This window comes from Labrus bergylta, chromosome 8, assembly GCF_963930695.1.
Source record: "Labrus bergylta chromosome 8, fLabBer1.1, whole genome shotgun sequence".
Lineage (NCBI taxonomy): Eukaryota > Metazoa > Chordata > Actinopteri > Labriformes > Labridae > Labrus > Labrus bergylta.
The window spans coordinates 17,314,659-17,386,747 of record NC_089202.1 but is presented as its reverse complement, the minus strand read 5'-3'; the positions used below and the strand labels follow the sequence as shown (position 1 = coordinate 17,386,747).

At 40.8% G+C, this 72,089-nt stretch overlaps 3 protein-coding genes across 5 annotated transcripts in view; 2 read left to right on the top strand and 1 right to left on the bottom strand.

The window, feature by feature from the left end:
* The window catches only part of pou3f1 (POU class 3 homeobox 1), a 3,611-nt gene extending 2,087 nt beyond the window's left edge, over nucleotides 1-1,524 (top strand). The window contains exon 1 of the mRNA XM_020633501.2: nucleotides 1-1,524. This exon is cut by the window's left edge and continues 2,087 nt beyond it. The gene's annotated coding sequence lies outside the window, so the exon portion shown is untranslated.
* Nucleotides 1,525-27,258: 25,734 nt separating this feature from the next.
* utp11 (UTP11 small subunit processome component) lies at nucleotides 27,259-30,378 on the bottom strand. The gene is made up of 8 exons (XM_020633555.3): nucleotides 30,156-30,378; nucleotides 29,719-29,780; nucleotides 29,488-29,590; nucleotides 29,162-29,281; nucleotides 28,190-28,283; nucleotides 27,942-28,072; nucleotides 27,677-27,787; nucleotides 27,259-27,540 (listed from the first exon to the last, which is right to left on the bottom strand). The coding sequence occupies exons 1-8, from the start codon at nucleotides 30,213-30,215 to the stop codon at nucleotides 27,457-27,459; spliced, it is 765 nt and encodes a 254-aa protein (XP_020489211.1). The 5' UTR covers nucleotides 30,216-30,378; the 3' UTR covers nucleotides 27,259-27,456.
* Nucleotides 30,379-39,056: 8,678 nt separating this feature from the next.
* Nucleotides 39,057-68,723, top strand: fhl3a (four and a half LIM domains 3a). Of its 3 annotated transcripts, none has more exons than XM_020633569.3 (6): nucleotides 39,057-39,307; nucleotides 62,402-62,574; nucleotides 63,970-64,144; nucleotides 66,251-66,420; nucleotides 66,542-66,728; nucleotides 67,465-68,723. In XM_020633569.3, the coding sequence occupies exons 2-6, from the start codon at nucleotides 62,419-62,421 to the stop codon at nucleotides 67,614-67,616; spliced, it is 840 nt and encodes a 279-aa protein (XP_020489225.1). In that variant the 5' UTR covers nucleotides 39,057-39,307; nucleotides 62,402-62,418; the 3' UTR covers nucleotides 67,617-68,723. The 3 variants fall into 3 exon arrangements, with proteins under 3 accessions (XP_020489225.1, XP_065814176.1, XP_020489226.1); XM_065958104.1 differs by lacking the exon at nucleotides 39,057-39,307 and adding an exon at nucleotides 57,178-57,307; XM_020633570.3 differs by lacking the exon at nucleotides 39,057-39,307 and adding an exon at nucleotides 62,148-62,295.
* Nucleotides 68,724-72,089: the final 3,366 nt, after the last annotated feature.

Here is a 72,089-nt window from a genome sequence, read left to right as displayed (position 1 = left end):
AATTTAAAGTCAGACATATTGAAGAAAATATCCAATGCAACAGGACGTAGAAGTCCTGCTTGCATGCCTTAAAAGATATTTAAAGCTTTGCAGCTGACCACGTCGAAATTTGCAAAAAGCACCAGACGCTAAAAGGGAAATTCTAAGAAAAAGAAAAACGCATTTTTCTTCTTCTTCTTTTTAGGGGTTAATTGTGTTGACATTTTTATTTTCTTCGCATGGAGCACTTATTTTTTCTTTGATCTTTTTATTGCAATTTAATATTTGTTATAACATGTGTGAGTGGAGCTAATCTCCATGAACTTAAACACAATAAATCCCATGTTTACAGGTTCCTGGTTGTCACCACAGAGCGCTGTCAGCTCACACTGCTTACTGCCTGTAATCCTGTTCAATCCAAACATTTCAAGAGAGATTGGTCAAAACACTGAAAAGTCATAATAACTCAGGTAACTTCAGTGCCCCGTGTCGGAATATCACGCCTGTACATGATTGATTTTTTTTGTTCCTGTGTGTTTCATTTTTGAAATGTTTGAATCTGGTTACAGTCACTCCATGTTCCTTTGTCCCACACATCCATTGTATTATACTTAAAACGCTGGATTCGGAGTAAAGAAAATAATAATTCCGTCAGAGTAAAAAAGCGATGAAGGGACTTAACTTAAGATATATTTATTTTTTTCTGACCTAAAAGGAAATCGAAAAAGAAAAAAAAAAACAACAACAGTCATGCGTTATGTGTCATTCCTCGATGCTGGAGCAGTCCAGAAGCCTACAGCAGTGCTATTCAATACAGATGAGGGAAAACATTTTTTTTTTTCAAGAAAAAATAATAATAATAAAAAAAGATTTTAGAGAAAATGTTGCCAGGATTATTTCCGATATGTAAATATGTCCAATATGTACACTTGTATTTGTTCCGAGATATTGTTTTGTTTTTGTTTCTTTCCGGGCAGTTTTGTACACTTACTAATTCCAAGAAGATATTTTAATATGATTTCATTTATGAATCTGACCATTTATATATATATATTTATTTCTTAAACGTGTTTGGAGCTTTTTGTTCAGCTCTGTTAATGGTTATGTTACAGTGGATTTCAGTCTGTTTCTCTTTTCGTTTACTACATTGGTTGTATGTTGATTGCTAAATGTAGACTGCAAAGTCACATTTATATTTATGTTATAGTAATATTTTATTACTTACATAAAACATATATACAAGAAATGGTCTTTTGTCTTCATTAAGGTCCAAACCACTCGTCTTTTTTTTTTGTTGCTGTCTGTTGTAGCATCAGCAGGCAAACAAGACAAACATGATCATAAAGTTTGATGCTGTTCAGCACACCATGTGTTCAGTTTAATAGCAGTGATTGGTTATGTAACAGCAGTCGCTGCTGTGTACATGTGCTGTTAAAGGGAATAGACAACAGTATTTTACCTCAGGCATTCCCTGCTAAGTTCACAGTCTCTGACGTTGTTCACATCTTTGTGTAAAAATCGCAGTATTAAATTGTGCAATATTAATACGGGACTGCTGTCTTTTTTTTATTGAGTGGTGGTTTTTCAGTTATCATCACAAGTGCATCATTATCAAATCAGTATTATTAGCCTATATGGCGTACTATCCGGCTTATTATTAAGTAAAGGTATCTTAAATGCAGGCCTAAGTTTGAGTCGTTCCCTGCTATAAACCATCCACCATCACTTATCATGTGTGAAGCGTTTAAAGGCGGATTGTGACAAATGTTTGATCTGAGACAGAAGAGCCTGCAGGCAGAAATCAGCCTCTTCCCCAACACTGGAGAGTGAAAAAAACGCACATATAGGGTGAACAAAAACTGCAGGCCCTAATGTCGAATAAGAGGCCTACATTAACAGGAAACAGAATGATGCAATTTAGAACACACACAAAAAATTGAAGTGCTCTATATCATATTTTAGAAGATGTGTTTAAATAAGGCCCCCAGCCTAATCACGGGCCACAGCGTTAAGTGCGCATTGTTTACACAGTTAGGCCTACAATGGAATCACATTTTAGACCGAAATACAGCCAGGTTTCATGGGAAAATGTATTAAAGCCTAAATACATTTATCTGAGTAATCTTTATTTTTTAAATTCCCCATAAAAAGTTAGAAGTTTAAAGATGTTCAGCTGAACTACATTACGACTTTTACAAACGTTACAAATACCAAATTTAGAACTGAAAAAGAGGCTCAAACTTGTCTACATATTGTTCATAATTTTGTTTTTCATGTAGATGTTATTATCAGGTAGTTTAAATTCGCGCCTTTTATATTGTATTAGACCTCTTTCTCAATGAAAGTGTGCCGTAAATCAGACCTGAAGCCGCAACACAAAGTTAGAAGCATCTGCAGTCTCTAAAAAAAAAAAAAACTCAGGCCTGATTTTGGAGACGGACATTTTCACTATACTGTTTTTAGTTTTCGTGACCATTTGTATATCTTTTACGTCAAACATCCTCCAATAAGGTCCATCGTTTGCGTAATTCGATCTTTTTGAAATATTAATTTGCGTGCGTAGTTGTTAAATCCTCATTCGTTTAGAAAGTGAAGGTAACAGGAGACAACACAACAGTCTCATGAACCCGGCTTTTAGAAGCATGAAGTGTAGAAAAAGTGGCTTTGCTGCACCGGCTGAGGCGGTCAAAGTGAAGGAGAAGAGGCCAACATTAAGGAGCAAACTCACTGCCACAGAACAGCGGGACATTGGCGCCCCCCGCTGGCAAAACATGGGTACTGCATCACCAAAGCTCTACCTCAAAGTTTGATTGAACGGATAAACTACAACAAAATAAATAATTCATTGATCAAAATACTGTTAGCTTTGGTTTTAAAGTCATTACACATATTTGTATCAAACACAAAAGGCTGCAGCTCCAACCTGCAGAGCCTTTTCCATTGCTGCCCCGTCCTCTCCCCTAACACGTCTGTAACTGTACCGACCTGCCAAAACTCAAATCCTTGATCAAAACTCACCTTTTCACACTTGCTTTTTTATTGCTAATCTTGTTGGTTGTGACATTGATTTAATGTTTTTGTTTCCTTCGAATTGTTCTGTCTGAATGTAAGTCTGCAAAGAGTCTTTGAGCGTTTTGAAAAGCGTTATATAAATACATTTTATCATAATTAAGTGTCTTCCCTTCCTCAGTTACTGTAGTTCGCTCCTTCTGAAGTCTAAAACAGGTAATTAGTTTTGTTTGATTTCACCACGTATCAAGAAAATGTGTGTGTGTGTGTGTGTGTGTGTGTAGGAGTGGAGAACTCTTGGACGTAAACTTTTGTTTCTTTGAAAGTGTTTGCAGGCACATTGACCTTGCACCTGATCGTCCTCAATCCTGCAGAGAGACATCGGGTTCCATTTTTAAAGTTCAAAATGGAACTCACTCAGAAACCATCAAATCTCCCAGTGTGACGGCATCCACTAGAAAACCAGCGAGGGCTTCTGAGTGACCAGTGGAGAAGGTTTGATATGCAGAGTGAAACACAGAGGCCCACAGAGTGAACATAGATGGAGAAACAGAAGGAGTCCACAGTTCACCAGACAAGAAAAGCTTGTGGTGACTGCTACCAACTGTTAGTTTTTGATGATATGCAATTTCTTATTCTGCGCCTTATGGAGGGACACAACCTCCATTATGCCGTTAAATCAATAATACATGAGCAGAACTCATCACAAAACAGCAAAACCCGACAATTTGACCCACAAATCACCACAGTTCAGCCCTTCCTCCTGTCCTTCTCTCTCTCTCTCTCTCTCTCTCTCTCTCCTGCACTGAGTGGGCCCTCGGCAGCACTCGCAGAGGAGCTCCATCCTCATGAAACACTGATGCCTCCTTCATCAGGGAAGTATCGTCACACAGGAGATGTGGATTAGTGATGATTAGCAGGGATTATGGCTGGTTAATGGTGGGAAAATACATTAGGAACCATCGGCTCTTGGAAGGGGGGATGGGGGGGGGGATTTCACTCACGCTAGCGGATTTGCATTGATCCACAGCAAATGAATGAGGATTAGCAGCATCAAGCTATCTGCCAACAGATAAATAACATTAAGCGTATTATACGCCAACGCCTGTTATTAATGACATTACAAACACCACTACAATGCTGGCAATTATGGAAATAATGGGAGCGACTGAATAATTCACTTGATTCTCATTCCTGGGATTCCAGATCATCTGCATGTACAGACATATGGGTGATGTTGGAGAGCCGATAATAGGTCTTAGCAGGCTCAGTTTTTTACAACAATATGTGCCTCCTTTTCACTTTACGGCTGCTGATGTTAAAGTTATACTGGGTTAATATACAGTTGTGCTTGACACTGTTTTCTAAGTAGAAAGAAATCATTTACGATGTACATCCTTTGTGTCACTTCAAATGATTCTGCAGGTAGTGTGGAGGAGAGAAAAAAAAAGCAAATTCCCCGATGTAACCCACATTTTTAACTCGTCAGGTAAAATAGCCAGTAGCTTTTCTTTCTCTCTATTACCACCTCATCCTCCAGCCATGTTCTCCTCTCCTCTTTTCACCGTTTATGTAATAAATACTCCACTCCCACAGTGAGTGGCAGAGAAAGGGGGGATGGAGACTGGAATAAAAATAAAAAAAAGAGAACAGAATAATGCATTTTTTTCATCAAAAATTCCTTCTCTTCCCCTACCTCAAGGTTTCCTCCTCTGAGCCACTTGAAAGATGGGCAACAATGTGGTCACACAGTGAACACCTAGTTACCATATGAAACACTCCGGCAGTGAACTGGAGGAGACGGAGACGGCAGAGGAGAAGTCTTGTGTTATTTATGATACTGGGCCTTGTAGCTATATGGGTTCTGCCTTCATGTCTCCTCCAAGGTATGGCCCCCATATGTGAAGGGGTTTAAGTGTGGCTTTAGAAACTTACTCTCTCCTCCCCTCTTCATCTCCTTTGCTCCTCACTCTGGGGTTCTGAAGAAGAGAAGTAGCCCGTCTCCCTCTTTCATGGCTTTGAGCGACATTTTATATCGCCTCAGGTGTCTGTCAGTGTGACTAACAGTTCTGAGAGTGGGGAACTAATATCTCAGGAACTCGCCTCCAGGCAGCAGCAGAGATGTTACTGTTGGTGGCATACAATGAGAAGAAAGTCATGCTTTAGAGCAGCAGCAATTACTACTGATTCAGTGAACTTGTTGGTATTAAACAATGGCTGTGACAACCTTAGCAGGTAATAAGAACACAGCAGGGAGAGGCAGGATAAATGCAATCATCTGTGATGCACGAGCTGCCTTCTTTTTGTAGGATGTCTGACAAAAGCTTGCAAATAGCCCAAGGAAACCTATAAAAGATAGTACACTGACCAAACAAAGCAGTTGTGATAATGACATCACTGAAATCACACAGCACAGCTGCTGAGGAGGCCTTTTACACTACAGCCAAGGTTGCAAAGTTAATTGTAGCGCATGGACGTGGCATTCCCATGTTAAAGGTTGTCCCCTCTCTTCACCTTCAAACGTTGCTTTTGTCAGCTGTGATGGCGTCGCAATGCCTTCTGACTTCAATAACAAGGTTCACTGCGGAGAGAGGGAAAGAATAGAAAGAGCCTTGCAGTAGAGACACACACATCGATAAACAATAGGAAGGTCACCTGGAGCATGCAGAGATGTTCAGGGCCTTCCTTCATCGAGGATATTCAAAAATAATACGAACAAAAAACACGGCTATTCAAAGTCCACAAATGTATAGGCACAGAAGATGAAATGTCATGTTTCTGCATAGTCTGAGCAGCTCTATTGTTTCTTTAAGAAGATGTATGGACAACCGAAGAAAGGAAAGCAAAGTATTCTCACACAGAGATCTCATCAGCACAAAAGTAAAAAGTTCTCTGCTCGACATTGTCTGTGTGCCAGCCTTGTAATCCAAACCCCAACAATATTCTTTGCTGTTGTCCTTTACCCATGACTGATCCATCATGTTATGCATGCTGGAATGAATATTATATTGTGAACCCCTGCAAATTGGAGCCGGACAATAAACAGATCATCAAAAGATGATCCTGCTGCCCCCGACAGTCGGCTCTGCCCTGCGACGCTGAGTTCAAAGGACGGAGATCGGTGGGCAAATGAGTGCTGTTGCTTGGCGCACAGTCATCTGAAACAACAACAAAGATAAGGCTGATGGAAATAAATAAATAAGGATGTAGGAGAGAGTAGAGGGAGAGAAAAAATAAGCCAAGCAGGGGGGGTTAGACAGCACAGAGATGAAATGGAGACCTGCCACTGTGCTCAAGGACACCGTGTGCCACTATGTAATTAGAAATGTACACAGATGATTTGGATGCGGCGATATGATTAGGCAAAGCAGTCCCCAGTCTTAGGCCTAATCAACTCACTTCTGAGAGATACTCAAAGACTCCGGGTGTGTGTATGTGTGTCTAGTGGAAGTAGAAGCCGTGTTAGGCACTACTAGGATCAGAGAAAATGGACATAAAGTACATAAAGTTGGATATCCTGAGAATTTGGGACAAAGCTGGGTATGGACTCACATTCAATTCAATCATAGGAAAATAACCACTATCATCACAAAAAGTATGATTAAATGAATAGCCATTTTTCTTTATATGTATTTATTTGGCTACCATTCTTTTTCCATGAATTTATAAGGGCCTCCATTTTCGTGTATTTACAGTCTAGAGTCACAGTTCTTGGGTTATGAATTCATAGGGGCCCCCAATTATTACATTTTGAATGTTAGGGGCCACTGTTCTAGTATCAATAACGTTTAAAGTCAACACATGAATTTAAGATTGACTACCATTTCTGTGTTATGAATATATTAAAGTCAACACTTTGGTGTTCACAATGTTTTAATGGCAGCCATTTTTGCATTTTGAGTGTATGAGGTACCACCAGGTTTTTTTGTTCTAAATGCATTGTGGCAACCATTTTTGTGTAATGAAAGTATTAGGGCGAACAATCTTTTGGTTTTTGACTATTTAGAGGCCACCATTCCTGTGTTATCAATGTTCAATGTCCACAAGTGTGTCTCATGAGTGTATAACAGTTAATGTTTTAAGGCCACCATTTTTGTGTTCAGAATATACTAAGGCATCAACATTTAGCATTTTGGATACATGAGGGTTATCATTCCTGTTATATAAACGTATAAAGGCAACCATTCTCTTGATAGAAATGTGTCTTGACCACTTTTGTTTTGTATCATGAATATATCTTGGCAAACATTATTATGTTATGAAAGTATTACAACCCCGAATTGGGGCTCTAAATGTATTAGGGCCAGCATTTTTGTATTTTGTGTTATGAATAAATGGAGGGACCCACTTTTGTGTTATCAATGTATTAGAGCTTCCTGTGCTATACATTTATTAAGACCACTTTTTTTTTGGTGTTGAGTGTATAAGGGTCACCAATTGTGTGCATTGAATGTATCATATCAACTGTGGTTGTGTTATTATTAGGGCCCCAGTTTTTGTGTTAAAATTGTATTGGGGCCCCACTTTTGTATTATGAATGTACAAGGGCCATTCTTTTGTGCTTTGAAGATTTGGGCCACCATTTTGGATAAATAAGGGGTACCATTTTTGTATTGTACATATGTTTGATTTTTAACTTCTTGTTATTTTTATAATAATAATTATATTCCTGTTTCTTGTTTTCTTGAGCTGTTGTAATGAAAAAATCAATAAAGTTTATCTTTATCTTTATTTTTATCTTTATTATTCATATGTAAGGGCCAGCTTTTTCATGGTTAATATGTATTAGGACCACCTTTTCTGTCTTGGGAATTCATTTTGGACACACTTTTCTGTTACATATAGGGCCTCCACTTTTGTTTTATGAATGTTTGAGAGCTACAATTTCTTTGTTATACATTTATTAGGACCACCATTTTTGGTATAGAGTGTATAAGGGCGATGAGCCATCATGTTATTGTATGACTGTATATGGGCCAGTGATTTTGTTATGAATTTGTACAGTATGGGCTACTATATTTTTTTCTTTATGAATTTATAAGGGCCAACTTTTTTGTGATATGCATGTGCTGCTATTTTGTGTTCTGTATGTATTAGAGCCACCAGTCCTGTGTTATTGCAGTATCATGAAGCATTACTGTCCCAGTATCAAAGACTTTCAATGATGAAAAGTGGTGAATGAGAACAAACACAGGATGCGGTATACTGTATATAGTATATGAAATAGATTGGCATGGTGATGGATATGATGAAGGGAGGAATGGAAAGAGAGACAGACTAAGAGAGGTTGGCAGAAGCTCTAATTAAACAGTATTTTTCCCAGAGACAAGCATAGTTGGTAAGTCATAAAACACTTGCCTGGAAGGAAGGTTTGAGAATATCATGACAGAACATTTTTCACTGTCCTTCTCTGGGTTTCTTTCAGGTCAAACATCAAACTAGTCTTTTTTTTTTTTCCCAAGTGCTGCATTCTGAGGTCAGCTCAATAGGAATTAAACAAAACCACCTTAAACCCCAACACATATGTGCCCTGGAGCTAGAGGCCAAGACATGCACAAAGAGGCGATGGTCTACAAAGACCGAGGTAATGAGCATAGGCCAATTAAAAAGAGCTGCTCCCTCCTCCTCCTCCTCATCTACCACCTCCCTTTCTCCTCCTCGCTCTATCTGTCCTTCTGTCTCTCCTCCTCCCATGGCTTGTTATTGATCACCTTTAACCCCGTCTCTCAGTGGTGTCAAAACTACCATTTAGGCTCTTCCCTTGGGCTGAACAAGTGTCGATCGCACCCTGCCCCATAAATCATTACATGTAGGAGGGCCTGAAGCGCAGAGGGGAGGCCTGACTCTCACAGACGCGTTTTGGCAAGGGTCATCGATGGTCCCATGGATTAGCACCCAGACACCCCCGCTAACCCTTGTTCCTTCAGCTGACCCACCTCCATTTCCCAACGGGCCCGGCAGCAGCACCCCTTTGATTTTTAAATAAGACAAAAGGTCATTTCACGTCCTGACCCGTCGTCGCAGTGATCACCCTGCCTGTACGTGATGCTTCTTCGTTATTCATGATGGATCCTAATTTCTGTCAAACTGAATGAGGGATGAGCAAACTTTTAGGTAAGATGTAAAGGGAAGTTCAGAGGATGATACGGTCGAGAGGGTTTGTCTCTGGGCTACAGGAGGCTATTGTTGTCACTGTCTATCTACTCGGCTATCTGTGTTGGCCTCATACAAACTACTCTACCTCCTCCTGGGCTGGCGGCGCCTCATCGCCTCAGTACACGGCTGCATATCAGCCAGATGCTGCATCCACCCACAGCCCTCCACCTCTTCTCCTCACCCCTGTCTGTCCCTCTCCATCATCCCTATGCTTTCTTCTTTTATTTCCATCCACTCTGTCTATTTTCTGACTCTCAACTGTCTGACTGTCTGTCTATTCACCTCAGATCAGGCTACCAACTCAGTCACAGTCAAGGAACCTGGAAATGAGGGGATGATGGTAAAAGGTGACAGGTCCTTTGTTGGGGTAAAGACTCATGACCCATGGGTAGGCAGTTAAAAGAAGGGCAGGGGAATCACTTACCTTAACTTCGGACTCTTATAAGATGTCCTTTTGTCTGTTTATTTACATTAGTTTGCATTTGCTTATAGATTTTACCCATATAGAATAAAATTAATGATACAAAAAAGCGTAAACAAAAGGGCTAAAAGCGAACCAGAGATGTACCCATTTCAAATTGTTATATCCTACATTTCTAATTTACATAGGTTTATAGAATTTTTGTATTTTCATAATGTGATAGGCCTATATGTATTTTTTAACGTATCATTATATAGTGTTATGAGGTTTTATCTCATTGAATGCTGTATTTTTTATACTCTATTGACCCAAAACGCAAATGTAGGAAATTAGCATTAGTTACTAATTTTACTCTAAGAACTTCAAGTACGTTCTTCATGAAAGCTAAATTTCATATGCAGTTTTGGAGTATTTACCTTGCAGTATTGTCTGTTTTACTTAAAAATCACATGACATCTCTATACTGTCAGCAATAAATACAAGTAGTCAAATCTTTGTATTAAATTCCCAATATTCATATAAATTAAAAAATACTGACTCAGCTGCATGATGTTGATTTTCGCAGAGTGAATTGGGAACTCTCACAACAATCAGCCTGCATCTTGCATATACAGATAAAAGGTACCTCGTTGTCGCTTAGGGGGATGGTGGTGAAACGGAGCAGAGGGTATGGATTTGGTACCCATTGTTGGTAGGGGGTTCCCATGTGCACTCCGCCCACCCCACTCTTTTCCACCCACCTCTTCCCTGCAGGATGGCTCTTCCAGGGGGTGCAGGCGTGGGACAGGACACTTCGCCATCAAGGGGATTAATTGGTGTGGCACCTCTTTGGTGCACATGGCCAAAGCAATTAAATAGTGGCCCTAGGCCCCCAGTTTGCCATTACTAAACCAGTGACAAAGCAGCAAATTGGGTCTTTCTTTACATACTTGAGCCACATATGCTAGAACATTAAACAAATTCTGCATGTGTCTGCAGGAGTTGCTTTTTCATGAAACGGACTTCAGGTATGGCAGCAAAAAGACACCAAAAGGAGAATAAAGTTGATTAAAGATTTTAAAGAAAAAATCATGAAATTGTTTTGGATAATTTTGTGTTTATCAGTGTCTTTCTGCAGACATTTGAATACACTATGTGCAGAATGTAAGCAGAGTCTGGTGGCTTTCTTATCTCTCCCACTGTCTCACCCACTCCCTGCAGCCGTCAATTAGTGAGGCTGGGTGTGCAAAGGCCTTGTGCTCTTTCTCATGAGCCTTTGTAGCTTCTCTTTCTCCCTTTCTCTCCCTACCCCTCTCTCTCTCTCTCTCTCTCTCTCTCTCTCTCTCTCTCTCTCTCTCTCTCTCTCTCTCTGTCTCCCCCGTGTTTGAAGATTGAGAAAAGACACAAGGCAGGTTACTGTAGCTCATCTCTGGGGTGTTGGTTGCTGTCTGCCCCTCTGAAAGCCTGCCTGGGCCTGAAGCAGCAGACCACAGTGTCCACAGAGCCTTCAAACACAGGAGAGACAACACAAGACCGGCCATGGAAAGCCAACCTCTGTCAGAAAAGAAAGGCAGTGTCAGAAACACCAACACCTCCACCAGTGCAGAAACCAGAGTGACCCCTGAGATGTGTACTATATACTGTATGCATATTGTGCGTGGTTTGTAGGTGGTGTGGGTGAAGGAGGTGAAGGAAGAGGAGAGATGCTGATGCTAATAAAGGCAAGAAGGCAAATGCTGATGAGGATGATGACAGGCATAAATATATATTCCCTTTTTTAACTGTTATTTTTAACTCATTTCCTTCATGCTGGTTTGACTGAATAGCTGGGTCCTATCACTAAGCTCATCAGAGTCTGGAGCAATATTAACTTTAGGGATGATTTTGGCTCCATAAATGTTGGGGAAAAAAAGGAGTAACATAAAATAATCTTTACAACTAGATAGCATTCACCATTCTAAATAAACTTCTTTACTCTCAATTTTCACTTTGTATTTAACGTTTAATTTCTCAGCACATGTTTAACCCAAGTAGAGCCAGGAGAACACCTCCTTATAGAAAATTGAAATAGCTTTTATCTGTCTTTTATCAGCTGTCAATGTCAAAACTGAGAGCAATTCCAGGTGCTGCATTGAATAATGGACAGGCAGAATTAAAATGGCTTAGCTAATAGCAATCGTTCCATTGAATACAATTTAACCTCCAAAAAATAATCTTTTTTTGGAGTGCAGACAACCTTTGTCAAATGAAGGCCAGACTTCTTAACCCTCAGCCACCACCAAAGCTGCCATACCCCTACAGCCCTCCACCCCAGATCTCCAGACACTGGGCTGGATGGAGGCGTGAAGAAGGGGGCCAGACTGCTAACCATCCATCACATCCGTCTGACCCGCCCCGCAGTGCTGAAAAGACCATGGTTATCACTCACCCCTGACACTGCCATCGATGTTTGCCCTTATACGCCAACACACACAAGCACACACACAAACTCTACAACATCTTTGCAGTCACTCCAAAATGCCCCATCGCCTCGTGTCCTTCCCTCCATTGAACTCTCATCACCATCCATCAACCCTCATCATTCACAAAAATGCCAACACGCTCAACAGATGGCTTCAAACCAATAAGGCCATGACAAATGCCAGGTAACTCCCAACAGGGACCAATCAAGTTAGCCTGCACTCACAACCACAAAACAGTCATTCCGTTCTGGAAAACAGTTATGCAAAGCTAGTGTCAGCGCTAGACTGGTGGGGGCCTTTGTGCTGATCTGAGCTTTGCGGTAACAATAGCTTGTATTGTCCCACTGCCTCTCAGCTTTATTACATATGTATGTGTTGATTGCTGCAAAACAACAATGCTGGTGCATTGCATTAAGCAGTAACAATAACAGTGATGCTTGGCGCTCCTACTCAGCGTTGGATGTTTATCCAACAAACCTCTGTGTTGACGCCCGTTTGTACCCAAATGGTGTGAAATACCAGCAAAAGAGCCAGCTTGGGAATGGCATGAATGGGAAGTTTATAAGCATAGGAAGCATATTTCAGCGATTCAAAGTCTACACACTAAAAGAATGGACTGGAGATGATTAACCATATTGACTTTGCACAAATGAATGGTGGTATTTGGTAGTTTTGGTTGAATCCACAGGGCTTCGAGGCTAGACACTTAACTTTGTAAAGGAAGCCACTGAGGTCCATATACAGTGTAGATATGTGAAATTGATACAGAATCTATGAAACAATGGACACACATGAGAGAGAGGTCCATAGGCTCAAAGGTCACCTGGCCCACCCACGTCACTGTGGTGTAACAAGCCTGTGTGGAATACCAGGGGGGTCGTTCTGGTTGAAAACCTTGCGTATGTCAGCCGCTCAACTCTAAAACCATCGTGACACACACGAGCGGGCCAAGCAATGTGCCACCCCCGCTGGCACCCCTGTGGTATCAAGGACCTCCCCACCCTTGGGTCCCATTCACACAAACCCACACATGGGCGTATGCAGACAACGGCCATCTCTGATGCCCTTCTGATTCTCGCCGCTGGCATTTAGCTGGAGAAGTTTTGTGTGTGTTTGTTTCAGTGGGGATGTGGAGAAGGGAGGGGGGATTGGGGCTGAGGTGACAAGAGTTGTGGTGCAGATGTCCCCACAGTCAGCGGAGCCTCATGAATGGCAACTGTTGTGATGGTGATGGGGAAACGCGTTGGAGGCATGGCCTACGCACTCCAGTCATCTGAATGGCTGGAATTCAACACGGCCGAAAAGACAAGCTCATGCGTGCAGACTGGAAACAATGAGCACTCTTTATATTACTTTCTCTCTCTATCACTCTCACTTCTCTTTCTATTCCTTTGAATCATTCCCCTTTTGTAAATGCAGCTGTAATTTTTATAGTGTTGACTGATTGGGACGGACATTTTTTATGGTACCATTTAGATGTATAAGAATCGGAATTACTATACACAAATGAAATAAAAACATGAAAGCTAATTATTTTTAATTCACCATATGAGGCAAATCATTCGTAGTTGATGATTCAAAGACTAATGAAACAAAGGAGCAAAGATGGATAGGAAGTCACATGTTAATTGATTTGAAGTGGAAATGTTATGATTGATCTATTGATTAACTGTCTCCTGCTCCAGCATCTTCTTAACAGCAGACACACGGCTTTGCTCAGGGGACCATGAAGCTGGGGCCTCAGAGGGACACACTGGTCTGTCTCTTTACCATCAGACTATCAGGACTCTGAGACAAAGGAGAGACGGGATGAAGCTTTCTCTTGAAGCGTTAAACATCTGTTCTAAGAAGTCAATGCTTGGTAAAAGATATTGTAAACCTAAAAGGTGTTTACATAATTACATTCTTCAAATAGAATGATGTGAATAATATTGAATTTACAAAAGACAGACGTGTGCTAAAATAGATAGTTGTCTTTGCAGACGGCTGTCAGCATTTGATGTAAACAGGAACACACAACAAATAAAGCAGAAATAAATAACTGAAAATATTAGATATTTGACATAACACTGACCAACAGATCATGATCAGATATCTAAGAATCTAGGGTATACATAGTAGCCAAAACTTAACACTTAAAACATCAAGAAAAAGGAAACTAATCGCAACAAATAACATTGAAGCATAGAGAGTACTGAAACCATGAACATACACCTTACAAGTTCAAGATACATCAAGGTAAACACCGCTTCTTCGCCTTCTTTTATCAGTGACAGTGAAATGGACAGCCAGACTACAGTGAAGTCCTTTATCCAGACCAACAAACAGATAAATCACTCAGCTCTGACCCACACACTCACACACACAAACACACAGGGGAGTGGCGGACAGTAAAAGTCCAACATGTCCCAAGAGAGACCAAGAAAGGATTGTTGTTTGAAGCAGGAAGGGGTTATTGTTCACCAGATGCCAAAGCGTGGGCATCCAGGCACAGATTAGCTACAGGGAAACATTATCTCTCTGGGCCGGTTTACAAGACCCAGTCTGGGCTGGCCAGGCATAGTTTGGTCATCTAGGTACTTGGTGTTCTGAGTGGCTCTTGTCTCCCCTAAGAACAAAGTGCAGGCTTGTTGGGGAAACCAAAGAGGGTGAGTCCCTGATCTCCTTCCACCTCCTCTCCTCCCCTCTGGCCCCCAGACCAACTGCAAGGCTGCTGGAGTTCAGGCCTGGCCACGTGTTGGCCATTACACTCCCACAATGACCTTGTTGAGCTCAACATTTAGAGTCCCATAAAAACATTATTGTCCCACTCCTGGGATCATTTGTCCACTACCACAAAGACTCAGAGAAAACCAAAATGTTAACCCCCGGGGTTTTTGCGGAGGCACATTTTTCAGATTCTGCCCCTTCTCCTCCTCTCAACCCATCCGCCCTCCCGTTACCACATTGCGCCCACATTGACGTACTTTCTAGCATTGCCCACGGGGCACTCCTACATGGGCACATTCAGATATGAAGAAGGCTGCTTGGTCAAAATGTTGCCCCGTAAAATAGTCATTTTGTGTTTTGTTCTCTGAAAGAGCATATCAAACAAGAATGTCCTTTCTATTCAGTATAAATCACAATTTCAGCTTTTATGTTATTGTTTTACGCCCATAAATGGTCCTGTTTCTCTTCTATCCATCTGTCCATCCAACTATTCTTCCCTCATCAGATGCATTGCTGTAGAGACATAACGGCTAAAAGTCCCTAATGGTCATTAAGTCTCTAAATATGTCCATTTCACATCGGATGGGTGCATGTACCTGCTTAGTGAATGGGCAAGGTCGTGCCAGCCTATTAGCCATATTAAAAACCAACCCATTATGGTAATTGGGGAGGTCTAATGCATGTACAGGTTGCTTAGCGCCCATGTATTAGCTCTGATAGATGACTCAGTGATTAGCATTGAAAGGTACATTGTAGTACAGCGCTGCCGCTTGGCCCTGTGCTTGGCGTCCTCTGATCCTGTCTCTCAATGTGCTGACCTCTACTGTGGACACTCAGGTCAGTTATGCACGTCCCTGACCAAATGTTTGCTGCTGGGAATCAGAGTGACCGGTATGAACAAGGACATTCGTTATTCACTGAGACAAAGACAAGGAAATGTAACTTTTCTTTCTTCAAGGTCTGGAAAATATACTTAATTTTTGAATGGCCGGCAGGACATGATCGTAATTACAAAAGGAGAAGTATGTTTTATCATAATTATATAACCTTACATTAATGATTTATATTTTGTAAATATAGTAACAGTACATCCTGGACTTTTAGTACAAGACACAAGATATGTTATTATTAAGTCAATCATACCCCCCTATTTCATTATTAAGAATACAAATTTGAGTTGGTATTGACTTTCAGTGCAGCTTAAATTAAGGTTTGGAGTGTCTGTGAGTATATAATTCAACATCAATAATTAGCCTTCCAAACAACTTGTTTAAGGTAAGATTTTAGTAGAACAATGACAAACATCAACACTTTTGAATCGAGCAGGGAGTGCCATGTAAGTCATAGCTATCAAAAAGACAATCAATGATAGTCTACCAATATTCTTATTTTTTTTCTTTTTAAACACAGAGGAAGTAGCCCTTCCTGCACTAGAAACATGTAGGTTTGAGATGCTCTTTGCATTGGGTTAAATTTTAAAAAATTCAAGTCTATTTTTCTCTTTTTTAACAATAAAATCACTTTCATAGCATTGTCCTCTAGAACTTAAAAAACTTTGACACAACAAGCCTTCCTCATCTCCTTTTGATCTCCCGATAAAGACTTAATACCAAACCAGGTGGAAGTTTGTCTTGTGGTCTAAATGACCAGGGTGAAATTAAAGCCATTTTAATTGTTTAAAAAGAGAGAGCCTTGGACGTTTTCTTTTTGACTTTATTGAGACTTTCAGAGGGGTAATATGTATCTGCAATTTCTGAAGTCTTGGTATACGGTCTCAGAGCATTTAAAATAGAAATACCCCAGAATTGAAAAAGCAGTACAAATATTGAATGGCAACTGAACAGCAAGAACTCACAGTCATACCAACGAGAGTGTTAATACTTGACTACAAGATTTTAATTTAGAAATCCATAAGGGAAATGGTTTTCCTTGAGTATCTAAATCACATTTCATTACGTTCTACCATCTGTCCTAAAGTACGAGCACCCACCCAGATCCCTGTCTTACTCCAGATCCAGAGCTCCCATCCCCTGCGCTCTGAGCGGCCCTGAATGGGTCTCTCAGGGAAGGGAGCGCATTCTCCTTTCATCCCCTCTTAGAGGACAAACATCAGTCCCATCTCGCCGCCCATCCATATTCATGAGCCGCTTATAAATATCTGATAGCAGCCTCGCTACAGCTGTTTAGCTGGGAGAGTGAAGTAAAGCGTCTCGTGCATACATACTCACAAACAAACATTTTTGCTGGGTTGTGCATGCATGTGCACATGCATACATGCGTAAACATGTACTGAATTGTGTGTACATGCAGTGGTTTGAGGCCTGATATCAGTCCCACATCTCCCAGTGGTTCTACCTGCCCAGCCCTCTGATAGCATCAGCTCGTTGCAGGGCTATCGCTCTCTCAGGTTCTCTCTCTCTCTGGCTTTAATTAAAGCGTAAGTGTGACTACAAAATGAGAGAGGAATCCTTAAGTGCTGTATTTACCTTCCCTTCTGACAGGACTCGTGCTTATCAGTGAAGAGAGAGCACCAGAGCTAAGAGACAGGGACTTCTCAAAGGCCTGTGTAATCGCCTGGGCCCCTCACCCTCAACACACTCGCACACAAAAACACAAAAACACACACACACTTCTTCATCCTGAGCATCACCAATCATGGGACTCCTCACTCCCTGTCTGATGCATATGGAATACAAATGCTTCACTTTGGTTGCAAACAGTTTGAGGAATGTAAATGATCTAATGAAACATACAGTAAGTACAAATAGTTTTACTAAATCAGCCTCGCAACACCTCATTAAGACAAACTAAAACAACATTATAGTGTGCAAAAAGGGAATATCTTGTCGGCTATCTTGTGTCTGAAGCTTTTCATGCAATTATTCTTCTATTAATTCCAAAGAAAGTCTTTTTACTGATTTTACTGGAACATTTCATCCCATCTGTGCCAGAGGAATTCCCCCTGGAAAGGTGTAATTGACACCAAGGCGTTTACTGCGGGGAAAGCAAAAACTGATAGTTGAATCAGAAATGTTCTGTATGGAGTAGCACCAGAAAAAGCAATGGAAAATAAGAGATTTGAATGAAAATGTAGCAAAATATAATGGGCTGGACTAAGTGTGGTGTGATTGATGGGCAGGCAGCCACTCCCTGGCAGAGACGGGTTTAAACACTTTGAAGGGTGGTCCGTTTGTGTGTGACAAAAACTGTGAGGTCAAAAATTGGAATATTGTGGTAACCAATAATACTTATCTATTTATACATTTGCTGTAAAAATCATGACATTTAAAGAGACCCCACAACTGAGGAATTGTCAGTATTTGAAGTCTAGAATATTAGGTATCAATCGTGTACAAACTGCCCTGACATCAATGGCTTTTTTTCTACCAACATGCCATCCAACTAGATTTGGGGATTTGGATCCTTTCATTGCAAATTAGCCTATGTGCTGAAGTGTGTGACAATGATTTACTACTATAATCAAACATTAAAAAGAGAAAATACAGAAGGATGGGATTAGAAAATACTTCTAACACATGTTCGGGGGCAAGGTAACCAAATAGATAAAATTGTCTGTTTGTCCACAGGGGTCACCAAACTCTAATGTTCCTCACAAGAGCTAACTCAAAATAGATGACCCAAGACTGTAATGTATGCCAAAAAAAGTGCTTTGAGAGATGTTATAATACATGTTGAGTAAATGTAGACATGTAGGGAACTGCGACAATGTGATAGTAATTTGTTTAGAGTGGTTTAGAGCCATAGTCAATGTAGAATCTTTGTGGGAACGGGAAAAAAATCCACAGGGGTCCATTTTTTTTTTTTTTACAGGGTTCTTGATTAGAGCGCTGATATGAACACCTCCCTATCACTGTCTGGTACTTGCTTCCTAATCACATCCCTGCAACTGATACTGAGACAGAAACAGAGCGTGAGAGGGAGGGTGAGCAAGAACACATGAAAGGCGGGAGAGAGCGAGTGGCAGCTAAAGGCATAATCTTGGAAATCAAATGCTACAATCCACTACATGCTTAACATGGCACACAGTACGTTTACATAAAAAAAGTCGACTTATTGTATTAGCCTGACTAAAACCTGGACTTTTAACACACCTAATGTGGTTGGGGGTCGATTTACTCTAACATGAATACACCTCAATCAGACCCAAACTGGCCTGGGCGTTCTGCACATGCTCCACAGTTCCAGCACTGGGCTTTGACCCGCAAGATGAACAGCATTGATGCGTAGAAGAAAGCCAAGAAGAAATTAAGACAAAGGTAACAACATGTCAAGTGGCAGAGCGAGAACCACGGATTTATGGACACACAAGGAGACACAATTAATGTTGTGTCAGCTGAAGGAGAGAAACATATTGAAGAACATGGATGGAAGGAAAACAGTACACCATAACTGGTTGAAAGGGAGCATATCACCACCTTTCACAGCGGAGTAGGACGTACTACCATCAATCAATCAATTCTTCTCTGCTGCTTGTATACTGTGACTGTGCTAACAGTAGTCCAATTGGCCTAACAGCCCGACTTAGTGCATGTAAACATACTGATATAATACAGTGACAATATTCAAAAGTGAAATTGCAATCAGTGGACAATACTTGCAACCTTTCAGGAAGGTAGAAGCACTTGTCGGGAACTTTGCAGTTTTTTTTCTTTGGCTCCTTTTTTTTATTAACTGAAACCTAACCGCTTCCAGTCACTTGTCTTCTCCTCTGACTCATTAAAAACATTAGAATTGCTGATGCCGGCAAGAAAACACATTTTGCTTCGGTCTGAAGAATATCTTTGTTCTGTTTCCAATACAAATAGAGGGATATTTAAATATTGCTCCTCTGGTGTATGCCTGTGTGGCTGAGGCAGAGAGAGAGAAAGAGAGAGAGACAGTTTAAGTGTACAGTGTGCATCTGCGTGTTGAGCTGTGATTGGTTGTGCATACGAAAAGATGAGAAAAAAATTATCTGTGAGTGTGTGTGTCACTATGTGTGTTCCCAGAGGGTATTTCTGTTCCCTGTGTGGAGTACAGTTATAGGGAACAATAGGCACCGGTGCACTGCGATCCTTTGCAGCGTGGTAGTACAGAACGTCTACAAAAAGCAGACCACAGCTTTTTAGAGGAATCTGAAACCTCCTTTGAAGATTAACATTGTTGTGCTCTCTCTTTGGATATCAATGGTAACCTTAGATGTCCAGTAGTTGGATCACTGGCTATCATAAATTACTTTAGGTCTTCTGTGCACTGCAACAGGTGCATTAGAAAGTTATCATAGCCCAAATCAGTCATCCAAACTAAGGGCAAAGCAAAGTGAATGTATTTCACTATAAATTCTTTAGAAGCTCAGAAATAATAAGAAACAATTCTATATTTTTTCAATGAATAGAAAGGAAGAAACAACAGAAGTTAAAAAAAAATGACAGGAAGAAAGAAAGAAAGGACAAAACGGAAGTAAATTAAGACGAGGAATAAAAAAGGGAAAGGGAAGGGAGGGCTGAAGCAAGCTACTTTTTTCCTCATTAGCCATGCAGAGCATCTTGGCTCCTCTCCCACACCTCCCGGCTCATCATCGCCTGGGCCCTGGCTGCCAGCGCACCCCCACCTCAATGAACCAACCATCTCTGCCTCATCCCTCCCTCCCCACCCACCCTCCCCTTCCAGCCCCTATAATCACACCCGCAATCGCAGCCCCTAATTAGGTTAATTAATTTGTATCAGCCCTTGTAGGGACTTGGCTGATGAGGCAGCCATAATAGCGTCAACGATCACCCCCCCCCCCCCCCTTTGCAATAAAAAGAAAGAAAAGGGAAAAAGATCTGATGTGAGCCCGTCTGTGACAAGACAGGACTATAAACCATGGGGTTACATTTACCTTCCCAACCCCCCAAACCTTTTCTCTCAGCCACCCCTTTCTCCACCTCTAACCCCAACACATCCCTTCCCCCTGCTCCTGTTATTCAGTAAGGGCTGACACTGACACCTAAACAGTGATATATAATTCATCATGTCACAATACTTTCATTGTGCGCACTGGAATGAAAACATCCTGTAAAATAATAATAGAGTCTGACTACTTCGAGGCTTTGAGTGTGGTGTTGTTCTTGTTTGTTTACACTTCCGCAAGTGTGGTGGCGTTCCAAAAGTGGAAGAAAACAAAAAGGATACAGTATGATAATGATTCTCTTGTGCGGTTTGTCTCTGTAGTCGTCAGAGGGACCGATTGAAGCATCGCATTACAATCAGCGGCCCTCATCGCCCCTCATCAGGCCACTGACGAACAAACTCTGATTAACACCCCCATCTGATTACTGCAATCACCCAGGCTAACCACGCACAAGCACAAGCACACGCGCTGTCCCCAGCCAGCATACACACACACACGCATGCTCATTCTGACACCTCACTGTTGATCAGATGCAAGGTGCACAGGAACACAAAAAGGCATAGCTCTCCCTGCGCGTCGTCATGTAGTTGCCATTAGAGAGGTATAACTGTTAGGGACGCATGAACAGAGTGTGCTTGTGTGACACAGACGTCAAATAAGAGAATATTATAATCATGTGACGTTTTACAGAAGAGAAAATACATCGTGTTGTTTTCAAAATCTTTACACACCTACAGTATTAAACCCAAAGCACAGGTTCCAGTTTTTGTGTTGCAAGAATACTGCTCAATTCTGAGAAAGAAATCAACATCAGTATCAGTATTGGCAAGGTTGGAGGCACATGCTGGTATTAGTACCAATATCTGCTTCACTATCAGCCTTCAATACTGCTGATAGCATGGCCCTATCAACTGGTATCAGTTCATTATTATGTGAAGATAAAAAACTAACAGTGCAGTGCTCACTGAGTGTCCTGTTAGTCAAAGCTAGCAAGATGTCCACAATCAGTGTTTTTCCACCCATATTGTATAAAAATATATTGATGTTGCACTGAGAAGTAGGTTGCTGTGTCTTTTATGTTCATTATGTTCAAAATGCTTAAAACCAATAACAACTAAACAAATTAATAAAGTTTTGTTTGAATTAAATTAAATTGTGTTAGCTGTTTGAAGACACGCATGTTTAAGTATCATGTTGGCATCAGAAGGGAAAAAATGTTTATCGGAACATCTCTAATTCCAAAAACACTCCAACAACACTCCCCATTCGAACGGGGCGCAATTGTGATGCAAGCAGACACATGCATAAATATACACACGCACGCAATCTGAGGCAGACAATGACACGAGGAGGCTGCGAGACAAGGACAGATCCGGTAGTTAAAGCGTAATGAACACGTCCCCGAGGCGCGCGCCTGGCATTCCCCTGAATGATGGACTGACAGTAATACCGGGGCAGATGGGTGCCCTCCACGCCCCGTTCAACACCGCACACACATGTACACACACACACGCGCACGCACACACGCGCACGCACACACATGTACACACACACACACACACACACACACACACACACACACACACACACACGCGCACGCACACACATGTACACACACACACACACACACACACACACACACACGTACACACATGTACACACACACACACACACACACACACACACACACACACACACACACACACACACACACACACACACACACACACACCCTCCCCCCTGTTCTATCCTGTCCCTCTCTCCTGCAGGGAGAGACCCCCTGTAGGTCTAATGTGGAGTAGGGTTTTAGGGGGTGTTACCAGGGGTGCTGTGTATGTATGTGTATGTGTGTGTGTGTGTGTGTGTGTGCACCTTGAGGTGGGGGGCACAAGTATGAGGCCCCCGTCATGATTTAGGCTCCCATGCAAATTTAATCAATTCGAGTACCTCTCGCCAGCCAGGGCTCATTAGCGGCAATTTAAAAAGGGGGCTCTGTGATCCCCACCTCATTGCAAGAGCCAGGCTTCAGCTCAGGCACACACTCACACAAATATGCTCAGATACACACACGTACCCCAATACTCACACACAAAATACACAAAAAATGCAAGCAAGTCAGGGGCACTGTCAAGGCTGTAAAGATTTTCCTTCAGACGTCTTCCCCCTGGCATGGAGAGGGACCCTGCCTGCACGCCACAGCTCCCCTCCTCCCTCTTTTCTGTCCCTCCTCTCTATCCACTACTTCAAAAGCCCCATGACACACAGCTTCAAGTTAAAGGAGAGAGGGATCCGAAGATAAAGACTACCTCTCATCCCCCCACCCCTCGCATTCTCAGACACCCTCCCAACACTCAATCCCCAGGCTACTTCTCGCTCTCTCTTCTCTCCACCTTTCCAGCTCTCTGTAATTGGGGGATCGATTAGTATTGTCCTTAACCATTCTTAACCTCAGCTCTGCACACTATGGAGCGGTGTAAAAGTGTGCTGGTGAATAAAGGTTGGCGGAGGTGCAGTACTTGTGCTATGCAAAGATCAAGTGCAGGGTTTAACCATGTGGAGAGGTGGTGGTGGTGGTGGTTTGGGATTAATTCACAGACTGTATAAAAGAAGGGGATGAAGCCAATGTGACAGCATCAGCCGGTTTATTGCACCAGGACTTGAACCAGCGACCCTCCGGTTCCCAACCCAAGTCCCTACAGACTGAGCTACTGCCAAAGAAAGCAGACACTTGAAGGTTCTTCTGTATCTGCTTCCACTTTAAAACCAAGAGGGCTACTTCCACTTCTTATACAGTCAATAAACTCATGTGTATTATGTTGTATCATCGAACTACAAGGAAAAATAAGAGCAAAATATCCCCAGCAGTTTGTCAAAATAGATCCACATGCTGGTTCACCAAAAATACAGTAAAAGGTTCATTTTGTCTGTAATTACACAAACTGATCCATCTTTAAATAACTGATCATTTTCCTTTGTTAAAGAAATAAATCATTGTTATCAAATTGAAAGCTTTTAGTATAGCAGGGCTTATTTTGCCATAACTGACACCAAATGATGAATGATGCACATGTCGTTTTTAACACAGAGGAAATGCCACTTAAGTTAAATGAAGGTTTGACTTTACTTTTAAAGATTTAAGAAAAAGAAAACAAAATGATCCTCTTATTTAAGTTTTTTTTTTTTTTTTTTTACCATAACAGGTTTTACAACTACACTTGTTCGACAAAGATCTGCTGTATTTGACCCTTCTTAACCAGGCTACACTTTTACTCTCCAACAGTTACATATATATCGGGGTCAATGTCATACCCTGCAGCTGTGTGACTACCACACGGCCCTCCATGTCATATTCCCCCAATTCCAAAAATGACTATTTGTTAGCAGACCTCCAGGGTCATTAACTTTAGACATGAGGTTGGACAGGGCGGTCTGTGCCGGTCGGTTGTCAGATGAATTATGAGCCTTTAGACAATAGAAAAATGCCTGTCTACATCTTTAAAATCAGAAGGTCGCCCACTGGCCACCCCTGAGCCTTGCCCCTGCACCCGGGTGTAAGAGTCCTGTTGCTATGGGGGAAAGAAAGGAGAGCTTGAAGAGGAACAGTGGCCTGTCTGTGCTACAGTCGCACGGTCGGATAGGGGTCCCGGAACTGCGCACATAGTGTTTTGACCCCTGGGCTCTCTTCAACGACCTCCACCCCCTCCGCTTATGGACGCTGGGCCTGAGGGTCCAGATTCTACGCACGCTTTCTTAGCACTGTGACGCAATAGCAGACGGCAGTGACGGGGGGGGGCTGGAAAGCGTAAGGAAGGAGGATTTTCATACCGGATACAACATCATTCAGACTTCACAACAACAGGGAAATACAACTTTTGCAAGGTTTTTCAAGAGTTTGTATTATGAACCTGTAAATCTGTATAACAACTTTCTACAGACCTTACTGAGACAATCATGGAGCACCACTGAACTCCAAAGGAGAAAAATACTCTTGCTGTTTTTTTTGTTGTTTTTTTTACCAGTCAAACGTATCAATCAGTGTGAATCTTTACTGTGGAAAATGTAAACAAAGTGTGTTTCTGGAGAGTGCTGTTAACCTCCTGGTGTGACACCTACCAGGTGACAGCACTAACAAACATTAAAAATACATTTCTAGAAGTCATCAATCTTTTGATGGTCTGGTTGACTTTTGCAGCTCTTACGGGAACATCAGGATTAATTTCAGTCTGTTTAATAACCAAATAAAAACTAATCACAGGAGCTTTAATGCTTGTTTGTCTCTTAATTTACCGTACTGTATTTTTTGAGGAATAGAGCCCTTGAAGTTCTGTCTTATAAAAGTTTATTTTATCTTTTCTAAATATGTATATTTGAAAACATCCCATAAACGTTTTTACTGCTCTTCATGCTGTATTGAGTTTCAAATGAAAGTAACCAATCAGAGGTGACACCCACCATCACTCTTACCCTCGTTTGGCCTATCCTGAGGTATTGGCTCACCTTTACTCTGGTCAGCAGTGTTCAGGCCAAGGCCTCAGCCTCAGCTCGCTCTCCTCCAGCCCCTCCACCTCTCACTGTGGCTGGTGACATTTCTCACTGGCTCCCACTCTTCCCTCTTCCCAGCCAGGAGCTCCCAGGAGAGGCTGATGGATGGGCCCTGTTTATGAAGCTGCTGCCACCTCAGTGATCAATCAAACGTGGGTCACTGTGATCTGCTGCTGGGTAACAGGTCTTCAGTCTATCCCACACTAAAGGATGAAAGAACCACATGTACAGTTTGCTTGGATTCACTTCAGGCACATAAATAAACAAACAGAAGTTAATGGAGAACAACAGCGCTAGAAAGAATAAGAAACGGAAAGATTTTGTGAACTTGCCTTGAATAGGTGCTTCAGTTCATTTCAGAGGTGAGAGGTCATACAATTCTTGACCTTGGTCCTCTTCAGTTGTGCGAGCAGGAGGATTAACAGAAGAGTGGACTTTAGTTGCAGTCAACCCGAGGGTCTTCTCACAATGAGGCATCTGAGCTAAACATAGTAAACATGACCACAAGACAAACTGATCATACACCTGAGCTGTGGAAGCTGGAACATTTTGTGAAAAGCAAAAAGAAGTGAAGAAAACATGGAAAACAATAGCTCTCATAGAACCTTAACATGGTGGACTAGAAAAATAAGTTCTTAATAATGTGTTAAATTAAGCTGTTCAGCTTCTTAAGTCTGGATAATGTGCAGGCTAGCTCACATTCACACTGTCATGAACTTCATCTGACTCACCAGGACACCCAAATAGAACAGATAAAGCATGAAGAACATTCATTTCACCTCTGCTGTTGTTATTTTGAATATGTTAAAATATGCGCTAAATGAGTGCTGATCTGGTAAATATAAGGCTACCTGAAATCTTGTGATGAATATAAAACATCACATCAACGAGATAACTCAGCGACTTACACAAAACTAAGATGTAATATAACAATGGTCTCATTTTCTCCCACTGCAGTCTTTGAACAGATGTATTGCTTAAGCACAGCTAAAATTAATCATTCAGTTAATAATAGGTCATTTTAATCAAGGTGACTTAAGTAAGCAAGGATTGAAAATGTGATTATTATAGGCAATGATTACGTACTGACATCTTAATCATACTTAATGTAGCAGCAGGTGTCACCGTGTGAAGGTGTTGGTTAGTATTGAGTGCTGCAACAAAAAAAACACTTTTCAGAGGCTCTGGAGACTTGATAAACCTGTGAATGCATCACACAACACTATCCAGCCTCACTTTGGTAAATGTGTTGGCTATTTCTATGTTTATTCCCATATTAACTCAAATTTTATGATTCAAGAATTTGCAGGATAAGTTACTTTGAAGTTCAAAACGGTTTTTGTAAAATGTATCCGTGACTTTAACTTTTACACAGTGATAAAAACACAAAAGTGTTTTAGACTGGCTCTAATTACGCACAGGTTGGAGTAAACTTTTTTTGGTTCACGATGTCTTTTTACCAAAATCTGATGCACACCTGAATGCAAAATCTTGAGAAATGTTGTTTGGTGATGTGATACATCCTTACTTCCTGGGAGGTAAACAAAGACAACCTGTTTCTAAGTGACTCACTTGCTTCAAGCTGGGGGAAACTGGGGCATGCCGAAGTGGTGTCCTTCAAATTCTGACAGAAGGAAAATGCATTTCTTCACCGTTTTTTGGAGAAGCCTTTGAAATGGAACATCGCAGTCTGCTACGAAATGTTTGAAATGGCAATGAGGTGTTTCAGCTTCTGAATACATTGCAATCCAGAGAGCTGTCTTTGCAACTTAAAACAGGAAACATCGGTGACATCTGACAGCAATCACAACCACAGTTTAACTCTGAAATATGGGGTCATATAAATCTACATATTGCCCATTTTATGCAAAATTTCCAGCTGCTTAATTCCAAAGTTTTTCCCTGGATACCGTGATGAAGAACACTAATGCCCTCTAGTGGTACAATAGCAAAGTACAATCACAACTCCTCAATACCAGTGTGAATCCTCCTTCTCTCAAATCTCTGAAACCAATCCTTGAAATAAACCTGAAGATCATGGACTATAGATAAACATCTGTCCCATAAAAAGTTCACACATTTTTGAGTCAATAATTTGCATAAATGTGTGTATTTTTCAGATATTTATTTGAAAGAAACAAAAACCTTCGATAAATATTTACAAAACCACAAAGCTGCATCAACAGCTGAGGGAAATAAATGTATCCCATGTATGTAGTCAACTTTGTGTTGAAACAGTCCATGATTTCACCAATGTCTCTTTGCAACGTTGTTGATTTCTTCTCAGGATGAAGATTGCTCCGCGCTCAGCGTTTCCTCTTGGCTTCAAACTTGTAGATAGCTGCAGCATTTGGTGTTTCCTTTTTTACCTTTACTTTCTTTATCTTGTCCTGGTGAAAAAGAGTAAAACAAAAATATATCTCAGTGCTTGTTTAAAAGTTAAAAACTTCTAAACAATGAAAAAGGATGGCTACCAACACAGGCATCTGAAATTAAAATCATTATTTGAATTGAAGATTTCCACACCTGTAGGTCCTTGCGGGTCTGAATCTTCTGGCTGATTACAAACATTTTCTTTTCTCTGTCAATCCTCTGAGAAAGAATCTTGTACTGGTGTTTCCTCTGCTTGGCCAGTTTCTGCAGAAGGAATGAGGCATATACATAAATCATCAGTGGGTGGAGATGGCTCTTAAATAAAACCTCTGTGTCACTAAAACATGATTTGAGCACATTACATTTAGACTTTTCAATTCAGAGCTACATCAACACAACTTTAAAAATGAACACAGACCATCACACTGCGAGGCTCTTCAGCTGCCCGGATGACCGTTGTCTCCAGAGTCTGCAGAGTCGGTCTGTTGTACACTCTGTCCACCAGCTCAGGAGCCGTGTTCAGGTGGTCTGCCAGGTCAAATAACTCCACTGAGGGGATAAAGTCAAAATGCCATTAAACGTTCAGCGCACCAATTAAAGCACATGAAGAGACATGTGTCTAACGTTAACTATTAACAAAATCATGTACTGTTTTCATATATTTACCGTCTTTCTTGTTTTGGACAAAAAATGTGTGTTTGTTTTTCTGTTTGCTGTCTGCATCCAGAAGATGGAGCTCTCCCTTTAGCCTCTCAATTTTCTGATAAAAAAACAATTAAAATACAAATATCAACACAGGGCAGGAACAGAGGGCTTACTTGGGGAGGATTCATTTAACAGATGGAGGCTTGGCAATGATCTATCTGACAATTCACGTCATTACAAGAGAAACTGTGTGCAACAGTATCAGTAAAAACTTCAGCCTCTGGTACTAAAGGTAAATGACAACCTTATCTAAAACCACAACTGTCTGATTTTGGCAAAAAATTCTGCTTTTACAAAGGGAAACTACTTTTACAACAGACTAGAAAGTGAACTGCTCAAGTGATATTCCTAACTAATTCCTTGACCTTTTACTTTGTGCATGTTATATTTTATTTTCTAAAGATTTATTTTAGAGGGTTTGGTGCTTTTTTGTAGATTGGACAGTGGATAGAGTCAGAAATCAGGGAGAGAGAGAGAGAGCGGGGAATGACATGCGTGAAGTGGGCCACAGTACGGATTTGAACCCGGGCCACCCGCTTGAGGAACCAGTCTCTGTATATGGGGCGCACACTAACCTAACCGCTAGGCTACTGGCGCCCCGTTATATTTAATTTTTTGTTTGATGACAATGTACAAATGGAATATAGTTTTGTAAAAAAAAAAAAAAAAAAAAAAAAAAAAGGGGGACCATGTGATTATCAGAGGGAACAGTTTATGTTTTATATTGTTCAAGTAGAAGATTTTTAATGACATCACTTAAACTTGTAGGCTAAATGTACCATCAGTAATCATTTCAGCTGCTTAAACTTTAAAGGGTAATTCTGCAGCCATTTGAAAGCATGACAATATGCACTTGTGTTGAGTTGTTTTACACCAAAACTAAAAGATGAGAGGTTCTCAATGCATGATTAAATACAGATTACTTTATCTTACCTTGGCCTCTGCAACCCTTTTCATCTCCACATATTTGATATCCTGCGTCCTCATCACTTTACTCTGCTCCTCGGTCACCTCCACCTCCTCCTTCTCTTTCCTTGCTACATGAACTCCATCCTGCAAACGGGTCACAAAATCAGCCAAATATATCAAACGCTACGGAAACTGAGACTGGACAGATACATACTTTATTAACCCTTAGCAGGAAACAACAGTTACAGTAGCTGCAATCACAGCTGAAAAACCTAAAACAAGATATAAAGACTGAATGTGATGGATAACGTCGCTGGTTCTTTTAGCTCTGATGACAGAGCGTATCTCACCTGCAGCTGAGAGTTGATCATCTTAAAGTAAAACTCATCGGGGTTCTTGTCCTGAGCTTTCTTTCGTAGGGCAGAGAGCGTGTTTTGTTTCTTGTGGTAATCACTGTAAAGTATAGGAAAACGGCAAATTAAGTACACGCCAAGACATGCTCCTTAACCATGTTTGATGTTAGAACTAGTATCATTTTAGATTTTACAAAAAGCCTGGAAAAAAACAAAACAAAAACTTACTCTGCACGGAGTTTGTAGTCTTTCTTCTTCTCCAGCAAGCCCAGGGTTTTCCTGAAACCAGGCTGATGGAAAAAAAAGATGGATTAACATGAGATCTACACGTTGTATGAATTATAACTTTAAAGGAGGAAAACAGTGGCACATTAACTAGCTTGGTGAGGTGACTTTGCATACATCAACATCTGGGAAAAGGTAACTGAACAGGGTAGCATTTCATCTGCATCTCCTTCTATCCCACTGTCAAAGCCCAACACAGTTTCAGCAGATGGCTGTTCAACATGAGTCTGCTTCTTTTTTTTTCCAAGGTTTCTGCCTCTTTAAAGGAAGTTTTTCCATGCAGTCAACTTTGCTAAATGTTTGCTTAGTGCTGTGCTAATGATGGGAAATTAAGATTGATTTAGCATGCTAAAAAGATAGCATAACACTGCAATGCTCACCTGAGCTCTTTCATGGTGGTTCTTCTGCCGGGATTTCAACGCTTTCCTGAACGAAGACATTGTAAAAAAGAAAACTGTCCTTAGACTTAATTGAGCTAAATAGTTCAGTCAGAGGTTGTGTTTGTAGGGCTTTTCTAACACGCACACACACACAGCTATAAGCGTCCCTTCTGCCTAAAGTCTCGTACTGCTTCCTCTGTGTTAGCTGCACATGTGGCTTCCTGCCTCGTTCAGACTGTTGTGTTGTATTTCGCTTCCGCAGATTCGCAACTCAACTCCGCTGAACCACGTGAGCGTGGGGGACAAATTAAAACAATACAAATAATGAATTACGACAAACTGTCATTTTACCAGAATCAGGTAAAAATGACTGTATTTCTGGATATAATAAATATAATTGTTTTATGCGAAAGAGGGTTGTAGAGGAGCGTTTAAAACGATAGGGGGTGCTGTTGTACATCTTTTGTAAATGGTATGTGAGGAGAGCAGCACCCTGTTGCACATTAGGCTACTCTATACAATCTTATGAAAGTGGACTTAAAGTACAACTTTTAAGCAGTTCTTAAACAGTAAGTAAGAGTTGTTACTTAAGCACTGTGCTTAATATTTATAAAGTATTGTACTTAACTCGAGGATGGCAATTTGATGCCTCTTAATTGCACTAGAAGAAGAGGAAGAAGATTTATTTATTTAGCACATTTCATACAGAAAGCATCACAACGTGCTTCACAGGAGCAAATACATGCATATGTATGACTATGAGCACAACAACAAACACAAACAAGCAGATAGGTGTACGAAGCAATTAAAGTGCACAGTGGTTCTGTTATAAACACAGTGGCCCAACCTACTTAAAAACATATACCTATTAAAATCACAGATTTATTAACCTGGTAAAATACAACAAATACAAATACATGTTTTAAGTCTCTTAAAGAGTTCAGTGTTTGGGTGCTCTATGATAATGCTTGGTAGTGCGTTCTACCTATTTGGAGCTTGCTTCACCAGACCTGGATCGCAGGAAAACTAGGAAGACATGGGCTGAAGGTCTACGGCTATGGGCTTGTCAATTCTTTTATGCAGTTGGGGCAGGGCCATGCAATGCTTCACAACCAGCTAAAATGATTTTGTAACTAATTCTGGTGTGCACTGGTAGCCAGAGCAGGGATTTAAAAACAGGAGTGATGTGGGTTTTCTTGGTCCTGGTTTTAATATGCTTCACATTACACATTATGTCTCCTACATGGACTGCAGGTATACCATGGTTGATTACTCAAAAATACATGTTATAGTTGAATTTGACAGTGGGCCATTTGATAAATTGTGACATATTGTCAAGATTTAAGGACTCCACAGTATTTTGGTGAAGACAGAACACGTTTAGTGTTCAAGCTCAACATTAGAGTGTCGGGTATATTTGAGGTAACCAATCTTAAAGATCTGGAAACTTTTTCCACTGCTGCTATTGTGCGAATAAATAATCGTATAACAAGTAACTGGATGGAAAACATGAACCCTTAAATAATTTAATCAACCAATTTCCCAATAATGTTTCAGTTTGTAGCCCAATCCTTTGTATTTTGCATTAAAAATCCAGAACACTAAGTCTTAAAGTAGCTTTTGGCATTTTCTGGCTAAAGCAAATTTCTTTATTATGTTTATTTAAGTAGAAGACAAATGTTATCAGACATATTCAAGGTTTATACGAGCCAGTCTTTGCTTATGATCCCCTTTGAGCAAGTGAGGGTCATCACACTGCTGACATATTATGTTTTGGTTGCAGTGTCAATAACACAAATTTCATTGGTCGATTTAATGAGGGCTTGCATCGTCAAAAGCTCAGTTAACAGTGATTGGTAACAAGTTTATGTTTTTCCAACATGGGCATTTATAGCAGGTTTCTGTAACACACTCAAAATGTTATTTCATATTTATGGTGATTTTATGGTTTTTATGTATATTTATATTTGTAATACACTTACAAAAATGCAAATTAACAGTTAAAATCAGTACTTTACTGTATTCTTATTTACTGTATTTAGAGGAGAAAAAAAAACATGTTTTACCTACCCTTTAAGTTTAAGGCACTGTCCCTTTAAGAGGCTCAATGGAGGGATGCTGGATGTGTAGGCTGAAAAATGAAGTGAGCTTGTGTTGAGCTTGTGGGCATTCCTAAATTAAATTATCAAAAAGTGAAGATGGACGTGTTTTGACTCCTTCATTTTTAAGGGTGGAACATTTCCATTGAGGTTTAGGACTCCTCTTTTGACAAGAACAAAAGACCTAACTTTTATCTTACAACTTTCTCACTCACACCCAATGAATTGCGTCTGAATAAATTACAAGAATTAATTGTGTTGCTCCTACAGGTAGATCTAACAGACTATTAAAACCAAAGACACAAACATATATAGAATGTGCATCTGTGCAGCTTTTTCACTTTCCATTTGAAGAAGAAATAAGAGCTTGAGGAACTCAGAGGATGAGCAGGTCATCGCTCCACTCCAGGGAAAAAAGAATAACCACTTCCTGACATGATATTCAGGGTAGAGGGTAGACAAAGACAAAGCCATACCGGCACCAGTTGCTTAATCTCACCCAGACTCTCAACTCTTTGTGGATGTGAGAAGAAGCCAGTAACACAGAGAAAGATATTCCACTAAACAGACATTTTTCCCCCCATGGCAGCTTTCTGTCCTCCCCACCAACCGCGAGGAATTTGTTTTATATGTGTGAGATTTGTCCGGCATGTAGAATGCTTTGCGGGTGATTAGACCAATGAATGGGATCAGTGTTTCCACATTATGTCACTGGCTTGTTTATCAGTCTGATGGCTAATGACCCCGATTCCTGTGATGGTTTCAGCCCAAGGCCCGACAGATCCACTCGCCCACTAACGTGTTTAACTAGGCAGACACAGAAGGCAGCAAGGATTTACGGGTTAAATGTCTGCGTTCTGACTTACCCGACTCCTTGCTGTTTAATTCATGGGAGCATTTATCATTACAAGTGAAGTGCCTGGTGAGCCACGGCAGGGGTAAATACTACTTTGGAAATCAGGGGCCTGTAACAAGCTGACGCTAGAGCAGGACGACAAGAGGCTGTGGGTACGTTCAAGGTCAGTAAAGGAGGAATGCCCTTGTGGGGCAGATGCAGATTCATTTGGTTTTCCAATATGACCCCGTAAAAATAACACTGCTGACATGTTGTAAGACGGCTGCTGGACTGGGGCTGAGCTCAGGACTTTGGTATGTCTCCTCTGACCATGGTTGGTCCTCATCTGCAGCAAGCAACCAGGCGAGCCCAGTTAAGAAATGTGCAAGAGCTGGAATCTTCTCCCCTTCGTGATTAGCTAGTTGCATCTCCTTACAAGAATACAGAGCCAAAAAACAACACCAAATGAGGAGGTCAGCTTGTTCAATATGTTTTCTTTGGTGGTGGTTGAACTTGAATACATGTAATTATCTAAATGTTGCTCTTAAGAACAATTTCAAGGCACTTGTACTTCACTCATTTCCAATTGTTGGCTACTTCACTTGTACTCCGATAGATTTTCTGAGTGAGGTGTTGCATTTTTTTTTATACATCAATGTGACAGTCACAGTGACACATTACTTATGATAAAGATTTTACAAAAGTAAATATGATAAGCATATCAAATAAAAATCTATTTTCAAATTTTAAACAACAGGGGTGTTTAGAAGGGTGTCCAGGGGTGGCATGGACCCCCCTTAAAATCTAGTTTTGCCTTGTCAGAGGAGGGACCAACATATTGATTTAATATTTTCAAATGTCTGTTAAAGTGATGATTAATAATGTACCTGAAGGACTCTGTTTCTACTGTAGAATAAATACTCAGGCATCTTTTGTTTCAGTAAAGCATCTGAATTATGCTTCCACCACTTGTTACTGGAAATGACCAGTTTTACCCCCAAATGTTCCCCTCTTCTTTACGACCCCCCTGCCGTACAGTAGGTGCACTCCTGGGTGGGATTCTCACTCCAGCCTCTTAACCACAAACCCTTGTAAAACGAAAATTGTTCACAATTAAGTGCCAATTTGGTTAATTATTTTCCCTGCTTGAGTCCTGAAGTGCATATTGTAGCGTGACTTGTTTTAAACTCTAGTCAATCACAAACGGTGAATAGGTGATAAGTGGATGAGAATTAGACGAGAGAAAGTATTCTTCATGTGCGCTGTAAAAAAAGGTCATCAGCAATATCATCCCAAGGATTTTTGAGTTGGTGTTTTTCTTTTGATAGCTGATTTAAGCTCATCCCTCACTTTGCCGAAGACGGGTCAGGGGCAACAAGTAAAGTAAGTCAACCCAGGCTTCCTTCTCCCCAGCACATTTTTCAGATCCTCCCAGGGGGATTCCAAGGGGTTCCCTACTGGCCAGATGGGATATATAATCTCTCCAGCAAGCTCTGGGTCTACCCCAGGGTCTCCTCCCAGTTGGGCATGCCTGGAAAACCTCCAAAAGGAGGTGTCCAGGAGGCATCCTAATCAGATGCCTGAACAACCTCAACTGGCTCTTTTGGTAAATCGAGAGCTTTGCCTTTAGGATCAGCTTCCTCTTCACCACAACGGTCCGGTACAACACTTGCAATACTGCAGACGCTGAACCAGTCCACCTGTCAATGTCACGGTCCATCTTACCCTCACTCGTGAACGAGATCCTGAGATACTTTAACTCCTTCACTTCACTGATTAAAACGGACACATTGCATTGAAAGTAGTTTACGGAGGAGGTCGTAGGAATGACAACACAGGCAGAGTGCTGAAAACGATCACAGCCATGCTGATATTCACAACAACAGCTCTTTGTCTTGTGTGATATCGCTATTTAAAAACACTTCTACAAGGTGCACGTTTAGCAAACAGAATTAGGCAACTAAAGATGTTATAATTTATGGTTATTAAGTAATTTATTTGGCACCACTCAAATTCGAGTGGAGCCAAATCTGATCAAATCACTGGGTGAGCACTAACTGTTGTAGAAACTTACATAACTGAAATAGGACAGGGTTTTTATTGATGTGCTGCTCAGGTATACGACGGAGGATTAGGGCCATGTTATTATTATTATTTTTATTTTTTTATTTTGAGATTAAACTCGTATATTTACAAGAATAAAGTCGTAAATTTACAAGATTAAACTCGTAAATTTATGAGAATAAAATCGAAAATTTACAAGATTAAACTCACAGATTTATGAGAATAATCTCGTAAATTAACCAGTTCGAGACCAGCCAGCGCAAAATTATGAAAGTAGAACTCTTAAAGTATTTTCCTCTGCAGACAACTTCCTCCAAGGCGGTGTGGTTCTTTCTTCAGAAGAGCCACAGTTTCTTGCAGTATCTTTTCAGGGTGCTGATATTGTGTGAAGATGATGATGTGTCAAAAGCATGTCTAGTTTCATATCTGCATAATTAAAGCCCCAACACAACTATTTGTGTCTGTTATCGGTCTGCCTTGTTAAAGTGTCTCATGTGCAGAGCCAGTTTGTGTCCTGTTCATACATCATTTTACAGATAAACAAGGTCTTGCAAGTTGAAGTGAAAACTTCTTTTGAACTAACTTGTTTTACCGTCTACACAAGGAAGTTGCCTATTTCCTTATTAGTGAAACCTTTAGGACAAGATGCTCCATGTTTGTCATTTGAGAACAGGATGCTGCTGCTCTTCTGATATAGACTAAAATAACGACTTTATAATTTACTAGTTTAATCTCAAAAATGTACGACTTTAATCTCATAAATTTACGACTTAATTAAAAAAAATGTAAACATTTTAACGTGGCCCTAATCCTCCGTCGTACAGGTACATGACTCTCATTAGAGATGTTTTCACAAAGTTCTCCCGAAACATCGGAATAAAAAAATCAAGGATGAAACTGCAGCATTCATTTAAATTGAATTTAACTGGGCACAACATTCACCTGAGACATCATCATCATTGTTCACATGCTACTTCAGAGTTAAGTGTCTTTTAAGTTGTAAAGAATTATTCAACTAGTTTATAAATTATCATTAAGTTAAGATTGAACAGCTTTTCACTCAAGACATCTTTTGTAGCTCCCATCTTTACTCTTTTTATTTCATTCCATGCATTCTTCTTCATGTTAGATTTCATGCTTTGTCTGGACAGATAACTCTGTTAACCCCAGTTGACCTTCTTTCTCCTCAAGTAAAACAAAGAGATGTGTTATGCAGAGGGTTAAACAGCTGACATCAACCTATTTTATAATGAAAAGAAACAGTGAGGGGAGTCATGAGGCCATTTCTGCCGTGATGAATTGACAGGCATCTCTCCTCTAATTTGTTGAACAGTCTGACAGGACCACGCCTCAGAGGGTCTAAAATTGGAATTTATAATTACGGGGGTTGTGGGGGAACTCAGGGGTCAGAGTAGTTTGAATCACACTCTTTCGGTTGTGTCATAAACGATAAGAGTCACATGTGGGCAGTTCAGTAAAATAGAAGAAACAAGTCCCTGTTTGATGAGATAATTCATGTGAAACATTCTGCATCTGCTTTGGTTTTTCAAAAACACAACGAAATGCTCAAAGAAGGAAAGAATAATATTGATTTTAAACCGATCAAATCAAAATTTCAAACAACATTTCAACATTTACTTTAAAGTGTTTACTGCTTTAAATTGACTGAATGTACACAGATGTTGAATAATTTAACATCAAAGCACAAAAGTTTGGATTAAAGGTTATAATGCATTAATGTTATGGGATGTATTACGAGACAAACATTTATAGAAGCTTGAAATATATTGCCATTTTCTATATATTAAGTAATAGCACTGATTTCTTTTCTCCTTTGCCTTACGTTCATATATTTCCAAAGGAGTCAGGAAAACAGTTTCCCCGTTTCCAGGCTTTATGCACGGCGAAGCTAACTTTTAGCTTAAAATGCAATAAGGGTTTAACCCCTGAATGCTGAACTTTTACTTCACAGCCAAATGGTTTCAGCGTTCCAATGACTTAGTTAATGTTAGCTAATGGTCACTTTATGTGAAAGATTTATTTTTTCAGGAGAGAGTTTCAAGGTGACAGTATGTTCAAGCTAAATAGCAACACTTTCAAGACTGATAAGGTGACATTAAATCCTATATCATGAAGCTATTGGGCAAGAGAAAGCATGAAGGGACATTTCTCTCACAAGCTTTTAACATTTTCAAAGACAATGAGGAGAAACTATCTGAGAGTGTGCACCGCTACCTCTTTCAGGAACAACATTTGTGATTTGCCCCTTCACAGCATGCTTTTTCCTTTTGTTTGGAGATGTCCTGAAAATGTATCATTACTTTGGCCAGGCTGGACAACCCATTGTGGTTGCGACATAAAATACTTTATGTGAATGACTATACAGTCATAGTTCAGTCTTTAAAATATCATTGATCAAATGCTGTTTTGGGGCTTTTTTATACATTTAATATTTAGAAAAAGCACAGTGGATAGAGTCAGAAATCGGGGAGAGAGAGAGATAGTGGGGAATGACGTGCCAGAAAGGAGCCACAGGAGGGGTTGGACCCCGAGCCGCCCGCCGAGAGGACTATAGCTTCCATACATAGGGCGCCGACACTTACCATTAGATCACTGGCGCCCCACATGGTCACTTTATTAATTTTGATGGTTTTTCATTGTGAGTTTAAGGAGAGAGTTTAGATGTGTCATATGCTCCAGGAAAAGTGCAACACTTTATGGAATAATGTGAACCTGACAATGTGACGTTCGTGCCGATTTCATGCAGCTATTGGGCAAGTTTACAGAGGTGAGAAAGTATGACTGTTCTGAAATTCTCTTACAAAATCTTAACATTTTCTGAGCTTCTTCAAAAACACCCGGAAAGTTTTCATTATTCCCATTTACAGACTTTCGTCTTTTGATTGAGGCTATCCTAAACACTTCTCAGCACTTTTCCATGGACAACTCATTGTGGGCCCAACGTAGAATACTTCCAGTCATGGTTCCTGCCTATAAAATCTCATATCTGAGAGGCTGCAGGGGTGGTGTTTCACAGCAGATTAGGCTGAAAGTGCATGGTGACTGTAAGGTGGAAACAGGCAATCCCAAATATTTAATGTTAGGGGAAGCAGTAAAACAAAGTTATCAGTCATACTGTGTTTTCATAGGGTGGGCACACACTGGTTATCAGCAATGACTCAAATGATCAGATGTAATAATCCTTCCATATAATGGCAGCCAGCTGCATCCAGGATGAACATCACTCCCACATGTTGAGTCATGACAAAATGAAACATCACGGGGAAAGGATCTACAGTGGAAAAATAAGGAAGTGAAGATTAACAGCAGGGTTGGTCTTTACCCTGTTTGGTAAAGTAATTAAGGGTCAACAAAGGTCACTTGAGAGCAAAGTTCTTACATAATACAGAAAGATATATGTGATACGGAAGCCTTAATGCAAATGTGCACTAAAAGAGTATATTGAGTGGGAAAAGACTTTGGTTTGTTGGTGACTTTGTTTTGACCTTAAGACCATGAGACAGTTTGTGTGCATATTTTAAATATGTAAGAACAGATGTGTTGAATAACTTAAAATGACGAAATGTAAGTTAATAATTGTCACTCTTGTGTTATTGATTTTCGAGAAGCTGATACAAAGAAAAAAATGATTAAGAAGAGGCTTTAAATCAGGCCATCTCATAGCCTCCAGTCTCTTATGTGGTTAGGCTAATTCACCATTACATACCACTCAAACCTAATTCTATTAGAAGAGACTTTTAATAATGGGCAGCAGAGACAGAGGGGTCTACTTCCATCACTTAATGCTTTCTGGTCTCGTTTGAAGTCGCTGGAAAAGAGGGAGGGAAGGTTTTTTGTTTTTTTTTAAGGGGGGCGGGATCTTGTGACTCACCAGCAACTTCCTCAGTAGTAGGACAAATGTAGCCGGCAAGCTGCATCATTCTCCGCCGCAGAGATTTTGACTACTGTCAGAAGAGATACAGAAAGTTTTACAGCTGGAGGGCGACGCCGCGCGTGAGCCGCCGGAGTAGCGAACTGATCCAAAGTCCCGACCTGAGCGCGCGCGAGACAGAGAGAGAGAGAAAGAGAGAGAGAGAGGCGGTGAGCCCCCGTTTGTTGCTGAAGGTGCCTCCAGACTTCAGAGATTACTCCTGGTAGGAATCCACTTTTTTTTTTTTTTTTTCAGGACGAGCTACACTTTTCATGCGTTTCAAGTGTTACTATATTCCACATCACTGGCGCTTCACAAAACGATGAGAAGTCTTCACACTTTGTTAAACTAAAGAAAATGAATTTAATGGAAATTTTAACAAGTGTACCCCCATGTATCTTCATGATGATTGGGGCTTAGCTTTTCCAATTAAAATGAATGAATAAATTAGGTATATTAGCTTTAAACGTCATAACTTATAATAAAATGCAACGCTGACTCCAATTGATAGTTAGTGAGAATAAAGGACGGTCTTTGGGGTTTGTGGTTGTTATCCAGAATTTGCCAAAAATGAAGTTTAATATCAGCATACTAATTTTGTCTTCACTATTTTTTTTAACTTGTTAGTAGGAGTTGTATGGTTAGTTTCACAACAGCTAATATCTGTGAATACATAATTTAAAGCTTTTTTCTCACTTTTTACATTCTTTTCTGTTTATTTACAATCAGTCATTGTGTTGATTAAAGCATGCGCGGGTTGAGATTATGACAAGCCTTAGACTTCACACCTTAGTCAAACATGCAGCCTGGGGACAAGCCTGACTAAAGAGGAACCACTTCCTGTGACATGTGAGGGGGGTCTGGACTTTTTGGGTTTGCCAGGATGTTTTTCTCCTGATTGTTTTTTTTTTCCCTTTTCCCTCCACTGTTATACTTCACACCTGCACTAATTTCCCTCTGATATAATGTACACCACACACACACACACACACACACACACACACACACACACACACACACACACACACACACACACACACACACACACACACACGAGCAAAGAGCAAATAAACAATGTCTTGTCAATGGAGGAAGCCTGTATTTGATTGTGTGACCCACTGAACTGTGTGCAGGAAGGATTAAGGAACAACTGTTGTGTCACAGAAGCTCCCAGCTGAGCAGTGTGAAGGCCTCAGAGAGCAAGGTCCCTCCGGCTAAACTTGACTCTTCCCCAGCAGCAGGAAGTGTGAGTGTGTGTGTGTGTGTGTGTGTGCGCGTGCATGCGTGCGTGTGTGCGTGCATGCGTGCGTGTGTGCGCGTGCGTGTGTGCGTGTGTGTGTGTGTGTGTGTGTGTGTGTGATAAGGGTGTGTCTGTCTGTACTGCAACCTCTAGGCTTGTTTTGGGCAGACATCATCACATCTTTGAGTGTAGTAGTGGAGTCATCCTCATGACGTTTGTTTGCTGTTTCGCCTGTTGTGTCATCTGTTTTGGGGAAAAGGGGTTTGGCAATCAGAAGACTTTTACCAAGATCTTACATTTCTTTTTTTTTCAGAATATGTCAATACTTATTTTCAATATGTTTGCATTACATAACAGTAGCTTTGGAGATAAAGAGATATATCTGGTTGGATGCTATTTTCTCCTCTATATTCACTTCATAGTTGATGATATTGGCTACTTGGTGTTTGGTGCATGGTAAGCCTTTATAGAGGCTTTCTCTCCTGAACAGCTGCCTGTTGAAAAGGAGGCTGATTGCAGGGAGACTGAAGAAAAAGTAAAGCTACTCTCAATAAACCAAAATAATATCTGAAAGATGCTAAACCGCTCATATTTGATGATGGAAACTGCAGAGTTTGTGGATAATTGTGGATTTGTTCCTCTGAGTTAGCTGTTTAATACAACACCTTGTCACTTCATCCATTGTTAAAACAAAGATGATGGCTAATGAAGCTTTACTTATCACGGTTTAACAGTGATTGATACAGGCTTGATTTAAAGAGACAGTTTTTGTAGAGCATTTGTGATCAATTATTACGGCGCAATAATTAAGTAACTTGTATCACGCAGATTCAAGTTGCAGGTTTTACATATTTCAGTCACACCTCTCTCTCTGTTAATACAGGAAAACACCTTGGAGGAATTCGGTTTCTTAGGTGTCATGCTGTGCTCTCACCACTGACAGGTTATTTTTACACAAAGTGTTTGTCTCAGTAACGAGCAGAAATAATCCCATAGCAGCCAAAAAAGCCAGTCATTCTGTCCTATTTAGCATCTGGGAAGTTTGCCTTGACAGAGCCCACGGGATGTGTAATGTATTTGTTTGCTTTCTTCCTCTTCCTCTCCCTCTCTGTTTCATTGACCATGGTCACATTCTTCGGAGGTCTCAGTGTTTTCCAAAGGTTAGCCCTGCGTGGTGGTTGGACCCTGGCCAGCTCTGAACTGCAGTGGAACTGCGCAACTAAATGTCTCGGACTGGTTGTGGCTGGTTTTATGGGTTGGCATCGTTTGAATTCAGGCCAACCATAATGATGGAGAATTTGCGGTCAAGTGTTTGCAGGTGGTAAGAGGGCAGAATTTAGGGTTTTGACATTCTGCAGCTGTCTGTCCTCCCATGGTGCTCGAAAGGACACTGGACACAGTTTGCATTGTTTCAGTCTCTTTCTGGCATATTTCTAAGCCTGCACTCACACAGCTATGCGGAATTCCCACCTGCTGAGTAGGAATGGCAGGGTAACTCATGATATGACACAATACGATACAGTATGATCACGATACCTGTGAAGTGAAGATTACAAAATGCCTCCTTAAAAGGTAAAGTGATGAATGTGTCTATTCACTGCATTTTGGTGTCAGTTTCACTAATATTCATGCTTCGTCTTTTAACTTATTTTCACCGCTATCTGACATTCTCCTTCTCCTTTAAAACGTAGGGAAATCTGTTTAAAATGCCTGTTACTTTCAGTAAGACTATGATATTTTGCACCAGTGATTTGATTATTGTGTTGTGTCACACAAGTCGGGATGAGAATATAATGATGAACCGATATTTTCCACCATGCTGCTGCTGATCATAATGCTGTAACTTGACATTGTACTCCATAAAGTGCTTGATTCAAACACCTTCAGTTAAGGCATGTTCATCCAATGTTTCAAGTTAAAGAGTTCCTCCGATGGTCGACTTTCGTTAATGAACTTTTTTCTTCATTGTTCTCTCGGTGCCCTTTTTAGTTACTTAAAAGATTTGAACATTCCAGCTCTTCTGTGAGCGTGCATACCTCGTTTTCAGCCTTATTCATATGACTCCAACCATAATTAAACAATGCAACCAAATCCAGCTTTTAGCTCTTTGGACTGATTGAAAAAAAAACATCACATCTGTCTTACATGTGAGACCATAAAAGGGAAATTCTGCTTTGGTGTTAATGGAACCTGCCTGGCGCACATCTCTGCTGCATTTTTTTATGATGTGTGTCCGTGAAAACTCGTGTAATCATCACCATTTTTTCTTATTAATCAGACAATCCTTTTGAGTTTGTGTCAGCATATCCTTCCCTAGTAGCCATGCCTCCTCTCCAACAATATGTGTGGGCACGTGGCTGGCAGCAGGAGTGTGTCTGGCTTCACTGAAAGGGGGGGGGAAGTGACCTCAGGTTTCCTGTGTGGGGATGGCCCAGGTGCTGTGGTGTTATTGTGAGGAGCACAAGACTTCCTCCATGGATGTTTTGTTGGTAAACGTCTGAAACTCGATCCTTGGAGCATGGGCCCCTGTGGGAGGTAATGCGCACCCCCCTCACAATCCAGTCATCCTGCTTTTTTCTCTTTGTGTCTATTATTTCTCTCTCTGCGTACTCTCTCTGCCACAGTGTTCGCTCCATGTGGAAGTTTATGCATGGAGAACATAAACTTTATATAGGCAGCTAAGCGGCGTAAAAAGTAACCGACTCTGCTAATAGGGCGATTACATTCTTCAAGGGATACAATTACAGGCCTATACCTAGCACTTACCTGCTACTCTCAAAGGAAGGGCTGTTTTCAAAGGAAATACCTAATTGTAAGCACACAGCTACAGAAGCCTCAATACTAGCCACTTTTAATACAGACTGATTATATGTTCGGAAAGAATGGGGCTATGCCAAGCCTCACTCCGCCTTTCACTACATTTGATCTCGTCATCTGTCTGTACATTGATTACACTTTGAATGAATGATACCCACTCTACCTTATTAGTGTTTCCTTTGCACCATCTCACATTAAAGCAGATGTTGTTTAGGTGTAAGAATCCCGTCCAATCACTGCTGCATCATCCCTTTCTGTCTTGTGCTGGGGGAGGGTGTGAGTCAGCCCTGACTGTTTCCCTGCACCCTCGCCTAAAGGGAGGAGGGCAGTGTCATTCTGCGACAGAGGTGTATGGCATGTACAAGTTTACAATAATGATACAAAAAAGTGCGGCGGTTACCTACATCGTGTGCCCAACTTGCCTCAGTTTGCTTGTGGGAACAGGATCCTCGATAAACCTGTCTGTGTTTTCTTGGAACTCGCACACATCTGCTGTGTGTGGAAATACTTTTTTTGCCAATAAGCAAGCAAATCTTTCCAGGATTTCCCAATACATTGGCACCCATACAGAATGTTATTCTAGGAAAACAGAACACTTCAAAGGGATTTAGGGCAGAAAAAGTCCATTAACAGCAAGACAGATAGTTATGTTTTTTTCAAGAAACTGTTACATCAAGTAGCATGGAGAAGGAAGGATTAAGAGGGAAGTACAAATAATAATGTCAGCAGACAAATTGCAGTGGTTTTTATTCAACTGGTTTTGTGATATCTTGAACTCTTAAAACTAATGGTTATGTAGTGGGGGCTAAATCATAGGATGACATATGGTGAAAGAAGGCACTTGAGGACACAAGGTAATAGGGTGTTATTTCACCCTGGCAGACCTCTGCTAAGAGAAAAGAGCCAAGGCTTACACCTCATACTGTATCAACAACACCACACCACATCTTCATATGGATCATTTTGTTATTGAGGGAGTCACTGGTCCACTAACCTACTATTATCATGGCTTCTGTCAGAGCTGGATCACTATTAAATTGCTGTAGATTCCACAAAGAATTACAAAATCCTAGATGTTGACTACTACCCCTACCAACCAACTGTATTTATTTTCCTCAGTGACTAGGAACTGAACGGACTAAATAGTTCTGGGTACTACATTGTAACCCCTAAAAAGGTCCCTGCTGCAGGGGCAGTGCTTCCTGAAAGTACAGGGACGCTGAGGGTGGGCCTTGCATTGTTGTTGATTTTGGATTGGGTGAGTGCTTGCAACATTTAGAAGATCCAGAGCAGGAAGGGGTTTGACCATCTGGATTTGTTGCCTTACCATGCCTAAATATGTACACTGCTCTGAGGTAGAGGTAGCTGTCAATAGTACGACAGCAAGCGTAGTGATTAAAAAAGGCGAAAGAGAGCACATTGGATAAAATAAGACAATGTCTTATACTGAATTCAGATGTGTAAATAAGATAAAATTGTTAGTTAGAAATAAAACGTGTAACTTTTATTAACCTTCAGCAAACACTTTTCACCTATAAACAGTAATTTCACTATGTTTCAATGGCCAAAGATTTTGCAGACAGGGTGATAGACATCCATAGAAGATAGAAGTCCACATCCATCCTCATCTGTATGATGTTTCATTGGCTGTACAGAGACAAACATGCCTGTCAAAATAGCTGGTTACAGAAAAGTAAAATTTCTAGAGTTGAGGTGGAAACCTGCAAAACTAAAATGACACAAGTGTAGGACGATTACTCTCCAACTGTAAAATGTTGGAGAAACAAAGTGGGAATGTGCTGACGGTATATTCTGTTAAACTTTCATACCAACTATGTAAGAGCCACTGATGCCTTTTTCTGTAGTGATCTCAGAATAAAGATAATAGTATAACCTCCTTGAGTATCATGTCTGTTGTTACATCCGGAAGTTGCCTACAGACTGAGCTCTCTTGTGTGCCCTCTAGAGGTATCTTCAGGTAACACATGTAATGCATAGCCAAGTTTTTGGACAATTACATTCATGACACTGCCAATATGCCTATAAAAGCTAGATGGACTGAGTGTGCTGGGTACCTTTGGTTGAAATGCAGCAGAAGAGAGACAGGTAATACTCAGAGGAAACACTGGGGGATGACCAAAGTCAATTCCAAGCGGTTGCGTCAAGGACTGAACCATATACCAGAGTATAGGAACACACTCTATTCTTATCTAAACTGGCACCAGAGAGAGATTGTGCCTTTGGAGTAGCAATACCTCCAACTTTCCCATTGGATCCCCTTGTACACTGGCTTGATTGGGCAATCATTTGCAACGGTCTGGCATACAGTCTTTAACCACCCTGTGATACACAGCAAGCCTCAAACAAGTCAACAATGCCTAAGGCTGAAAATGTCACCTTTCAAAACGCTGTAAACCCAGAGAGAGTGGGCCATTAATGAAGTATTTCTCCACAACAACATGCTCGCAGGACCCTGTTCTCATAACAGATGTCTTGGAGGGATAATTCAGCCTTTGGCGCAGTAGACATATGTTGTTTATTCACCATGCCACTCCTGTATCCCCACATTCACCCACTGCCGCGGTGGGAGTTGTGTCTTTATATGGCTAGTTCGTTCAGTTTGCAGCAGTGCCAAAGGCATTAGTGTTGATTGCTTCCCAAACAGTTAATAGGGTTTGCTCCCACATCTGCAGAGAATGAACCCAGACTGTGACATCATGGCAGAGGAAGTGCAGTCATGAGCGTGTGGGTGTACATAACAAGGTGTCCGTAATCAGTATGTGAACATTTTTTATTCAAGTGCGCACAAATGTTCTCCGTGATTCACAGCCGTCTCAAATCGGATGACTTGAATTGCTGAATTGCACGAAAAGCTGTTACTTGTTCAGATTAGCTGCATGTTATCTTGTGACCAATAGATTCAAGACTGTTTATTTGGAGAGCAGCTGTGGACAAGAGCATTCCCTTCACTGAAAGTAAACACTGTCTAAACGCCTGTTCTGCATGATGAAACTAGTGAGCGATCAAGAATGTGCCTCCTTACCCAAGAGGTCTTACACCATCTCTGCCTTATCATTGTTCTTTCTCTGAACATGGTTTTTTTCACTAGTATTTACAGGGAAACACACGCGCTCCTTATCTTGGCCTCTTAACTTTCAATGCGATGGTGCTGTTGGAGAGACAACAGTGTCTACAGCGCAGACAGGCTGAGACAAGCCAGACTTGCTACATACAGTGAGGTGTGGATTCACGTCAGTCATACAAAAAAAGAGAGTGCACTTGGCACAGCTCAGGCACACTCTACTTAGTTGTAAAACTTTCAAAGTTGTATTAGATAGTAGAAGAAAGCAGGCAAGGTGTTTCTTGACCTCCTTTTCTTCCTTGTGTTGTCTCACTTTCACTGAACGGCCCTCGTACGGCGCCATGGAGGAGCCATAAATGGCAGAAAGTGTCCTTGGTGTGGCTATAAAAGGACGTCAGCTCCTAGTAGAGAAGACTGTGATTTATGACAGAACCAAGGAGGGATTTCTTGCCTTCATCAGTCGGAGTTAGCAGAGAAGATGAGAGCACAAGATGGAGAGAGGAGTGGCCTGAGCACGCTATTGATGCCTGTTGGCGCATCTGTCAACGGGCTGTCACAGAATAGCGTAATCGGAAGACCAAAAAGTTGATTCTATATGTAACACCCCCAATCTTGAGAAAACAAGTGTGCAGCAACTATTTACCCTTATCACAGCAAATGTACACAAGAGAAAAGAACATGTTGTGACTTACCCAAAGCATCCTGCGTCAGCTCTCGTTCACCTTGTGCAATTAAAGTTCTGGAGAGTGTGGCAGTGAGATCATTTCAGTGAAATATTGCTTTGTTTGACATTATGTTCACAACCAGCAGATCATTTTGAGCTCAGGATGTTTGTAGGATTCGGACATAACTCAGTCCAGAGGGAGATCAGAGCATTTACTTTCAACACAATTACCAAATGATTCACAGACTTCCAGAAACTGATGCTATGGTGCTTTGCTTTGACTGTTCCTAAGTAGCCTTTGTTCATAGACCCTCAACAAGATAGAAAAAAAACATTAGGGTTTTTGCATAACCTTTGTTTTATCATTCAACCTAAAAAAAAAAAGTACTTTTTAATGACTATGGAAAAGTATTTCATCACTACAGGAATAACAGACCCTCACCACTTAATAAAGTCCTAAGTCAGGTGTAGATTTCACGTCTTGAAGTAAGAGATAGCGGTGGGTATTTTGTCTTCTCTGAGTCCTAAGAATTCCTGTATAGCTCTTTGCAATAATTCCTAGAAATGAAGCTGTCTCTGCGATCTTGGAGAAATTATGTGACAGATATGGACCCCATTACAAGTGGCAGCTGATGTAGTGTAAATGTCTCAGGCATTCAGCCAAACCACCATACAGGGATGGTGCTTGACCACATTAGCAGCTGCATAGTGCAAATGTATCACATCTCTGCCACCGATCGGCATGTAGGCGATATATATATAAATGGAAATAAACTGTTACATGCTGACCCTACAAGAAGTGTAAACAGGTTGAAGCGGAGGGCCGGCTGTTTTAGGCATCAAGATACAAAAATAAGATGAGGGCTGTACCTGACATTTAAATTGTCATTGGATCAGATTTAGCTGTTCGATAGGAAACTTGGACTATTCATTCATGCGTTCATTAACCCCTTATTTTAGCGATATAATGTAATGATGCGAGATTTTAGTGAGTTAATGAGATAAAGTAAACTACGGAATGTCCCCAAGGTCTCTCAGCGTGATGGAACCACAGATTTTTCATGTGTAGCTGTTTATTCAGTGTTTATTCACTTTAATCACTAGGATAGGAAAAAAAAGCTTCTACAGTCAATCCTAAAACCTTGCGAACAATGATCACTGAGGAAATCCTAACATTCAAAAAAGCTGAGTCCCTAAAAACAGGCTGCAGGGATCCCTCTTACATGCAGCAGATGAAAATCACTTAAGAAACAAATGACCACTTTCACTGTATTGTTCAGAAATGTAACTGTTTTTCAAACAGCAGGTCCCTTCATTTTGAAGATGAGACCTCTGTGGATAATTGAGCCTTTGTTAAAGGCTTTATATGCAATGTTTCACACTTAAATGTAATAGAAATCAAGTATATCCCCTGAATATAACTCTGTGAGTCATGACTGTCTACAATGGGTGTAAAACCCGAGTCGCACTGTCTGTGATGCTTTCCGAGTTTTCCGAGTCCTATCTTCAGTTTGTTTACATCGCCGGGACGGCCGGCCGACTAATCCCCTTGCGTATAAAAGTTGTTTAATTGAGGGACTAGAGAAAAGAAGAATAACATACTGTACTCACTGCTTAACTGCGTTACTAGATCACGCTCATTTCTGGTAAATTTACATGCAGTGTGAAGATACGAGCATAATAAAGATTGCTAGCATTAGCATGCTAACACAACAATGCAATGTTGTTTTGGTTTCATGCTGGTGCTCAAGGGTGACATCTGCTGGATCAAAAAATCGCATATGAAGCCTTTAAAATCCTAATGTTGAACACTAAAAGGGTCATTTGACAAATACTTGCTGTTGCTTCTGCAATTTCTGTGTCCATGATGCAGCTTAAACAAAAGTACAGATACTCTACTTGCAAACTGCTTGTTGGCTCTGGCTCCTCTTGAGTGATGATTGAATTCATGGATATTTGCAGCAATGCCTGCAATTGCCTACAAGATTACCTAAAAACAGTTTACATTTCTCATCTCATTAGCAAAAGGATTTAGCTTATACTCTCTTTCTGACCTCTGATTCAACTAGTGAAAAATTCAAGAAGATTGCTGACACAAGGTGTTAATTTGGTCTTAGATTTTACAACCTTAACTTAAAAATGTTCATTCATCTTGCGTAAATTCGTGAGAATCTGGCAAACTGTTGTTTTCCTCTTTACTTCTCTAAAGGTCCACCATACGTTTGCGATTCTGTCAGCGCTTTAATGGGCCTAAACATTCAGCTTCAAACAGAACCACATCCAGTGTCGGCAATGGAAATTAGATCAATGGGTAAAATGGGGGCCAGACGGTGAGCAAAGCACAGAAGAGGGCCGATGACACAAGTACCATGACTTCACCGTGAAAGTATTCAACCCCCCCTTGCAAAACCCCATCCCTCATCCTATTGCACGCTTTCACAAGAATGGTGAGTGGAAACTGTTTAAGGTTTAATGATTGCTGAAGAATATAAAAACAGAGGAAGAAATCTCCTTATGAAAGGTCTTGCATGGTGACGGTCGTTGGACTCATCATGTGACACATGGGGTGATCTGTTCGGGGGGAATAATACAATTCCTGTGCAGCACAACCGTGTGCAAGTTGGGGCCATGAAGCTTTTAACATTCATCTACCAGCACCACTTGATTCTGCTCGTCCAATAAGCAAGGCAGAGCAATATATCCTGTTAATTTACACAACGCTTGACACACATTTACAGGTCGCTTGATCGATGAAGACGCTCTGAAGCCTTGTAGGGAACCTTGTTCCTTTAGCTAGCTTCTCATGTTGTGTCTGTTTTATGTCCCTGCATCCTTGGAAAGCCAAGAAAACTCCTTTATAGGAAAAAGAAGCAGGATAAAAGCAGAATAAGGTCGGACGAGAGCCGAGCAAGAGTCTTGGTTAATAGATTGAAAGAGATAGACAGGTCTGCTTGGGAAGCAACATAATTCAAGCACACTATCAGTGTTTACCAAAGCACCTGTTTTCACGTTGTCCCTCCATTTAACAACTGCAGCTGGGACTTTGCATTTTATCACTGATAATGAAGTAGGCGTGGAAGATGAATGGTGTTTTGCATGGCTGCATGATAAAGAGATCCCAATGTCTGACAGCGGGAGATAAGGACCTGACGGATTGCAGGTCTGTTCAAGCAAAGTCAAGAAACTAGGTATAGGATTTCTGAACTTGCAGCTCTTTTGGAGACTCAATGACCCTTCAGATAAATCCATTGAGATCCATTGTGTTCCAAAGGGAGTATTGCTTTTTGATGCTTATCGGTTTAAGATTAGTACATGCTTACATCCACCACCACCACACTTTTGCTCCCCTACAATTTTTCTTTGATTGATTTGTACATGACCTGCTCCCTGCCAGGTTAGCACACAATATAATTCAACAATTCTTGCATTGTTGGTGGTTGCTCATGAAATGAACGCTATAAGATAGAGTAATGCGCAAATATTCAAGGTCTGGAGGACAGCAAAGGTAAAAAGAAAAGGGTAGGTTGGTGAGCGACTCTGGGACATGGAGGTTGGAGGCAGTCCTGGGATGCATGGCAGGATGATTTATGGACACCTTTTGAAGTGAGCTCATTCCAGTCACACGGCCTGCCTGCTGCATTTCAGGAGCAGGGATATTCTCCTTGCAGTACGGTGAGGGGGATAAATGACCCTTGGGTCATTAACCTCCACTGGCGTACTACTCGCATATGCACTTCCTGATTATGTGGCAATTCATCAGTGTGTTTTGGTTTCCAACAAGCAAAAGTCAACGGCAGGGGTTTGCAATGGACACGTGGCTCTCTCCTCAGGAATGAACTTAGAGGTCAGAGCAAACATAGAGAGTGACAAAGAAGAGAAGAAGGTGGTCCCTGTCTGAAATCGTAAATTGGGTCAAGAGAGACATTCTCTCTCAGAGCCCTGCAAGTTTTTTCTTTCTGCTGCAGTGTGCAGAATTACCAGGGCGAATTTATAGTATCTCCAGTACAGTCTGAATGGAAAAGTCATCCCTTGCAGTTTAAACCCTCTCCAGAAGTCTCACCAATGATGACATCATTGTTTGCACAAGTAAATCTTCCATCTTTAGAAATAAATGGCCACACTGCAGTAGACAGTCACAGAATGTCAGTTAGTGAGTGTGTGTAGCTTCTTTTTCTGGGACAAAAAAAATTGTGAGTGTGTGTGGGTGGGTGGTTGGGGGGGGGGGAATTCACAGCTGAAGAATCCCCACTGTCTCTGCACAACTAACGCATTGTCCCTCTGTTTGGCTGGTGCTTATTTATTTGGATGATCCCTTGACTTTGTTTTCACATGTCTGTTCTATGTAGAGGTGTGACTACTCATGTACTTGGCTGCCGGTATGCCTGTGCCTTTGCAACTTCCTCTTTCTGCAGCACTCAGGCCTGTCAGTGTGTTTAGACATTATAGGTCTGTTTTTCATGATGACTGTTTGTTTCCAAAAGAGTGTGTGACCGTCTTTCTGAGAAGTCCCAGAGATGCCTCTGTTTGGGGTAACAGGAAGAACCGCTGTGTGTGTGTGTGTGTGTGTGTGTGTGTGTGTGTGTGTGTGTGTGTGTGTGTGTGTGTGCCTGTGTGTATGTGTGTGTACTCCTCATTGATATCAAACCCACAGTGGTGAAAGGGGTTGTTGCCCGAGAGGAAGTGAACCCGCATTGCGTTCTCACAGCATATACCACAGTAAAGGAAAAATAAATTATGTTTTTATGGCAGGAAAATGGTGCACAGGGATGTTTCAGAGGTCAACCCCCATTATCACATCTATTTATGGTTGCTGGTTTTACGCTTTGGGATTGAACTATGTGGCGATTTTAAAAACACATATAGTAGTATGCATTTAACTGCATGCACTGGTGAATTTTAGAATTTATTTTAAGAAACTTTGACCAGATTTTCTACAAGTGCATTAGAGGCTCCAGTCAAATATTTAGGAAGGCTAAAATCTCTTTGCGTGATCTAAGTTTGGGATGTAGTAATATGACATATTTTCTATGGCTCAACATATTAATTTTCATACAGCCACAGCATCCTTAATAAAACGGTTGGTTGTGGTGCCCAGGACGAAATGAGAGCTAAACATCACTTCCAAGTGGTTTGTGTTCCAGGGGAATGAGGGCACTGTTTACACGTTGTCAGGGGAGATGTGCCTGAGAAGGGAAAAAATGGCTGCATATACTGGAAATGACTTCTTAGATTTTCATCCCAGGCGTTTCACATTTGGCAGCACCCCTTCCAATTTTCTAAGCCGACGTAATGCTTGTTTTTTTCTTCATATGAACCCATCTTCTCTGGGTCACAGAGTCAGATGGGGAGGGAGAGGTGAGTATTTTGGTCCGCTGCAGTTGTGGGAGATAATTCATGCAGCTGTTGCCAAGAATGTAGATTGCTCTTGCTGCTTATAATGTGTAATACCCATGAAAGCCCCCCTGCACCCAGTGATTGGAAATATCCACCTGCTTAAAACAACATTGCTGAATATTCATGTCTTGAAATGTTGGGACATCTGCTTAAAAAGAATACCCTTCTTGTCTGGGCATTAACCTCGGGGTCAGGTGCCATCACTGCAGCCACGAGCCGCAAGTCTGAATGAGTTATAAATAATTGCTAGCAGTTGTGGGTGTGAACTGCACAGTTGTGTGTGTGTGTGTGTGTGTGTGTGTGTGTGTGTGTGTGTGTGTGTGTGTGTGTGTGTGTGTGTGTGTGTGTGTGTGTGTGTGTGTGTGTGTGTGTGTGTGTGTGTGTGTGTGTGTGTGTGTGTGTGGGCATGCTTAGATTGCTGAGTGTGCGGCCGGTGAAACCGTAACCCAGCTCCTTCATGTCCTGGCTAGCTGGGCTGACTCAGCATCATTAGGAGACCACCTGGGAATGACCAGTATGAGGGAGCCATTTTGTGTCTTTTGGTTCAAGGTTAGCCTTGGGGTCTGGTCCCTTTTTTGGCTTCTGAAAACCACAAACCAAGTGCATAAAAACAGCAGTGGTCTCCTTAAATCAAGGCCATGAAAGTTGAAAAACACTTCCACCAAAGTTAAACAATAAAGACATATAGACACAGCACACAGAAAGGAACTTGGCCATGACTGATTATATCTTATCAGAAACATGGACAACTAAGTCAAAGCGTCCTTGATATCCTCTGTGAACAAATGTCATGGGCTCAACTCCTTTGCAACAGTCCATAGGCACATGCTTTAAATCCATATTAGGAAATGTGTAAATCAAAGGAGGCCCCGAAATCTCCTGGATCCAGCAGCTTAAAAAGGTTTGTTTTATTTATAAGAGCAGCCCAGAGGTAATTTTCCATTATATGGCTTGTAGCAAAGGCACAAAGAAACAGGCAAAGGTTGATGTTTCTGTATTGCCACAGAAGATATTGCATCAGAAGGGCTCTTTCTGTTCCCCCTCCGGAGGTTAATCTTGTGAAAATAACATCCTCTCCAGGGGCTTGCAAACCAGTAACTGAATCAGCCAGCTTGTAAGTGAAAGTACCCCGACTTCACTTTGCATATACTTCTCATTGTGCTCAGATTGACTGGTCTTTGTTTTTATGGAAATGATATCAAGTGTGATTAAAATCAACAAACTAAGACGTACATCCTGGTCCATCTGTGCGAAATTTTCGTTGCTGATTTCAACGAGTTACTTCTGTAATGGACATGCAAGTATTAAAACATTAAACTCAAACCTCAAGTTAACGGTCAAGTGCATAAACTATTCTAGATATGGATGTCAAATAGTGTTAAACATGCAGGTCAACAGTCCTCAGCTAAACAAAGCAGGTGTCAACATCAGGATGGATCTCTGCTACGCAGTCAAGGCTTCAGGTTTCAAAGGATGCTCTATCGCTCGGATCAGAGAGGGTAAAGCATGACAGGAAGGATGTGATTATATCAGGACAGTGGCTGAGATAACCATTTTTGGGCACAAATCTGTGGGAAATGATGTAGCAGTAAAGGGGTTCTGGGACAAATGTCCATGTTTGTTCATACAGAAATAATATGCTCTTCCAGTAGTATGGCTGTATACGGAGGCAATAGAACAATCCTACTCGACTTATTTATTATACAACAAGGTGCCACACCAAAGATACCAATGAGACCCCCAAGAAGATCACTTTAACAATCTTCCAGCAACTTTTTCAGCTGTATCTAATGCACATCAGCGTGGAGATTCAGTTATGTTTAGATGGCATCAGCTTTAAACCATTTTGTTGAATTATCAGTTAAAACACATCCTGCAATGTTCAAAGTGTATCCAAAGATCAGCTTGCAAACAGACAAGACTTTTTTTCTTTGCTTTGTCTTTTCTCACTCCTGCTCTAGTTTTCCCTCTGCCATCTAAACATTTACCGGCAAATACCAGCATACACAGAGAAAGCGAGAGAGAGAGAGAGAGAGAGAGAGAGAGAGAGAGAGAGAGAAAGACGGTCTTTCTTGCATTCGCCAGGCAATGACTCTCCCAAAACCTCCACTGGCACACAGGAGTTGACTGCATAGTTTCCCCGATGCAAACCAGATGTGAAGCACTAATGTATGGCAGCATTTTTTTTTCCTTCAAAGGAAGACAAATGTAGGCCAAAAATGTAGTCTTTTGGCCGTGCGCTCACAGAGATACAAAAATAAATTCATTCCTGAGCTCCAAGCTTTCCCTCATGGTGGTTGGGGAAGTACTCTATGATTTAGAGTAATTGCAATGTTATTGTTTGTTGTTGGTGGAGTATTGTCGAGCGTTGGGATTGAGAAGGGCTTGCGGGAGAGCAGCACAGACAGAGATGCAACAATTGCATTTTTTTTTTTTAGCTGCACTTCTCTCCAGAGAGTTTTGTCTTCCATGGTCACAGTCCTTCTTGCTAGCACGTCCTCAAGTCTCAGCCTGCCAAGTGCCTGTCAGATTATGACAAATTTGTGTTTTAAGTATAACTAAACATACGTCAGTGCAGGCTTGTCCTGAGCTTTTGTGTATCTTTGAATTCAACCACCAGATCAAATCCTTATAATAAATGAGTCCAGAGGGTTTGACAGTACAGCATTTCAGAGCAAGCTGCTATTCACTTGTAGCTTTTGCGCTAATGCTGCAGCGTGTACCACACAACAGAAGCAAGGCTAATATTAAAAGACATCAAGTCATATCCCTGCACTTGCATGGTCATTAAAAGTTGCCAAGAAAGGACAAATTACAAAGGCTGCGGTGACATTTTCTGCTGCAGGTAGTCATTTCCATCCTTTGTGTTTATGATGTCGGCTTTCATTTGAGCCCTCTGTCGCCTCCCACTCCACACCAGGCGGTGTTTAAACGCTCAGGGACAATAACAGGTTTGCGTTCCAGTGTCTGGTCCGGCGGCCTGTACTCTATCGTCAAGTCTGACCCAGGCTCCCACAGTGGAGCAGTCTCAGGTGCCCCCTCACCAACCCCCAAGCCCTGATCCCCTCCGCCCTGCCGCAGCTTGTTCATTGATGTTGTTCAAAGAAACTCTGTAAATTGAAACTCCTCTCAGTAGCTTCCTGCTTATAGCCTCATTCAGTGCCCTGAGGATGTGGGTGGTCCAGAGTCTCCTCTTATCCAAGACAGAGAGATTAAAAATGACAAGATTCATTGTAAAGCTGCTTTTAATTTACCAACAGCACCTTGTCATATACACAATGATGACCACAGATTGCTTTAAGTCTTAAATATCATGATGATGCTTTAGTCAGCTGCAATTCTGGGAGATTTGTATCACTTCTTATATAGCAGATTGCTCTCTGACCATCAGAATTCAAATGTTCTATATGTGTGCATAACCCCGTACTCGTATGCTTGTTTAAATAAGCACATCTGTGGCTAAAGCATTATCTCCCCTTCATGAGCAATTTCCTCTTCTTCCTGTGATAAGATTCATTGCCTCACTGTGTCCTTTCGTTTTCTAGACCTCGTTTATCAGATTGAGAAAGCCAGCAGGAGCCGAACACCAAACTCTTCAGTCATATATTGACCCTTACAGATAAAGGATTTCCAAAACTGATATCAAATGTAAACGTTTCTGATGAGATTTTGCAACAATATGACCCTTCAGAGAAACTCAGAGGGCTGCTTTGGAATACCATTTTATAAATGGCGATCTAACAATAACCCTATTCAAACTGCTGTTTCAAGCTGCCATATTTATGCTCCTGTGACGTTTCGCCTTCAATTGGAATGTCATGGAGGTGTAATGCCCCCCTCCCCCCCCTCTGTACCAGCTTCAGAGGTAGTAACTCAGGCGTACCAGAGGCGAGGCGGTTTCAGCAGAGTTAGCGGGTTAGCGCTGTGCTGTGTGTTTGTGCGCATATATATATATATATATATATATATATACACACACACACACACACACACACACACACACACATATATACATATTTTTTTTTTTCTTGGTTGTATTTCATCAGGTTGTGTTGCACTGTCCTACGTCTGTTTATCTGTTGTGTTTTTGTGTCCACTGCTGCAAATCAAACACAAATATTACACCATATGTATGTATGAAGACGTGATGATGGCTGAGCTTAGTTATGACACTTTTGCAGAAGAAGCAGTCTGAAAAAAGCCAATAATAACACATACAGTAGTATAGTGCGGACTACAATTTGCGCAGCTGTGATGCCCTACATGTGCTGCAGACAGAGCTGAAAGTATTATAAACTATGGAGTTGCGATGTGTTCTACTCCTAAGCATTGTTCTGTGTTTTGTATTTTCTGTAAACAAGCTTAACATTTGTAAAAGTATATCAGTTATATGCCCATAGCGGATAATACCTGCTGAACCTTGTATATCATTGGGGCTCAACTTATATCCATAACAAGTGTATGTCATTGTCTACCATTTGATTTGTGTTTCTGCAACCTGAATGGTTAAAAAGATGGTGTCCATGCACACAGTTAGTCATGTTAATGATATTTAGCTTGTGGAGTGACTTGTCTCACAGAAAATGTGGATCTGGAAGCTTCTCCCAAAGGTTCTGACCTTGGTTTCCATTTCCTTGAAGACGAATGAAATCCCCCTGACATTGTGTCATAAACACAAGTGCTGGAGCGTTAAAAAAAAAAGGAAAAAAAAGTGCATTCTCTTTGTCTTTGCACATTAGTCACCAAGTGAAAAGTCTCCATGCGGTCACGAGGTGCTGAAATAAATACGATTCAACTTCATCTACATCAGGCTTCTTTCAAGTGGCCACCAGACTGAGACACAAATGATCTTTTCTGGAGTGTGCTCTTGACATTTTGTTTTATTTTTGATATGCTCAACCAGGCCCTCAAATGATATATTTAAATGTCCAGTGCTATGATTTTTTTCCCCATCTCAAAGCCAGCCAAGCAGCAGCTTTACTGTGTTTGGAAGATGTCCAGACACCAGACAGAGGGCAGTGCGATGGTATGTGTTTATCTGAACACAGCCGTTTCACTTTTCCTCTAGTTTGATTTAAGACTTGTCATGGCTTTAAGTTCCTGCTGCAGCGCTCAGTCGCCTCTAAATGTCACCGTCTTCTTTCTTCCCCTTTTTGTTTCTCTCTCCCACTGTTTTGTTTGATTTCTCCTTCAGTCTTTCATCACTCTCTGGAGCTTGTATAAAAGGGGACAAAGTAATGTGTACTTTAAGGGGACCTGCTCAATAACACACTTCTTCCTCTGGTGTGTGAGTCTCTTTGTTGCCAGAAGATCAGGCAGTTAAAGTTGACTGAGTGCCTTTTGCAGCTGATATTTTTTCAAGTAAATCAGACCTTTTGTGCACTGTTAAGTCCACACTTTTTCAAGTGTCCTCTTTAATACAAGTGTTCTTGTCACAGTTGTACTATTAAAAAACACATGGCTTACAAATAGAGCAACTTCCCTGGGATTGTGTTGATTCCAGTTACTCCAACATGCAGCTTCTAAAGCATTTTCCACTTAACGATTAACCAAACCAATTGTTGACCCAGCCTCCATTGGCAGACTGTGATGCCATGTCCCGTTGTCTTATCAGGAAGAACACAGTTGCACTGCCACCACTGTCACTTTCCCTATATCTGAGATAAGACATTCCCACATTAGCTCTGCAATATCTAACCAGAAAATATGTTATTTTGTTTCCGACCACAGAAGAAAAATGTTATTTCCTTGTTATTTATGTCACTTGTTTTTGCCTAAAAAGGGCAAAAACAGCAGCTTCACTGACATTCATTTTATGAACTAATGGAAAATCCTTGACTTTTAGGTTAAAAAGATGCGTCATTCCACTTTAGAAGTATGATGTAGCTGAAAATGTGCTGGAAAACATTGAAACCCTCCAAAGTATCAGTGCGTCATTAAGTTCCCTGGTAATAGTCTGTACCTACTTGTAAACCAAGAGTTTGATTTGATGTTTTCTGTGAATTTACTTTGAATGGTGCTTCTTAGTGCAACACATTAGATTAGTTACACAAGAAACATTGATTTTATTCATTTCTAAAATACAAATTATTGATTTAAGTTTATTAAATATCTATAAAACGATTTAAGTGTACATATGTTATTGAATGCACCATGTCTGTTGATAGCTTGTATGTTCATAATGGATTGTTTACTGAAAAACCCTGTACAGCCATTGACTAATGTCTGTAATTGGTGTGATTTCACTGAGGTGAGCGCTTGTCATGTTGTCTTGTTGTCTTGTCTTGTTTTCAGTGTTAGCCAGTCTTTAACGACACTGACTCACACTCACAGTGACTCACACTCACCGTGACCCACAATAAGTGTCTTCAGACCCTTAAATAGATGTTTAGAGATAATGGCATCAAAGTTAGTCTCTTTTTCATGTCTTAAACGTCAATATGGTAACTTTCTTTGAATTTTTAGTGCAAGTCATGACATATTTCCTCTAATTAGCTAATATTCAGTCGTATAATCCTTTTCTTTCTAATGGTGGGCTGTCAGGATTATTCCCAGTAGTCTGTGTCGACTGTTCATTTGGAATCAACCAGAGCGTAAGCAAAGTTTGGCCTGGGGATTAACAGGCCTGCCTGTGGGACTGGACTGGACTGGGTAAATGCTAGACCTTCAGTGACCAACTGTGACTATGTTGCCTAGCAACAGCATACAACTGGCTTGCTTGACTTGGACCCTGAACTTGACCTCATTATGCCAATCATGGAGGGCTGCGATGACCAGAAGAATGTAGCCTTGGAATTCCTCTGTTATCTAATAGACAAATGTGTGAAAACACAGTTTAAATCCCTGTTACAGCCTGCAGGGTGTATCACATCCCATAATATTAAGACAGGGTTGACACCTGTTCTTTCTTGATGAAGCAGGGTCTTAAATCCCCCTTCTTTTTATCATTCTTTCACCATGGCCACTTATTAACAAAATGCCATATGTAAAGAAGATAATATTAGTCATTAATTTATCATTTTTATTTATCTTATTTGAATGATTCAATCCCTAAAAAAAGTTTTCACCTCAGCATAGAAAAAATGTGGCTAAGGAGAAATTAAAAAACAGCAGGATTCACATATCTTAAAAGAGTATTCTTTACTCTGAAAAAGGTGGGACAAGAATAATCTGACAAAAATGTACAGGAGCTTTGGCCATATCCCCGTCTTCATCATCAGATTGAGTTTGGCCTGTTGACATGTCGGCCCAATTGTTGATTTTCAGCTCACATGGACAAGAAGTGTCAAAGGTAACAAGACAACTAGCCCATCGTTTGTGACTAACAGAGCTACATGTAATATTAATGTTGGTATGCCATCTCAGATGAACCTCTCTGGATCAAAAATGAAACTCATGGTTGCTCCATTAAAAATAGATTCTTCCATTGTGCTGCAACTCTATAATTAAAAAAAGTCATTGCAACATTTCTGAACCATTGTCCTGTGTGAGGGCACTGGTGATTTACTTGAAGCCCACACTTTTCCCAGGGGCATGTATTCAGTCACAGCTATGGTATTTGGGATCATTAAGAACCCAGAGTCAGTTCTTAGTCATTTGGAGATGAAGGACATGGACCTCTGCCTGGAAGTGAGCATATACAGTAGCAGATACAAAGCCCTGTGAGAACTAGCCTCCGGACTAGATTTCATCATGACCCAGATCCTTCTCCTTCTCCTTCTCCTTCTCTTTTCTTCTCTTCTCTTCTCTTCTCTTCTCTTCTCTTCTCTTCTCTTCTCTTCTCTTCTCTTCTCTTCTCTTCTCTTCTCTTCTCTTCTCTTCTCTTCTCTTCTCTTCTCTTCTCCTCTCCTCTCCTCTCCTCCTCTCTTCTCTTGTGGATTTTTTGGGTCAGCAATCTTCATGCCGTCATGTCTAAGTCCTTCTCCCTAGGGATTGAAAACACTGATGTCATGCCCCTCTCTGTGAGAGCTGGTGCCATCAGGGGTTCGTTTCAGGATCTGTATTGGTCACTTGAACACTGATACTTTAATCAGTTCATGACCTGGAGTTTAAAACAAGCTCTTCTTGTGATCTGTTAATTCATTTGTATTCATGCATCAGGCTTTGGAAACTTTGCAATCAAGTGTAACCTTTACATTTATACGTCTTAATCCTAAATTGATTGCTGGCAAAGTTGTGATTCTCTCTGGAGACAATAAAAACAGCTGTAGAGAGGGAGACTAGCCAATAATGCAACCAGGAACACCCAGTGATCCTTCCCAGATACAGGGATGTTGGTAGGTTTAATCATCAGTCTTTGAATATTACTCCTTTTGTCAGAGGATTGCATGTCTGCCTATTTGGAAAAAAGTTTCCTGTCCTACTTTCTACAAACTTCGATTACGTCAAGAATATATGGATTATACAGTTTACGGGAGGGCAGTAAACAGCTGCCTGATTTGCTTTGGAAATTAAAGCTGACATCAGGCGTCACAGAACTCGCCTCCCAGCTTTGTGAATCATGCCTCGTCTCGTCCTCTTACCTGGCAAGCGAAGGCAGCACATACCTACCTGGCACTGCAGATTAAATCAAGGTCAGAGTGTTCATTTTCAGCTCCTAACTCTGTTCATCTTATCTTGATGTTGTCGGCTGATTACAGGAGGTTTCTGACCGATGGTTTTGTCAAATCTTCCGAAATTTGTGTTAAAACAGCAGATTTCCAAGTTCAGCACCCTCACCCAGCCAGACTGCAGCTGCTGTTTCTGATTCTTTGCCAAAGCCTCCAGATGGAAGCGATAGTGAGAGACATCTGATACTAAAGATGTGTCCATTAAGTCTTTAAATAGATATATATGACAGTCAGTGTTTACACATGGCTGTTTGGCCTCATGAGAATTTACACTATACATCTTATTTACGTCTTTAGATCGTCTGAGGGAGCTGAGAGCGTCTCTTCAGTTTGTGGAATTTCGCTTGTGTTAGCAGAAAGCTGTCAGTGGGTTAAAAAATGAGGACTACGAGCAGGTGAGGTCTGTCGGATCTTGACTTTCTCACCCCGATTCATTAAGAGCTTTGTCTGGCAAACGGTTGAGACGGATGTAACACGAGAGTCTGGGATTGATGTGGTCTTAGAGGATGGATTCTGTGTGATTTGGCGTTCGTTCCTTTTTTCTTTTTTTTTTCCTGCATCACCCCCGTGTTCTAGTGCATTGGTGGACCCTTTGCAAAATGTATGTGTGGGTGTAAGACAGGCAGCAAAGGGGCCAGTTTGTGATTGATTATTGTATCAGACATGATTATTATTTCTGGATGGTGGGAATGAATTGCCAGTAGTGCAGCCTGCCAGAGGACTGTATCCATTATCACTAGGCTCCCCTCCAGCCATGCTGTAATGTTATGGCAACCTGATATTGTTGCCATAATGCTCTCACAGTATTATTCTGTCACTTTGTTGTGTGCTCAGTCATGATCAAGGGGACCTATCGCACGGTGAAAACCATGTCCCTCATATCTGTATCTGTATCTGTATGTTGCTGTGCTGCACTTTATGCTTAAAGGAAGCCACCTGTTAGCGAGTTCAAACAGCTTCAAGTGTCTGTGACAAAACAACAAACGCTTCATGAGGTTTCTGTATCTGCTGGTGGTCCCAGCTTTTCTCACTAATAAAGTCTTGCCTCATAAATATCCACAGGTGTGGGCTTAAAAAGCAAGTATACACGTCTTTATTCCCACTTTTAATCCATGCTTTGTGAGCGGTTGAACGTGAAAACAAAGGGGGAAAAAAAAAGTGACAGCTCCCTCTCTTGTCCCCTCCCTCTTCATCCACCACACTTTCATCACACAGCAATAAAAGTTAAACGGCATTTAGTACAGCCTCTCTCTCACTCTTCTTCTCCGTCTCCCTTTCTTTTTTCCCACTTGCTCCCACTTCCACTGCGTGTTTTGTTTGCAGCTCAGCTCCATCGTCGGTACAAGCCGAAATATTTACAGCATAAATATTGGCAGAAGAACTCTACACTACTGTGCCAGAAAAGGTTACAGAGTAATACTTCAGCACTCTTCCACCTTTTTTTTTTTTTTGTCCTCTCCTCCTTTTATAACAGTCCTTGTTATATGCATCTCTTCTTCTCTGTGTTGCAGGTTTAGACAATATAACGATGGCTGACCGTTTTGACTGTGACAACTGCAAGGAGTCCTTGTACGGCCGCAAGTACATCCAGTCAGATGACAGTCCCTACTGCATCCCCTGTTACGACAGCCTCTTCTCCAACACGTGTGAGGAGTGCAAAGAACTGATCGGGCATGATGCAAGGGTAAGGCTTCTTATTTGGACATGATCAGGCATGATATCAGCTCTCTGTTGCACGACATTTACATTTTGGAAAACATTCATTATACTCGTCAAAACACAGAGGCGGAGCTCGACTGTTTATGAATAGGTTGGCCCTCTGTAGCACTAACTTATACAGGGGTGGCATGAAGTTTGTGTGCACACAGGTACTATTGGTAAGCATTTAATTTAGCCTTCCTGTCTTCACTTATCATACCTTAAATCACATTAAAGAGAGTGGCATCATATACATTTTCTAAGCTTAATTCTAAGGACTCAAATACAAGATTTCTGTCCAAAGTCTCAATTAAATACAAACAAATGGAAATGCACCACATGGAAATACAAAGAAAGCGACTTTCAGCCTACACGGAAACCTCTGCCAGCAGGGTGTGAATGGGTGTACATTGGTAGGTGTGACCTTCAGTGTAAAAGCGCTTTGAGTAGGCAGAAGACTAGAAATGCGTTATACAAGCTCAAGTCCATTTAACCCAGCCCAAATAGCTGATTTTAACACAAGTCCCGCCTCTTAAAAGGCAAATAGAGATTTGGTGTTGATCTTACTTGTTCCAAACTTCGAAACATATTTTAAAAGTTAAAACAGGAAAATTCGTTTTTTTTTTTAAATCTCCCCATATCAGCTCTAAACCATTAGCCAGTGTTTGGCACATGCTTTGATATCTTAGCTAGAAGTTTGGTCATGCTAACGATGCATGATTCATGCTTAATGAGGCATGTTCTATATATTTTGTGTGGCACGACAAGGTAAATCCCTATTTATCTTGCAATTATACAGGCAATTTCCACTGAGTCTACATAAGCCAGCAGGCTCATTTAGTCTTAGATTGTAAAAATGCAGCATGAGGGAATGTCTCCCTTTTTCTTCCCCACAATCGAGTTAAAATTTAATTCACCCTTAATGGAAAACACTCGCATGAAGTGGATCATTTAAGACTGACATACTCTACTTAGTGAAGTTTACAGAAACAGGCATGCTTAAGTGCTTGGTAGTTTGCTGAGCTAAGGAGGCTAATGAGTTATTAACACCGTCCTGGGCAGTGGATGATAAATCAAGGAAGTGTTTTCTTGGCTCAGTTGCATTTAAAAATGTAATTTGACATCCTTTTTTTTTTTTAACAGTTATGCATATAACTACTGTCCAACATGTACACAAAGTTACCACATAATCCTCACTGCCCATGCAGACATTACATGGGTCACTATGATGAATTTAACACTCAACTCGGCTAAAACTATAAGCAGAAACCTTTGTTGGTGTTGCATTTACCTACTTTAGATGATTGCAATTCAGAAAGTCAGGAAATGATGACGCAATAACAAATGACATGCCTGTTGTCTCCTCTTGTTCTGCTGCCAGGAGCTCTTCTATGAGGACCGACATTATCACGAGCACTGCTTCCGCTGTTTCCGCTGTGATCGCTCGTTGGCGGACGAGCCTTTCACCAGCCAGGATGAGGCCTTGCTCTGCAATGACTGCTACTGCAACGAGTTCTCCTCCAAGTGTGTAGCCTGCGACAAGATCGTCATGCCAGGTACAAGATGCAAGGCATCTCATCGTGCAATAATTCTTTAAACAACCACAGATGAGCTTAAAACCCAGGATGAAAAAGTTTAGAAATAGAATAAGAGATGGAGTGACTTGTGAAAAATCTTGTGCATAATGCATTCGACAGAACTCATTTAACCGCTAAGCATTGGTCTCATTGTCCCACATTTTTCTTTTTCCATGTTGTATACAAATTCACGTCATGATAGTTAAGCAACAGATTTTGGAAAATGATGATATGGCAAAATCCAAACTCTCCAAAGTAGTTAGGGGACCAAGTTAGTTAGGCCAAAGCCATGGGTCATCATGATAAAGCAGCAGCCAGGTCTGAATGTGACAGAGTAATTGTCAGTATGCTTCACTTGCTGTCTGTAAGCCAGATCCTCAGAGCTGGTGGTCTGCCAGCAGTGTGATGATATGAAGAGATAAGCTGCACAGTTATTCCAGCGCTGCTTTGCACAGCTAACACAGCCCTCATAAAGCCGACCATGGTTCCAGGAAGAGGAAAACACTCCTCTTTTCTTTCTACTGTAGCTTATCTCATGTTCACACATATGTATTACAGCCTGTAATGATGTTAAAAAAAAAAAAAAAATCATAAAACAGATGTTATCTTTGTTTATGTCACGGCCCAATGTGACTCACTATCTTGGACAAATATTTGGTAGACATGCATTACACAATGACATAGTCTGAACATGGAGCGCACACAGTAACAACAGAATAAATAGTTCAAAGCATATTGACAGGAGACTTAATGTGGAGCTCAAACTTGCTGCCAGGCGTAGTAAAGGTATTTGCAGTGTAATAATTGAGGCGCTTACATCTTACATCTAAATTGAGAAAAGCCTAATCATGCTGTAGTTACAGATGTTGTTCTGTGGCATCTTCATTTCATCTTTCAACCCTTTATTTAAGCCTCGAAAATCTTTGAGGTTTCCCCTCAATTACAATGATGTGGAGTCACAAAAAGGAGCATGATTAAAGCAACAAAGGCAGGGCGATTCTCAGAAAGAAAAAAACAATCACACACTGTGGTGAAGTGGTTAGAGATCATTGTCTTAAATTGCCCAAGAGAAGTCAATCCTGAGAGTGTGGTCTAAATGATTCCACAATTTTGGAGCACAAAACCTAAAAAGTGGATTTTCCAATATCAGAGAAACCCCTCAGGACCTGAAGCAATAGACAGTCAGTATAGAGTGAGTTTGGTTGGGTCTGGTGGTCCAGTTCAGCAGAGATGTTTTATTAGATGTTGTACGTCCAATAATGGATTTATAGATAAAGAGATATGGGTGTGCCAGAGAAGACCAACAAACCGTGTTATACAGAATACAATGATGAGTGTTATAGGGGTCTCCGGTTAGAGCAGAGTGATCAACTGAATCTGAATGTATATGATCCATATTTAATTTTTTTAATAAGCTTCAGAGCTCTTTAAGCTTTTTCGAAATTCTCATATGTTATTGAGCATTTCAGCCTGCTCTATTTTATTGTATTTGTCAAACACTTATAACCAACCAGTAATGTTGCCCTTCTTGAGCCACTGAGAATCCTGTAATATTATAAAAACGCTAATGTTTTTGCAGAGGATTATATATTTTTTTTGTTGCAGTTGTGGATTTGAGAACACCACAGAATACAGCCCGAGGCATTGAAATGTTAGCGTATCCGCAGACAGCAGTAGTGTAAAATGTCGGCTCCACACAAACCACCGCGCCACCATAGAATAAAGCAACCAGTATCATAAAAACCTCAACAGCCCGGAGAGAGAAGATGGATTGGTTGGGGACACAGAGAGGAAAAATGGCATGATCTCTTTCTGTAAGGCCTGTCGCCACTGTCAGCAGTTGGGAAGAAGTTTGGGGCCTGTGGTATTATGATTTAAAACAAAAGAGAACATTTATGAAAAATATTGCATTCATACTTTTCAAGTATATTATTTCATATTCAATAAAATTACCTCAAAGAAAAACTTGCTGCATCTATCCTCTGAAGATCTGCAAAGATGAATTGAACAAAAACAACTAATCTCTCTTCTCTCTGTCATTTTTCCATCCGTCTCTCCTCCTGTCTTCTCACTTTTCTCTGCCAGGTTCGAGGAAGTTGGAGTATTCAGGCTCTACCTGGCACGAGGACTGCTTCGTCTGTCACAGCTGCGAGCAGCCGATTGGCTCAAAGTCCTTCATCCCTGACAAGGATGAACACTACTGTTTGCAGTGCTACGAGGACAAGTTCGCCCCCCGCTGCACACGCTGTAAAAAGGTCAGCTACAGAACGACTGCAAGACGTTTTTTAAAAACTCAAATAAAACCATGTTTGTACTTTGGAAAAGGAAGTGACTTCACTCCTGGTAGTCATTTACCTTTGTCCGTGTCATTTTCAGACCCTGGCTAAAGGTGGCGTGACCTATCGGGACGAGCCGTGGCATAAGGAGTGTTTTGTGTGCACCAGCTGTAAGACGCAGCTGGCAGGTCAACACTTCACCTCCCGAGACGACAGCCCGTACTGCCTCAAGTGCTTCGGCAGCCTGTACTCCAAGAAGTGCGAGGCCTGCAGCAAGCCAATCACAGGCAAGATGGCATTATTTGTTTGTTGTTCAATGCTTACATAGAATAATATTAATGCTTAAAGGAATATTACTTAAAAATTGTCAGCTTAGTTTTGCATTTTCATTTCAACTGGTCTCAGACTCTGCTAGGTTTAAGCAAAGATTTAACGGTATACAGACAACAAATCTCGATAAGAAAAGGAAGCACATCACAGGAAGCAAAAAAATGTTTGTGAAATGTCGTTCAGGCCCTGAGAACTTCTTTTCACGATCATCGTCCTGCTGATTTTTCTGACAATACAGTTTTTGCGATAGCATAATAAGGGCTATTGTCTTTTGTTTTTCTGTTTTTCTCTGTGCTGTTTTTATTGGCCTGAACTCAAAGATTACACAACCAATCAGAATCAGGCAGGACTGGATTCTGACAGTTGGTGGTTTGGTCACTTTCAGTCATATCTGGTTCATCCCATCCTCACAGCTCTGACTATTCTTAGATTTTAGACATAATAACCCTTCAAAAAGATAATTTTTTAACTTAGTTTTCCTTTTATTTTTCATTCATCAATGTAATGGAGAATTAATATGAAGCCAATGCCTATTTTTCATTTGTAAAAAAAAAAAAGAAGCTTATTCCCCCTTAGACCACATTTTTAATTGTTTTCCTGATTTGCAACTTCATTGGTACCGAATTGAAACTCAGCTCTCTGACATTGGACATACAGTTTAATATGTGACTTCTTGCTCTTCTTCTGTTCTAGGTTTTGGAGGAGGAAAGTACATCTCTTTTGAGGATCGCCAGTGGCATCAGCCGTGCTTCACCTGTTCCCAGTGCTCCGTTACGCTGGTGGGAGCCGGCTTTTTCCCTGATGGTGACAGGATCCTGTGTCGCGACTGCAACACTAACCTATAGAGCCGTAAATGACCACAATATCAACTTTTTATCCCCGCAATTTCAAGAACCCCAGAGTCATTACCGAGGAAGGTAACACATGCTAACATAACGCTGCCTCAGGTTGTTTTTATATAAAGAGTTCAGTTACTCGTGGTCCCTCTTATGGTCAGATTTACATCCAACGTTGGTTTGCAAAAATCCTGTTCGAATGCTGCATTTTCTGAATCAACCCTTCCCAAAAAGTTAACTATATTCTGTAAGAAAGTTAATTATGTGCCTTAAGGATAACATTACTTAAATGTTATGTGCTATTAAACCAAAGAACTGCAAAATGCTAGCCACTTTGCTAAAAAAAAAAAAAAAAAAAAAACTCCTTACTATTTTGTATGAAAAGTTTCCTCACCAATCACTGATACTGTACAGTATGTGAACCTAACTGTGTAATCAGAGTGTGGTACTGTGGCTCTCTGCTCGTATAACTGCAGTTTAAAGTGTTTTGATACAAGTATTTCAGACTGTAAAAGCAAGTTTTCTGATATGTTTCAGTTAGGTAGAAAGTCTAGATGTTTTTATCAGTAAAGTCATTTGCACTTTGGATAATCATGTTATGAGCACATAATATAATGGGTATAAAAACATGGCACACAGACCGCTTATAATGTCATGTATCTGCTTTTTTAACTTTGCAAAGACACTTATTTTAACCCAATGTTTTCTCTCGTTTCTTTCTTTTTTATTTGTTGTAATTAATCTCCTTTTTTTCACCATTGCTCAAAGAGTCAGCATTTATAACCCAAAAGAAGCTGAAATTAAATACTGTACTTGTATATTGCAGGAGTATGCATGTCTTTGTCTGTCATGATTTCCCTTCATTCATTTGTCTAACGCTGTTTTCTGTGCGTTTTTTCCATTGTTTGTAACATTTGTGAAAATTATACAAAAAAAAAAATATTTCATTGTTTCAGCTTTGATGCTGGTGAGTCAGAGTTGGCAAACATACAATTAAAAATGGAAATTAAGGCGATTACAGTATGAACTTAAGGTTCGATCGATGAGAAATGATGTGGCTAAATACTACATGTTTAGCTTTCCTTGTGAAGTCTTAATAAATTAACACTGACCGATCTCTCATTTGCTTTGGGTTTTATTTTGTGTATTTTTTGTTGTTATAGTGAAAAATCCATGACTGGTTTATGAGGTCATAGCTTTCTGAAAACTTTACAGTGTTTACAGTCTAAGCCAGAGAAAAACCTTCTGGCGTTTAAAAAAAAAAAGTATTTCTAGGAAAGTGTGTGTGTGAGAGAGAGAGAAGGTGCACACAGAAAGTGTGTTTGTGTGGAAAAAGTGCTAGAGAGAGAAACCATGCATGTGTAATAAAAAGATTAAAAAGTGTGTATGTGTGTAAGTTGAAGATATTTTCTGTGTTTGTGAGAATAAAAGAGTGAGTGAGTGCACATGTGTTTGTGTGTACATGTGAGTCTGCATGTACATATAAAAACTGTATATGCAGACTGTTGTTTATGCTGACTCGACCGTTTCATTGCCTTGATGAAGTACACAGACTGCCAAACACACTCTCCTGTCGGTATTGGTGAGACGTCCTCCTCCCTGCCTCTGTTTGAGATTTTTTCACCAAAAAAGGAAATGGAAAACTCATAGCTGCATGGGGGAGGGTGAGAAGAAGGGAGGAGGGGGGAGTGGGGGTTGACTGGTGGTAGAAGAAGGAGAGAAAAGAGTGTGGGAGAGAGAGGGGAGAAAGAGAGGGAGGATGTTCACATCTGGAGTTGCTCCATGGCACTTTCGTCAGGGGGTCAGCTGCACCCAAGGCCCCCTTCGGATTTATTGGAAAAAGGAGGCGGGCGGAGAGGTGATGTTTAGCAATAAGGGTCAGAGGAAACGCTGTAAAAACATAAAGTCATAATAAAATATATTTTTTTACTTCAAGTCTATGAAAATGTTGTGTTGACTCAATATCATACATTTATGTCACCTCAACTAATTGGAAGTTTTCCAACTTTGAAAAGTGATTCATATTAACTTACAAAATTGTGAGCTCTGTCGAACCCTCCTTGCTTGCAGAGACATCTGTTGTTAGTGCAACAGAGGGCGCAGCTGTTATTTGGCGCAGCTGTCATTGCTATAACCTGAGGTTACTTATTCATTATAATAATAAAATAACACAATAAAAATTATTTTATTTTTTTGTGGTTTGTTTTTACTTTCCTCTTTCTTCCCATTCTGACAGCAAATGCTCGGCCTCCTTTGCTTTTAAGGTTTGATGACACAATAGTGTGAGTTACTGTCCAAAAACGTGAGCCCATTAATGTGTCACTTTTTGTTTCTAAATGTTAATAAGATGATAATAAATGTTCAGGAGTTGAAAGGGCATTTAAAGTGTTTAGCTATGTATATACTGTACAAGAGCGTACCTGGAATTAAGCCATCGCTGACAGAGTGAGTGAGCAGATCTTGGCCTGATGAGGGTCCTTCATCCAGTGAGTCAGAACATTTTCTTTATCACCCTGTGAAGAGATTAGTCTTAGAAAAATCTACACAAAGACATACAAGATGCTTTTTCAATCTGTCCAACATTTACATAAAAGCATACATTTAAATTCATTCATTCATTATAATTTAAGGAAGAATGTTTGACTTTTTAATCCAGTAATGTTGCCCCCTTTGAGCACCAGCATGAAACCAAAACAAACTGCTGCTCCACTATTCTGAACCCTCCGCTCTCCTCCAGCGGCACATCTCCAACCCCTCTCCACTTGTGTTCACACAAAAGTTATCAAATAGAACGCGCCATAATTAAGCACCGTTTAGAAAAAGTGGCGGACAAAATTGTCCTTTGCTGGAGCTGCAATAACCTGTGGCCTGCATTGTTGTTAGGCTAATGTTAGCACACTCGGTTAACTCAAAGCTTCACATTGAACATAAATTGACACAGAATGACCGTGATCTAAACACACTTAATGTGACGTCCAAATAAGCAGTGAGTATGTTATTCTTCTTTTCTCTAGTCCTTGACCAAAACAACTTTATACGCAAGGCCGTCCCTTCCATGTAAACACGGCTCCGACAACAATACAGCCAGGGCTTCTCACTCATCGTAGACAGTCATGACTCAGAGAGACATTTACAGAGGATAAACTTGATTTCTGTGTATTTATGTGTAATATGTTGCACATTCTTCCTTTATCAAAACTTGGTTTTACTTTCAGTTGGCATACACATTAATTTGGCTTACATGTGTTGATTTGAGGAATATGTATACAGTATATAATATGTTTATCAGAGACAAACATTGTAAGAAGAAGATATCCTTTATTAATCCCACGGGGAGAAATTACTTTTTCACTCCATTATTTAGGCTACACAAGCATAGGCTGCAATGCACACACAACATGCACTAATGAAGAGATGTTAGAGTGAGGGCCTGCACATGAAAGAGTGCCTGAGCAGTTGCGGTTTCGGTGCCTTGCTCAAGCACACCTCGGCAAGACTCAGGAAGTGAAACGGCACCTCTCCAGCTACCAGACCAATTTCCAGACTAGGTCCACGACCCTCCGTTTCCCAACCAAAGTCCCTACAGACTGAGCTACTGTCGCCCAAACATTAACATATTCAACATCTAAACATGAGTAGTTAATGAAGAAGCGATACAGAAAATGTGTGATTCTTTTTCAAGCACCGTAATAACACAGTAACTCAATTTTACCCAATGTATCATAATTACAGGCGGTAAAAGACACTGACCCCGATCACCAAATCGATTTTATGGCCCAGACTGAACATCAACGCTGTACTGCTGCCCTCGTCATGGTAACCCTTGGAGAAGTCTATCTTTATTTGAGACTGGAACTGAGTGTGTGGAGAGTGTATTGTCCTTTCCTGTAGACATATGCCCTGCAGACGTGTGTATCTATCTTATAATCAATACTTCTATTGTGTGCTCACAAGTTATCATATGTTACTGAAGAAAACTCTGTCTTAATAAACTTCACATTAAAGTATAGAGTGAACCAGTGTGTACTGCACATTATATCCAATTAACATAATCCACTAAGGCTAAGAAATGTACAATGCACAAATGCTTAACTAAAACTGAAGCACTGAGTAAAATCACTGGCCAAGATGACAACAGCTCGGCCTGCAGAGTCCCGGCTCTGAAAGGATGAGCACAAGTGCATATGAGGACAGCTCTACTGGAAAGTACCAAGGACAAATTATAACAAGTGCACCTGTACAGAGAGGCTGATAAGACTTTGTTTTTCAAAACACACGACGGACACCATTATGTTTGACAGATTTTTTTTATTTTTTTTTAAACTGGCCCTGCCTGTTTTCAGGTTTAAACAAAAGGAGATACAACAAGAGGTGGGATTAAAATTCTGCTTATCAGAAAAAAAAATAGCACTTACAGAAGAGGGTCTCAACTAACCTCTTTCAATGATCCAACATCCATTTTTTCTACGACTGCGATGACAA

What these genes read in the sequence shown, in the direction of transcription:
- fhl3a (XM_065958104.1), top strand. Translation starts at nt 57,193, where the DNA reads ATGATATATTTAAATGTCCAGTGCTATGATTTTTTTCCCCATCTCAAA. An exon ending in AGACAGAGGGCAGTGCGATG is followed by an intron (nt 57,308 to 62,401) that starts GTATGTGTTTAT and finishes TCTGTGTTGCAG; the next exon opens with GTTTAGACAATATAACGATG. An exon ending in CTGCAGCAAGCCAATCACAG is followed by an intron (nt 66,729 to 67,464) that starts GCAAGATGGCAT and finishes CTTCTGTTCTAG; the next exon opens with GTTTTGGAGGAGGAAAGTAC.
- utp11 (XM_020633555.3), bottom strand. Translation starts at nt 30,215, where the DNA reads ATGTCTTCGTTCAGGAAAGCGTTGAAATCCCGGCAGAAGAACCACCAT. An exon ending in ACCACCATGAAAGAGCTCAG is followed by an intron (nt 29,781 to 30,155) that starts GTGAGCATTGCA and finishes TTTTTCCATCAG; the next exon opens with CCTGGTTTCAGGAAAACCCT. An exon ending in TGATCAACTCTCAGCTGCAG is followed by an intron (nt 29,282 to 29,487) that starts GTGAGATACGCT and finishes ACCCGTTTGCAG; the next exon opens with GATGGAGTTCATGTAGCAAG.